The sequence below is a fragment of the Quercus robur genome, chromosome 7 (assembly GCF_932294415.1).
Source record: "Quercus robur chromosome 7, dhQueRobu3.1, whole genome shotgun sequence".
Classification (NCBI taxonomy): domain Eukaryota; kingdom Viridiplantae; phylum Streptophyta; class Magnoliopsida; order Fagales; family Fagaceae; genus Quercus; species Quercus robur.
The window spans coordinates 27,519,903-27,591,991 of NC_065540.1; the positions used below are offsets into that span (position 1 = coordinate 27,519,903).

General features: G+C 34.5%; 3 protein-coding genes across 5 annotated transcripts; 1 reads left to right on the forward strand and 2 right to left on the reverse strand.

Moving 5' to 3' along the window:
• Positions 1-18,479: 18,479 nt before the first annotated feature.
• Positions 18,480-27,084, reverse strand: LOC126692986 (target of rapamycin complex subunit LST8-1). 3 transcript variants are annotated; one of them, XM_050388820.1, is made up of 11 exons: positions 26,908-27,084; positions 26,687-26,805; positions 25,764-25,865; positions 25,517-25,629; positions 25,337-25,406; positions 24,284-24,361; positions 20,093-20,209; positions 19,886-19,980; positions 19,664-19,743; positions 19,481-19,540; positions 18,480-19,081 (listed from the first exon to the last, which is right to left on the reverse strand). In XM_050388820.1, the coding sequence occupies exons 2-11, from the start codon at positions 26,792-26,794 to the stop codon at positions 18,954-18,956; spliced, it is 951 nt and encodes a 316-aa protein (XP_050244777.1). In that variant the 5' UTR covers positions 26,795-26,805; positions 26,908-27,084; the 3' UTR covers positions 18,480-18,953. The 3 variants fall into 3 exon arrangements, with proteins under 3 accessions (XP_050244777.1, XP_050244778.1, XP_050244776.1); XM_050388821.1 differs by having other exon boundaries at positions 26,687-26,797; positions 26,890-27,084; XM_050388819.1 differs by having other exon boundaries at positions 26,890-27,083.
• A 1,822-nt stretch (positions 27,085-28,906) lies between these two features.
• Positions 28,907-49,121, reverse strand: LOC126692987 (1-acyl-sn-glycerol-3-phosphate acyltransferase 2). Its single transcript, XM_050388822.1, has 11 exons — positions 48,617-49,121; positions 48,174-48,296; positions 42,415-42,454; positions 42,231-42,304; positions 41,746-41,805; positions 35,475-35,552; positions 35,207-35,365; positions 32,056-32,181; positions 29,894-29,986; positions 29,574-29,660; positions 28,907-29,411 (listed from the first exon to the last, which is right to left on the reverse strand). Exons 1-11 carry the CDS (start codon positions 48,695-48,697, stop codon positions 29,169-29,171), a joined length of 1,164 nt encoding a protein of 387 aa, XP_050244779.1. The 5' UTR covers positions 48,698-49,121; the 3' UTR covers positions 28,907-29,168.
• Positions 49,122-69,961: 20,840 nt separating this feature from the next.
• Positions 69,962-71,626, forward strand: LOC126692989 (uncharacterized). Its single transcript, XM_050388823.1, has 4 exons — positions 69,962-70,414; positions 70,526-70,581; positions 70,693-70,754; positions 71,051-71,626. The coding sequence occupies exons 1-4, from the start codon at positions 70,270-70,272 to the stop codon at positions 71,508-71,510; spliced, it is 723 nt and encodes a 240-aa protein (XP_050244780.1). The 5' UTR covers positions 69,962-70,269; the 3' UTR covers positions 71,511-71,626.
• Positions 71,627-72,089: the final 463 nt, after the last annotated feature.

A 72,089-nucleotide genomic window follows, 5' to 3' on the forward strand; every position in this document is an offset into this window, starting at 1 on the left:
AAAAATTTCATCATTCCACTTTTCCAGCCTCCCACCCAAACACAAATGAGGGAAATTAAATTCTTTTTATTCTCTTACTTTTCCACTTTTCCAACCAAACGAGCCCCTTAAGTTGGGGGGAATGGGTGCCTAGCACTTTCCTATTTAGAAGTTTCAAGGGTATTTTGGTCGTTTTAAAGGTTTCTGGGTATTTTAGATTATTTTAGAGATTTTTAAGGTATTTTGGTCATTTTGGAGATTTTTGATGTATTTTGAACATTTTAGAGGTTTCGGATTTTGGTCTTTTTAGAGGCTTTGGTGTATTTTATTGTCGTTTTAGAGATTTCAGGGGTATTTAAGTCATTTTAGAGGTATCAAGGATATCTTGGTAATTTTAGATGATTCTGGGTATTTTGGCTCATTTTAAAGATTTATGGGTATTTTAGTTATTTTAGATAGTTTTGGGTTTTTTTTTTTTTTTTGTCATTTTAGAGATTTTAGGGAGTATTTTTTCCATTTTAGAGGTTTTGGGGGTATTTTTGTTATTTGGAGTGTATTTTAGTCATTTTGGTGGTTTCAATAGTATTTTGATTTTTTTAGTGGTCTTAGGGCTATTTTAGAGTTGAGTAATTTGGGTAAATGATACATGGAGTTTTTTTTTTTTTTTTTTTTTTTTTTTTTTTTTTTTTTTTTTTTTTTGAGGAAAAAGATAGAACTTTCATTAAGAAAATTGGCAAAATCTAACTGAAGTACATTATAGAATTGTGGTGGAGCATCCTCCATCCACACAACATAATCCGAAACATTTTTTGCATACTTAGCTAGATAGTGTGCAACCATATTACCTTCCCTCTTAATGTGAGAGTAACATAGTTGAGTAAAACTATTCGAGAAAAACTTTGCATCCTGGATCAACAAACCATGAAAAGTCTGCGAGTACCTGTCATTTTTCACGGCCTTAATTATCATCTCTAAATCACCTTCCAAGACAACCTCTGCAATACCCAATTCTACTGCAAATGATACTTAGAGTTGGTACCTAGTTAAAACCCAATTAAACTTATGTTAATTAGGTTTAATTGGGTCGATAGTCAATACCCATTTGACCCAGTTAATAATTTGGTGGATTAGGGTCTTATTTTAATGGATGGGTTTAGGTTGATTTTGCTACCTCTACCAAATTCCATTTAATCAATTTTAATTAGTCACTTTTAGTGTCCAATCAAAATTAATTTTTCAATAATCCTTCACCCAATTAAATGCATATTAACCATTAAAACTTGATCTTGCAATATTTTTAAATCCAACAATCCGATTGAGGCATCAAAAGTATCGTTGTGATTATTGAAACATACTATAGCCTCTAGGGCAATTTAGTTTTCAGATTTATAAAAATATTGACTTTGTCTATTTCTCTCTAGTGGATTCATGAGACCCTTCATGGATTCGAGATTTTTATTCAGAAGCTAAGGTGTTTATTTTCTTTTTCCATCCATTTAGTTTCTTTTTCCGTTCAGAAAGCAACGTATTTATTTTCTTGTAACTTCCGTGTCATCACTATAATAGAAGCCATCAAAGTGGTTATCTGGCTACATGGTTTGAATGAAGATTTGGGTATTCATCAAGAACATAAGTGTATGTTTTGTTACAGCCAAAGTAGCATTTATTCATGGTTTGAATGAAGACTTGGGGATTCATCAAGATCATAAGTGTTGTTTTGTTACAGCCAAAATGTCATTCATCTAGCAAAGAACCAAGTCCATCACTTTCAAAGCCAAGCACATTAATGTCCACTTCCATATTGTTCATGAAATTATTGATGAATGAGATATTTTTCTTTAGAAGATTCGGATGCAGATAATATAACATATATGATGTAATATATCCAATTATCTATACATCCCTTAAGTTCTTTTTTCAATAGTCTACTCATGCCCACATGTAGCTTAACACAAACTTTGAATTGCTAGTAAACGACTCATGAGAAAGAGTATAGAGTTGACAAACATCACTGCTCTGTTGAAATATTCAGCCATATATAGATGCAATATGTATAGGTCTTTATGATTAAATGTTTCACACTTTCAATATATACTTTTTACATCATGTGTTAAATATAAAAATTCTTTAAAATATGGACATCTAATGCGCAAGTATGGACATTGTATGGATAGAGCCTAAATATCAAAATGCATGAAACAATATGTCTCATATATATACACCTTCACTATTTCTGAAATTGCCAAACCGGCCATGGCCACCATGAACAAACGGCAGGTAATAACATCTTCCCCGTAAAAGCAAATGTGCATCTCATACCCCAGGGGCAGAGTTAGGATTTTTTTGTTTGGGGGGCCGAATTTTGGTATTAATATATTAGTTTTGAGTCAAGGTAAACCATCCTACACATGCATAAACGTACATACACAAATATAGACATTAATATTTTGATACTAGAGTAGCTCATAATTTATAAATATATTGTATATAAAATTAACAACTTTCAAATATATATATTCGCAAGATAATTTTTTAGGGGAACTTATCATCTTTTAAACTCCAATGAGTATACAAAAGCTGTCTAGTTTGATATTAAACATGTACAAAAAACGAATTAGAAAAAACAAAAACTACCTTGTCTCTATAACTACTAGACCAATTGACAAATTCTATTGGTTTTTAAGAGCATTGTTGGACTAACCCAAACATTTGGGGGGGTCAACTTCTATTTTTGTAGCTAAATATTTAAATTTTTAATACTTGTACATAATATAAATAATTTTTTAAAATTTGGGGGGGGGGGGGGGGGGGATGGGCCATGGCCCCCCAAGCCATGCTATAGCTCCGCCCCTGTCATAGCCCTTGTCCACCAATACTTTATCACAATAAAACAAAGTATAAAAATCATTATAACACTAAAGTGAAAGCATCCAAAATTAAAAGTGCCATATATATGGGTATGAGACTATGAGTTGTAGTCTCCAAATGAACACAGTTAATGTCATTCTTCTCAGGAAGTCATGGACTACAAGGCTGATATCTTTGTTTTTCAACTTCTTTTTTCAAAAATAAAAAAAGCCTTTTTTTTTTCTTTCTTTTTTTATGGGAAGTAAAAAAAAGCCTTATTTTCTATAAATGAATAAAAAATAAAAATAAAAACCAAAATTAAGTTTATGAACCTAGAGATATGGTCAGAACTTTTTATTTGAAGCATGTCATCCTGAATCCTGATCCCAACCAAGAGTAGTTTGTAAAGGACGTGTGTTTTACACTTCCAATCTCATATAGTTATTAAAACTAGAAGATGATCTATATATGCAAATGCAGGGACAAAAAGCTAGCAAGTAGTTTCAATGAATCCCAACATTTACATTGGTGTGCGCACACTGGTCTGCCCGGCCAACTACGAGTTCAAGAGATAGTCCCAATCCCCACCACTGTTCCAATTCTATTTGCTCTTTCCATTAATTCCATATCCAGGTAACTCTTTTATCTCTCTCTCGTCTATATAATAATAGGACATTACAATTATTTGTTTAATGGGGAATTTACACCGATGCCAGATCATGTACTAGATTGGGTTGTATTTACTCCTTACTACACAATTTATTAAACTATATGTGTCAATGTCGAGCTTGGGATGCATATAATGTAACGCAAAACCTAGGGCCTACTCTATACTCTATACACTTTAATTTGCCTAATAATTGACCACCCTGATTTTTACTAAATGATCAATTTAATATTGAAGATTAATAAAAATAAAATAAAATTTTGAATTATAATAAACAACGGAGACACTCTAGTTGCTTAAATTTTGGCAAACCTTGATTATAAAAATAAAAAATCGCAACCCTCATTCCGTGGTGAGAAGTATGTAGCATAACAAAGAATGTTAATATCAAGGATATTTTGCATGTTGCCTCGCATATATAAATATTAAACTGCGCTCTAGTTAGATGCATACTTCATGTGGCTTGAATTAAAGCACCAGACGTAGCTCTGACTAACAATTCTCTAGCTAGTAATCATTTAACCCTTTTGAATTTCTGCCCTAAAAGATGTGCATTTGTGAAAGGGAATTTTCTAAGATGTGTAAGGAAATTGTTATACATATAACTCCCTTTTCATCCAAAAAATATTCATGATATGCTATAATATAACACTTTATGCAGGGCCGAATAGCAAACCTAAGAATGTGAAGTCAAACGCAAACATGAGGCCCTGAATAAGTGTGCTGGCCCTGTGTGCGTATACAATATTAATCCAGAAGGTGAGAAGTGAGAAGTGAGAATGAAAGAAGCAAATGCCAAAGCCTAAGAGAGTTTTTTTTTTTTTTTTTTTTTTTCCCCAAAAGCTAAGCACATCAGGAGATATATACTGGCCAACAACTTGCTACAAAGCTGACTAGCACTTCAGAGTTCAGACTTCACTCTAAAGGGCCACTTTTTATCACATTGTTTTAGGGTTCGAAACGGCTTGTGGGTTGTGACATCAATGTGGGGACAGGACATGCATATTAAAGGAATACCCAAGGGACCATTTTGTTGCATAGTTGGTATGTTCTCTTAAATTTGTAACAAAAGAAAGGTATGGGCGTACCATAAATCTTGGCATTAACAATATATCTACATCACTTCATTGATTTTTTTTTTTTTTTTTTTAATCACAGATTAAAAGTTTAGTCAGCCCCAATGACTCTTTCCATTTCCCCTAATGCAAATGTTGGGGTAAAAAATTTGACTATTGGCAAACAGTGAACAAACCATTTTTGTCCTGTTGATTTTATTTTTATGGTATGTTTTATGAAGTCCAAGATAAAGACTCAGGTTATCAAAAAAAAAAAAAGATGAAGACTCAGGATCAGTTGAAGAAAAGGTGTTTATGTTTCCTCGACTCCAACTCAAGAACTCATCGATCGATCAAGACAAGCTTAATAGCCGTCAATCAATCGAGATATGCGGCAACTGTATTTGCCTTAAATGTTCTATTTTAATTGGCTGTAGGTATGGGTTTTCGTAACCTTATTTGAGAGCCTATATAAAAGCCCATTATGCCCACTTTAAATAAGGTTGTAAAGGCAGAAACCCTAAGGCTTTTAGAGAGACCCTAACCTTTACCTTTTGAACCTGTGAGATCAAAAAAAAAAAAAAAGATATTGCTCGACTTTTGTGCACCAAGGGTTCTATACCAAGCAAAGTCTGCTAAGATTATAACCCAATTAGGTTGGAGCTTAGCTAGTATTAATAGGCTCCACTATAGAGAGGTATTTGGAATTGTGTAAAATCTAAAAACTTGCAACCTTAATTTGATTAGTAGATTTTTCAGGAGCAGTGACCAATACAATCACAGGTTTGAGTTTTTCCTACAAAAAATTTCCCCATCATGACCATATATATGGCAATGTTCATTTATTCTCTGCTACACTTAACTCTAGATTCATGATGTAATTGTAATATTAATTGGAACTTTGCATGCAACTGAATTAATTAATCAACTTAGATAATTGGTTAATTAAAGTGAGGTCAAGTTATAACCTAGCAGCAACTGCAATTAATATTGGCAAAATGAGTTGTTCATATTCTATAGTTATAATTTTGGAACGAAATACAAGATTTGAGGTTCAAGCACCACCTACACCAAAACCGATTGGTATCTTCACATGATGATAAAATCCATTTACCCATTTATTATCCACTTAACCAATTAGTTATAATTCAAACCCAATTATTATAGGTAAAACCCAACCCACCCAATAATCAATGAATATATATCACAAAAATACCCCTAAAACCTCTAAAATGGCCAAAATAACATTAAATCTAAAAAATTACCGAAACACCCCTAAAAACTTGAAAATAACCCAAATACCCACTATAACCTAAAAATGACCAACTTACTCGCTAAAACCTCAAATATTACCAAAAACCCTTAAAACCTCTAATTTGATGGAAATAAAACTAAAACCACTAGAACATTAAAAAAGACCAAAATAGCCACAAAACCTACAAAATGACTGAAATAACCCTAGAACCTACAAAATGATCAAAATACGCCTGAAACCTCCAAAATAATTAAAATACCCCCTAAAACTTAAAAAATGACCAAAATACTCCCATAACCTTCTAAATAACCAAAATACCCCTAAAACATAAAATAAAAAAATAACCGAAATACCCCTAGAACCTAAAAAAATGAACAAAATACTCCTAAACCTAAAAACTTACAAACTACCCCCAAAACCTTTTTAAAAAATTATCAATAAAACCCTTAAACATTTAAAACAACCAAAAATACCCCAAAACTTCTAAAATAGCTATAATACTTCTTAAACCCTTGAAATGACCAAAATACCCCAAAACCTATAGAATTGAATTGAACAAAATTAAAATTATATAATTGAATTCAATTTTAGGCTAAGTTAGAGAGTGTAATTTAATGTAGCCTATAAAATTTTTAATGTGTGTGTGTGTGGTTATGTTTATTTATAATTATTTATTTATATATATATAGGTTAATTGTATTTGTATATAAAACGTTATATATAGAATTTAATAATTATAATATTTATTAATGGGTATTTGTTATGATTGTATTTTTATATGAAACTATGAAATATATAATTATGATCATTATTAATAACCAAAACACTCAATGAAATCTATAGAAATACTTGTTACAATTTAGATTATACTTGATTAGTAACATTTTGTCATTGTCATTTATATCATAATATTTGAGAAATATAGCAAAATAATTCAAATGAGAATATATTTGCAACACCCATATTAGAGTAAGTTATTATATTATTTTAATTAACAATAAGTAGATATTCCACGCTTCACATTTTGAATGAATTAAATCCAACACCTTAGAAAATTAAAAATTAAAAATTAAATTAACATCCAATATGGACAACACCGTATGTATGACACAAATAGGTACCCTTAAGGTATTTCTTAATGAACCATTTTAGAAAAAATTTTATACCATTTGTATGAGAAATATAAAAAATTGTCAAAAAATTAATGATTTTTTCTCTTTCCCATAAAAGGTTTTTAAACATATTATTTATAATATATATAGGGTTGGATTCAAGTTACACCTAATATAACATTGTTTATTGTTACATCATTCAATATTTTTTTAAAGGGTACGAATTTTGACAAATCCACACTATCGAATTATATTATCTTCATATATTCTTCATGCTTGTAAAAAGTCAATATAATCAAAGATCAATAGCTGTGTCATCAATTAAATGTTTAAATTTAAGTTTTTGGAGTTTAAAATAATACATCAATGATTAGTTTATGGATCAAATGGTAAATAATATCCAATTGAGATGAAAATTGGCACGTATGTTAAGAACATATAAAACATGTAATCCAACGGTGGGATTTTCAAAATATGAATTCAATAACAAGTTATTGGGTAGTGTAACATTACTTAGAGTTATACCACTTGAACCCAAAGCATATGTATGTATGTATGTATGTATGCACATAGTTGTCAAAACATGAATCATAACATGAATCGATTTTTTATTTTTCTATATCGTGTATCATATCATATCATGTATCCTAAGTTACACAAACACTTAATTAAATTTATAAAAAAATTATAAATATACAAATATAAAAAGTATATTCATTATAAATTCATAATATACTCAACTAATGACTAATTTAATCAACACTTATGCAATAATCTTTAACAAAACTGACTAAATAAATCAAATTAACATATATAACATACACATTCAAATTGATTAAATTCAAAAGTACATACACATGACATATGAACAAAAATAATTATTTCCTTTCATCACATTCATCATCTTACCTAATCAACTCCATCTAAGTCAATATTATCATCATGTTCATCATCTTACAAATATATTTTTTCATTAACATTTTCTTCATCATTATCAACTTTTATTATCTCTTTCCTTCTATAATTTTAATAATTTTTTCTTCATATTACTCCTTGGCATTCAAGTTTCTTAGACTTACAACAATAATAACAAAAATAAAAATAATTATTTTATCATTTAATACCTTATTTATTGTATAGAAAAAAAAAAATTACAAATATGAAAGTAAATGGTCAAGTGTGTAGTCCAAATTTTATAGGGGAGAGAGAAACCCCGTTGTCATGTCATTTTACTAAGCTCAATTAAGTAGACAAATTAATAACTTTTTAGTAAAAACAAGTCTAACAATTTGTTGGACTCAAATAAAAGTACAAATTTTAACCCAAAAAAAAAACATTTTAACTCACATGTCTATGTATCGTACTATATGTACAATTTTATGATATGACACAATTTTTATGATACACACATTTGTATCGTACAATTCATAAGCACTTTTGATGCATATTTACCATATAAAATTTTTTGTATACGATACGATACATATCGTACAATACTGATATATATATGTGTGTGTGTTCACCAAGCTCAAAGCACCGTAGGCTGTTAATTTAGTTATTTAGAAATTCTTGGGCCTTGGGGTTTGTAAACAAATAGCAACTCAATGGGGAAATCCAACATGTTAGCACAATTCCAGTGTGTGGATAACATGGAGTGGGGGAAGCACTATACATTTGGGTTTGTGATTCATGTAAAGTAGTATGTAAGATCATTTTGAAAATTACAGCTGATTCTTTGTACTCACCTGTTAAAATAACGTAGAAAAAAGGCAACAAAATCAAACATCCTGCAAAAGGGAGCCATTGTGTTGACCAGTGATCCCATGCTCCCTATATGTAACCTTTTATTACGTTTCCAAGACAGCACGAGTGTGTTGGCATTGTAACTTGAAAGATGTACATCTAAACATTTATTTGAGTTTCTATGTCCATGTCTTGTTCTGAAATTTCCATACATCTTTGCCCTGCACTTGCAAATCCCCATATATATATATAATCAACACAATAATATTAAATAAAGAAAGCTACATCATATATATATTCCCCTTCACGGCATATTATAATATATCCTTATGTTGTATGGTCTGTGATTTGGCAGCCCTGTGATTCCAAAAGCTTGTTCCCTGGATATATACTTATTGTGATTATGCATTGCAAGCTAATGAATTGTCAACTTTAGACTAAATAAAAATCTTAGTCACAATCAATGAATTAATCCACTGCTTAAGTTACTTGGGTCTAAAATATGATTTTTCAACCTCAGTCCCAAAAGCATGTGCATTTTGTGTACATAATACGTATTAAGGGGAATTGAAAGGAATATCTTGACTTTTCTAAATCAAATGTATGTATAATGTATTGGAAAAGCGAAGCTGGATTTAAAATTATGATTCAATAATTAAGGAAATCAAATTTACTCTTATGGCAGCAATTTTACACTGCTCGATCTGCCTCTATGCCCAAATATGATGTTGCACTTGCACAAACCTTTACCTTGATGGCACGGCATTTTTATTCGCAGTGGTATTTGCCACTAGAACTAGAACAAGGCACAATCTACCCACTGTCTAATACACCATGTAAAATGTCTTGAGTAACAACTAGTCATAGAGATGATTCCTACAGAATCAGAAGAAATACAAAGCCCGAAAATAACAGAGGTGCTACTCTCTTGGCAATTGATGATGGTAATGTCGCTTAATTGTTTTTAATTCCATAACTGAAATTGCATAAGGCAGTGTAGCTTTCCTAGGTCAGGTAAACTGGGCTCGGCCCAATTTTCAAACAAGACATATATCACAGAAAAATCAAATTTGACGTCTTTATTTGGAATTGAGCATCATACTTGCCTGCATTGCCTCTGGCCTTTAGTTATAGAGGTAGCAACCTCCAAAACAGAATGAAAGCTTGAAACCTCTACTTAAAGCTTAATTAGAAGATATACAAGCCAACATTGCATTTCAATGCTAAAGATATCTTAAAAGGTCATACTCAATACATAAAACTCTCCTCTTTTTTTTTTTTTTTCCTTTTTTCGAGATATAAGAAGATCAAAGTAAATAGTTTTAAGTATCTTATCTCCAATTTATTGAAAAAACTGATTTACAAACTCAAATTCGCAACTTGTCACTTTCGGTCCAACTAGAATAGCAGCCCCATATACGTACTTTTCATGTAAAATGCATAAGTGATAGGCACATAAAAATGTCTCATCAAAAGGCCTAAAATTTAGGTCCTCATAGTACTAACGAGTGTAAGGGTTTCCTCAGTTGGAATCAAAAGAGCTTTTGGTAACGTAATTTCCAACAGAGATTTATTTATGTAAAGCAAAGTTTTATGTAATTTTATTTTAATTTGATTAATGTTATTGCTCAAAATGGCTGGACCCCGCTTAATGTGATAACTACTAGAGCTTCAAATGGAGCACAGCGAAGTTCATAAATGGGAGAATTATAGTGGCTGTTATAGAATGGGGATTTTGATTGTAGGATTGTAATCTTAGAATTGGTGAATGATTGGGATCGAATTAAAATCATTAGTTACTGGAACTATGGTAGGATTTAGATCCAAATCGTGAGATGGGTGGGACGATAATCTTACCCTGATCCAAAATTTGCCATACGTTTTCTTCAAAGACCATTTCACGTTTTTACAAATATTAATTGTTTCGATCTTTGGACCTAACTTTGTTTATTTGTTAGAGAGAGAGAGAGAGAGCTTTTGCAACATTCTCAACCCATCTTTAAGATAAACCCCCGTGGATCAAATAGACAAACTTAAATAATAAAATTTTTTGTCTTAGCTCTCATTGTCATTGCCTATTAAGTCAGTCACATGGATAGGAAACCTTTAGAGTTCAAATTCGTAGATTGTATTTATTGAATTATAAAATAAAATAAGATAGCAGTGGCCTCCAAAATTCTAGCTGGTTTTTTGTTTTTTCCATTAAAGATGGTTTGGAAACCATGGACCAACGGAAATAAGCACAATTAAATGACTTCAGATTCACTACCTCACACCCGTAGCGCGATGGTCACTCCACAAGTATAAGTGCTTGTGGAGTATAAGGGGTAAGGATCATGGTTTAAGTCTTTAGAAATGAGTTTTACACACAAATACATTTTAAAAAAAAAATACACACATATACACTTAGGTTATACTAAAGTAGAATTTTTATCTTAATATAAAAAATAAAAAATAAAAAAAATGACTTCGAATTCCCAAATTTCAGGAAAAATGTCTCAGAAGAGAAATGATGAGAGGCTGGAGAGGTTGAGAAGGAAAGAAAAGAAGGGGATTGGAGTCCTTTTTTTCTTTCTTTTTCTTTTTTTGAAATGAGGAATCCTTGCCCTTTTTAACTAGATATTACGCTCTATTTGTTTCAATAATGATGTTTTCTAAAAAATGAGTCATTTTCTAAGAAGCATTATCTATAAAACTATCTTATTTTCCAATATTTGGTAGCAACTTTAAATGAGCTGAAAAACAACCTCCTAACTTTCCTTATTTAGCTTGCTGTAAGATAGAGTTGTTTTCCAAAAAAATGTAATGGAAAACAATCTCTAAAAATAAACCATACTTTTTATATTGACCAAAGATAGTTTTCCTTTAACTCATCTTTTTTATGCTACCAAATACTTGAAAACAAGAAAAACTATATTTACACAAGATTTTCCATCAAAACAAAGCGATGTTTTCTTCTAAAAAAAAATAGATATTGTGGGAGGGCAGGATCCGAACGCAACATAAAGCCCATGGGCCCAGTCCGAGGACGGAAAAATGCCCATTCGCACACCAATCCAGGTTGGACATGTGGGTAAACATTCAAGGAGGGGAGACGTAGAGACCCATCGTCCTGGGAGCCCGAAGAGTGAATACTCCTCGAGAATTCTTCAACTAGCCACTTACACCAAAGGACTAGATACTGAGGAAGATAATAGAGACATACAAGTGAAGAAGAGAGGAAATATCTTGGTAAAATAGTCATCACCTCCACATTCAATGCACTATATCAACTCAATTGACTACATTAATGAAGAAATGACCTCTGAACAGTAATCCCATAGCTCACAGTACACTCTACCACCTCCAACAAAGTCCTGATGAGACAAGCATCTAAATTAGTACCTTGAGCTGTATAGGTGGAGGGCTCAAATGCAATGGGAGGAACTATATAAAGGAAAAGAATCCTCCAAGAAGGGGGACGAATTATTGGAAAAAGATTAGAAGTTATAAAACATCATTTTGTATCAAACACTTAAGCACTTCTTTTATGAACATTACCTCCTCGGCCAGACTCGAGGAAGTGTTATATCCATATTTCATACTTCTTTTTGTTACTCTCTTAGCCCTAACTCCACTGACCTCATATCTGGATCATAGAAGAGCATTAAAGTTGACATTGCAAGCCCATACTCTAACAAATTAATTGCACTGGGCCTAAAATATCTAATTCCACTATTCCAAGTGTGCCTAGCGATTTTGGGCTCTTGCAGATACTATTTGACTTCAAATTAGAGAATGTGATTTTAAATATTGATACTTTTATTTGAAAAGACAATGCATTGTGTGCATGTTTGGCTTGATTGAAGAGATGATTATACATTTATACCCACTTTCAAGAGATGTGAGATATTACATTTGTTTTGTTATTTGTGCATCACAAAATGGGAATGTAAGATTACCAAGGGAATCCCATAATATAATTACCCCATAAAATGGTGGTAATATAGTATTATCACTCATGAAAATATGGGATTTCTTTTTTTATTTTTGAAATGAGGAGTCCTTACCCTTTTTAAATAGATATTATTTTCTTCTAAAAAAAATAGATACTATTTGACTTCAAATTAGAGAGGGTGATTTTAAATATTGATAATTTTATTTGAAAAGACAATGCATTGTGTGCATGTTTGGCTTGGCTGAAGAGATGATTATACATTTATACCCACTTTGAAGAGATGTGAGATATTACATTTGTTTTGTTATTTGTGCATCACAAAATGGGAATGTAAGATTACCAAGGGAATCCCATAATGTAATTACCCCATAAAATGGTGGTAATATAATATTATCACTCATGAAAATATGGGATTTCATGTTAAATGATTAAAGTTCCAAAGAATAACTCATAATTTCAAAATTTCTCTCTATACCACCGCACACCTTTGACGCAACGGTCACTTCACAAGTATAAGTATTTGTGTGGTGTGAAGGGTAAGAGTCGAGTTTTAAGTCTCCAAAAAGAAGTTTTACACACATACATACAGATTATTCTAGAGTAGAATTCTATCTTAGAACAAAAAAACAAAAACAAAAAAATTCTCTCTCTCTCTCTCTCTCTCTCTCTCTCTCTCTCTCTCTCTCTCTCTCTCTCTCTCTCTCTCTCTCTCTCTCTCTCTCTCCACATTCCAATATGAGAACTCAAAGCTTAGAATTCTATCTCATAACCCCCCAAAAAAAAAAAAAAAACTCTCTATATGTTTTCGTAATTTTCTAAATTAAAGTTCTAGCTAACCTCTCTCTCTCTCTCTCTCTCTCTCTCTCTCTCTCTCTCTCTCTCTCTCTCTCTCTCTCTCTCTCTCTCTCTCTCTCTCTCTCTGTCTCTGTCTCTTCAAATTCCAATCTAAGAACTCAAAGCATTCATATCAATATGTATAAAATTTTATGTCAATTTTAGCATAAGAACCTACTTTTTTCTATCTTTCCAAAAACATTCATATCATATTGTCTATTATACACTCTATTTTATTTAATTAACCATTTTTTATTCTTTTATCATTATTATTTTCATTTATAATTATTCTCAACTCTTTCGAGTGGTGCTGGGTTGCAGTGGTGAATGGGCGATGATGGGTTTAATTTTGGATCTCCATTTTATGGTTTTTTATTGTGTTGCTGATTGGATTTGATTTTGGGTTTAGGTTGATTTGGGTTTGGATTAATGGGTTTTAGCTGACGTTGGGTTTGATTTGTGTTTTATGGTTGATGAGTCGATCTGGTTTTGTGATAAGATGATAAAATTTTGTAATGAGTTGTGACTTGTGATGGTGGTGGGTTGCAATGGTGGCTAGGTTTATGTGAAAGACACAGTGAAGCAAAGAATAGACGGTGAGGGAGAGAGATGAAATGAGAAATTAATAAAATATTCAAATACAAAGCTACAATAGTCATATATATTTGCACGGTTACTGCTGCAAATGGACTAATGTGAGGAGTTTTTGAACAAAAATGTGTAAATGTCATGCATTTTTCTATTATACACTCACTTATGTGAATGCTCTTACTATATATATTTTATGAAAAAAAAAAAAAAAAAAAAAAAAAAAAAAAACATCAAACATGAACAACATTTTACTTTCTAAAATAACTAAAATACCTCTGAAATTTCTGAAACAACTAATACCTTAATGCCTTTAAAAGGTCCAAAATAATTAAAATGCTCTTAGAATCTCCAAAATAATCAAAATAGCTTAGAAATTTCCGAAATAACTAGTTGAGAATTGTTGAGACTAGATATGAGATGTGAGCATTGAGAGGAGAAATCCTTAATTTATATAGTACACGCTCTTTCACTTAGGCTAACTTCCACTTAGGTTAGACTTCTTTTTTGTTGAGATGTGTTTCAATTTTTAGTTTATTTTACACGTGCATGTTAAACCAAGCTTGTTCTTTCTCTTAGGTTAGACTTCCTCTTGTGTTCGATCTTCAGTTTATTTTCACGTGGATGTTAAATAAAACCTAATCCTTTTAGGTTTTTTATTTTTGTTTTTTTAATGGATCCTACTATTGAAAAGTTTAATTACCACTCAAAAAAAAAAAAAAAAACTTTATATTTATTATATACGTACGTATAACTAGCAGATGTCCAATGATGCACAATACATTTTGAAATATTTATAAGAAATTATCTAATGTTCGGTGTACAATATTTATTGTTTTATAATAATTAGAAAATATACTCAATTATATTACATATAGTAAGAAAGAGAGAAAATGAAAATTGTTAAGAATATGAACTTCTTCCTTGAGTGAATTGATTTTCTCCATATTTAAACTTTTTTTTTTTTTTTTTTTGGAGATAACCGCCTTGGGGGCCAAAACTTTATTAATAGAAGTAGTAAAACCAAACAATTACAATACATAACGAGAAACTGGAGGAGCTATGTCAGCAGGTGTGGTATCAAACTAGATCTGCAGCTCAACACCAAACTTAGAACGTCTGGCTAAATATTGGGCAACAGTATTACCTGATCTTTTAACATGACAGAAAAAACTGGAATGAAAATCTCTAGCTAAAACAAGAATATCATCAATCACATGACCATACTCGGGGTGACTAAAATCCTCATTCCAAATTGCTTTGAGAAGTACCACAGCATCACCCTCAATAATACAATCCAGGGCCGCAATCTCTTAAGTGCATGAATTTTTTTTTTTTTTTTTTTTTCATTCTTGATTGCGCATTATTACATTTGTTTTTGTCTTTTGTTGTAGTTTGTTTCAATTGTTGTAAACGTAATTAAATATGCACAAAAATGTCATAATTCAAATAAATTATTTCTCATATAAATCTTAAAAAATTAATGTTAAAATTTCATTTTACACAAATAATAAATGCACCACTTATAAATAATTAATATAGGAAAATAGATGCATTTCTCTTATTAATACTCTTTGCAATTACATGGCACAAATTTAGACCGTAACAGTTTACACACACACATACATTGAAAAGAGTTAGGAAATTTAAATTGTTGATATTAGTGAACTCACAAATATTTAATTATTTGACTAGTTTAAATGCACTTATTTTATATATATATATATATATATATATTTTTTTTTTTTAATACAAGATAGAAATTCTACTCTAACCTAATCTAAGGGCATGCGTGTGAAGCTCCCTTCTAGAGACTTGAACCCTAGCCCTTGCCCCCCACACCCCACAAGCACTTATATTTGTGGAGTGACTATCGCACTAAGAGTGTACGGGGTTATTTTTATATTCTTGATTGCACGTGTTATTAAATTTGCTTCTATTACAACTACTACTACTACTATTATTATTATTTGAATAATAAATATTCCAAATAAAAATATTTTTTATAATTTTTTAATATAAATAATTAGTGCACACTTATAGATAGTTAAGATATGTGGCTACCTATCAAAAATAAAGGTAATATGTGCATCTTCTTCATTGGCACATGTCAATGAACAATTGCTTTGACATAAATGCAAATTTTGTTCAATGGAAGCCTAAAAGAAGAGAATCTCAAGTAATGTTAGTGTAGGAATAAGGGCCCAAAATCATATAATGGGCCTTGGGCCTTGGCCAAGAACGTCGATTAATCTAAGGGCGAATAAACGGTAGTAAGAGTGTTAAGTTCAGAGTCTCCTAAGTAACATGCAAATGGAAAGGTTGGGAAAGGTGGTCCAAAAAGGAATATCTCTTTGGATAAGCCAAGCACAGATCGAATGCATATCCTATCACTCAAAGTAACCTTCCAGAAAACTCCTTTGCTAGGGGCGTGCGTTACGAACATACTAGAAGAATGTGAGCTAGAAAATATCTAAGATAAAGCTGTTGTCACCGCATTGAATGCACTGCAGCTAACTTTCTGGCCGCATTTATATGAAGAAAACCCTTGAACAGTGTTGCATTGGCTATCCCAACTCATAGAGCGCCAAAAAGGATGTCTGATGGGACAAGCACTCAAGTAATGATTTAGATGATCAACAAGTGTAGAATCAAGATCATCAAAATGGAACTATATAATGTAAAAGACCCTCCATAAAAAAGGGATCAGAAATTTGTAAAAAAGAGCACTGTAACAGCTTAAACAAGATCTGTAATCTTTTTCAATCAATATAGACTAGAACAGACCTCCTCAGATTGGGCCGAAGACAAATTTACTTAGAGAGCTTCATTCCATTTTTTATCTTTGGAAATCCATCCTAACTGTGAAGTCATTCATTAGAGCCTAATTCTCCAACCCACTCTCTACAAATTCATTGTACTGTGCCTATTGGGCTTAGATGCATTCACACTTTGGGCCAAGGATCAAATCTAGTCCTTACAGTTAGTTACAACAAAATTTACTACAAAAAGACTACAAACTCTTGTGGCAAGAATAAGCAACATAATAAATTAATATTTAAATTACTTTTTTTTTTAATTGGTGGGACACCAATTTGTAAAGTTTATGTAGTAATTAAATTTTGTTAGTGTTACATTATATAAATATATATATAATTTTCCTAATGGTCCCCTAGATTTAAAAAAATAAAAATAAAATTTTATTGATATATTTAGGTTGGTCCCTTGGAAATAATAATTCTAGATCCCCCACTTCCCCCCAAATATAGTAAGCTAACTTTAAGGAAAAGAATGTGCGGACTCATTTTTAATGGTCTTTATTTGTCTTTTTATTTTTATTTTTTCCTGCATTAAGTTGGGGTGATGAATTGTACCTAGGAAATTACCATTGGTATTTTTTTTGGATAAACCTTTTTTTGTTAATTTTTTTATGTAGGAACCTTACCTTTTTTGGTTTTCACTTATTTGTACATCGTTAGAAGTATTTTGAAGAGTATAGGAAAGTAGATATCAAAGAATCATCTTACCTTTTTTGGTTTTCACTTATTTGTACATAGAAGTATTTTGAAGAGTATAGGAAAGTAGATATCAAAGAATCATATTCCAATATATATATTATAAAAAATTGTTATTGGGAGGGAATTTTTGAAAAGTAGGGCTTGGGGATGTGGAGGAAGGACCCATGATGGATGTGTACTTTATGTGTACTAACGCTCTGTTTGTTTCAGTAATAATGTTTTCTAAAAAATAAGTCATTTTCTAAAAAGCATTTTCTATAAAACTATATCATTTTCTTATGTTTGGTAGCAACCTTAAATGAGTTGAAAAACAATCTCCTAACTTCTTTATTTAGCTTACTATGAAATAGTTATTTTTAAAAAAATAATAATAATGAAAAACAATCTCTAAAAATAAACCATACTTTTTATGTTGACTAAAGATAGTTTTCTTTTAATCATTTATTCTAATACTACCAAATATTGAAAAACATGACAAATTATCTTTATATAATGTTTTCCATCAAAACAAACAAAGCATAAGCCCATTCCTTGGTAATTATGGGGGCATGAGGTGTATAAGGTACATGTTTCCACTCAAGAACTATTGCTCACAATTGGAGAACCAGTCTGGTTCCTAGTTTCAACGGTTAATCATCAATTTTTTGACCATCGCAATGGGTCGCATTGGAGGCAGTAGACCCAAGTTAAGGCCTTGGGGACATAAGGTGTACAAGGTACATATTTACACTCAAGAACTGCCGCTCAGAACTAGAGAACTAATCTGCTTTCTGGTTTCATTGATTGATTATTTTTTAAACAATGAAACCAATATAGAGACGGTTAATGATTGGACCAATAATTCTCATTAGATTTTAAAAATAGAGTATGTTGTAACTTAGAATATGATGCAACCAAACAACTTTACTAGTATTACTTGTAAAGACATGTCGTTAGGTGCTATATAAGCAAATAAATTCACTTTTATTGTATACCAATCACAATATAATATAATCAACTATAATAAGTCCTGCTTGTGAATATGATTATGATTTGTTCATAACTTGATGGAAAGAGAGTTAGGATTTGAAGTAAGGGTAATGTTTATTATACACACCCTGTTACACCTATTCTTACACACACACTTGAAATGCATTGAAATCATGACTTGAAGCCATAATTTCCAAGTTAGAAATTGTGACTTCAAGCCACAATTTCAGTGCATTTCAAGTGTGTAAAAGGGTGTGTACTAGTATTTTTCCTTGGAAGTAAACACCAAATCCGGGTATAGTAGTGACAAATCATCCTCCTCACCATTCATTGGCATAAAACCATGATGATGTGTAATGCTAGCCGTTAAAACATGTTGGCAATGTACCAAAATGCCACTGCTACATGCTCCTACACAGCAGCACATGAAAACAAACAATTTTCTAGATTCACGATGCAGAGGGTTCGGCTCCATCATTGAGAGCACAGCAAACAGTTGCCTTATGATGTCCCTGATACGTCTTGATATCTTCACCAGTTGACATGGACCAAAGTCTTGCCGTCGTATCAGAGGAAGCTACATGGATAAGGGATAGAGGTGCCAAATTAAAATGCATCATAATTGAAGTTGTAATAATGAATAAAATTCAGGACGAGCAGTTTTTCGCATGATTCTAGCAAATGTAGAAGTTAGAAATAATAATTATATGCCAAATAACTTGAACCCCAAGGGAGCACAATTGGTCGGAGATCATGCCTAGAAAAGTGGAGGTCACTAATTTGAATCTCCCTTTCCTCTTGGGGCCAAAAACTCAAATCCAAAAAGATAAAACACTCGAATGAAGATCTGTTAGATAAGAGTATTAACTTAAACCCTCAAGTGGCAGATACAAATCCTATACCCAGATTCTTTAAAAGATTTCTAGAGTCTATCAATGGTCTAATACTCAAACTTAAGAGTTTTTAATACTAGTACCTGTTATAAGAAAGGCACCATCTACTGAGAACACACAGTCCCATACCCAACGTTGATGACCTGGGAAGCACATGGAAAAGTAAAATCAATATCACCAGGCTCAATAGTAACTATTAGGGTCTATTTGTGACATCAAAACAAATAAAAATAATAATCACAATAAAAATTTGGCATCACGAATACCTATTAGAGTTTTCTCCAATGTGAAGCCATCAACATTCCATATCTTGACAGTGTGGTCAGAAGATGCAGTTGCCAGATATCTGGAAAATGTAATGGCAGCCGAAATTAGCTAACATCTCATCGCACCAAGAACACTAGGCAGGAATAAAGACTATGAATATATAGAAATATATATGATGCTAAAAGAAAAGAAAAACGAAGACATAATACAAGGAGTTAAACCTGTGTGGCTCACAGAACTCGGGCGAAAGAAGGCATTTGAGAATATATCCCTTGTGTGCTTGCAGCTTATGAAGTGGCTCAAAGTTTGTCATAGTCTGCAAGAAAATCCATTGTATGTAGCATAAGTCAAATACGATTTTGGGTAACATATACAACTCAACTCAACAAAGCCTTATCATTGGCTTGTCAAGTGCATGAAGGTGCTACCTGGGTCCCTCGCAACAAGCGCCAAACATAACATGTCCCATGATTATTTGCTGCAACTACCAAGCTCCCATCCCACATTACAGTTAGAGATCGTACGGCCGTATCAACCTCTGGCACCTAGATAGAGACCATAGAATAATGATATACATACCTCTTTTATGAGAGAAAGAGAGAGCAAGAGATGGAATGCCAAAAGCTTAAGCCACACAGCAATTAACATCATCTTTAGGGGAAGTTTCTGATGAGAATTTGTTTTTGACTTGTCTAAACAAACTCCCTTTGATTGGAGGGGGGCCATTTTGTTATGTTAGGGTTTAGGATACCAGTATAATGCAAAATTGCTTGCCCACAGCACAGATTACAGTTTTGTGCCTGTGGTTATGCATTTTGGAGTCAGTCGCTGTGCATTTTAGTCAGTTTTCTGTCTCCATATATTTTCAGCTGCTCTCTTAACAAAGCAATTCTGATGTTTGGGGGAGGGGGAGTCATCAGAGAGGTAGAACTCCTTTTCGTTTTGAAAATATGTGGTTGAGGGTTGAGAATTTTGCTGATAAAGTGAAGGCTTGGTGGGCATCTTATTTGTTCCAAGGAACTCTTAGTTTTATACTAGCTAAGAAGTTGGCAGCTTTGAAGTTGGATCTAAAAAAGTGGAACAAATCGAAGTTTGGCAATGTCACTTTTAAAAAACAGCAACTCTAGAACAAATTGAATGATTTGGATGTTAGAGAGGAGACTCATCCTTTAACAGTTGAGGAAAAGTTAGAACAAGTTAATCTCCGTACCAATATTGAAAAGCTCACTCTTTTAGAAGAGATTAGTTGGAGCTAGAAGTCTAGGGTACTACACTTGAGGGATGGGGACGCCAACACCAGATTTTTTCACAAAATGGCTAATTCCAATAGAAGAGATAACGGAATTGAGAGCCTTATGGTTGATGGCAGCTTGTCTTCCAATCAAGGTATGATTGCTGATTGTATTACCCAATTCTTCATGAATTTATACTCTAAGCAGCAAGTTGATCAACCATTTCCAGAAGTCTGGGTATTTCCAATGATATCCAGTGATAATGCAGACTGGCTAGATAGACTCTTTGAGGAGGCAGAAATTTTTGATGTCATACAGAATTTTAATGATGATATATCGCCTAGACCAAATGGGCTTCCAATGGCTTTCTTCCAAGCTTGCTAGGAGATTCTCAAACCTGATCTTATGGCTGTGTTTCATCGTTTTTTTGCTAAATGTCAGTTTGAGAAAAGTTTGAATGCAACATTCATCACTCTCATCCCTAAAAAAATATGCAGCAATTGAAGTCAAGGATTTTTGCCCCATTAGTCTTGTTGGGGAGTTTATAAAATCGTTGCTAAGGTCTTAGCCACCAAACTTCACACGATCGTGGAAGATACGATTTCAACTTCACAGAATGCTTTTGTGAGGAACAGACAGATTCTTGACCCTGTACTTATTGCTAATGAATGCCTTGACAGTAGATTGAAAACTGGTTTACCAGGGCTACTTTGCAAACTAGATGTTGAGAAGGCTTTTGATCATGTTAACTGGGGATTTCTTATGTAGTTACTAGAACAAAGTGGGTTCTCTGCTAAATGGAGGCGGTGGATTTTCTTTTGTATATCTATAGTTCGCTTCTCTATTCTGATTAATGGCTCTCCTTGTGGGTTTTTTGAGAGTTCCAAGGAATTGAGAGAAGGTGACCCATTGTCTCCTTTGCTGCTTGTCTTAGTTATGGAAGCCCTTGGAAGAATGTTGGATAAAGCTATCCATGATGATCACATGTCAGGCTTTGGTGTGGGTAATTTAGAGGGAAGATCCTTGGTAGTGTCTCATCTTCACTTTGCGGACGACACTCTAATTTTTTGTGAAGCTAATCTGGATCAGATTTTGTTTCTCCGCACAATCCTTATTTGGTTTGAGGTGGTCTTTGGTCTAAATATAAATTTGGGCAAGTCAAAGTTGGTTCTTGTTGGTGTGGTGCATAATTTTGACTTACTGTTGAATGTCCTTGGCTGTAAACAAGGTACTCTTCCAATGAAATATTTGGGTCCTCCTTTGGGAGCTAAATTCAAGGATAAGACAATATGGAACCCAATTCTGGAGAAGATAGAACAGAGATTAGAGGGATGGAAACGTTTGTACTTATCTAAGGGAGGTAGAGTCACTTTAATTAAAAGCACTCATCTAATTTACCCACTTATTTTCAATCTTTATTTCCTATACCTGTTGCTATGGTGAACTGAATTAAGAAACTTCAGCGGAATTTCTTATGGGGTGGCATCAATGACGAACCAAAATTTCATTTGGTTGAATGGGCTACTATTTGTACTCCCATTTCTTCGGGTAGCTTGGGGATAAGGAAGGTAAGACTTTTTAATGAAGCTTTGCTTGGGAAGTGGCTATGGAGATTTGGGATGCAGAAGGCTGCCCTTTGGAGGCAAGTGATAGAGGTGAAATATGGCTATAGATGGGGTGGCTGGTGTACTAGGTCTGTTAATGGTTCATATGGTGTTGGATTGTGGAAATACATTAGTCGGCCTTCTTTTCCTCGCCACATTCTATATGATATTGGGAATGGGTCTAGGGTGAAGTTTTGGCAAGACCATTGGTGTGGTGAGTCATCTCTTGCAGTCAGCTATCCTGAATTGTTTAGATTTTGCCGAGATAAGGAGGCTAGTGTGGCTGAGCTTATGAAGTTTGCTAATGGAGTCCTCTTTTGGGATGTAAGTTTCTTTAGGGGTGTGCATGCTTGGGAATTAGAGGCACTGTCGAGTTTCATGGATACCATATATGGTGTTTCAATGAAAGAGTGAAAGCATTTGGTGAGGATAAGATGTGTTGGAAACCTGATAGAGAGAAGGGTTTCATGGCTAAGGATTACTATTGTCTTTTAGTGGGCTCCAATGACTACTGTTTTCCTTAGAAAAGTATTTGGAAACAAAAGATTCCTTCTCGAGTATTTTTCTTTGTTTGGATTGCTGCTTTAGGGAAATGCTTAACGATTGACAATTTACAAAAAAGGAAGGTTTGGATATTGGATTGGTGCTACATGTGCAAGTGTGATTGTGAATCAGTTGATCATCTTTTTCTTCATTGTCCGGTTGATATGGATCTGTGGTCTATGGTGTTTGGTTTGTTTGGAGTAAGTTGGGTTATGCCGCAATTTGTAGTGGGGCTTCTAGCATGTTGGCAAGGCAGATTTGGTCATCATAGAAATGGGTATATATGGTTGATTGTTCCCCATTGCTTATTGTGGCATCTTTGGAGGGAGAGAAATAGTAGATGTTTTGAAGATAATGAGAGATTCATACCAAACCTGAAGTTATTTTTCTTTAGAACTTTAATGGATTGGTTGGCTGCTTTGCAAAACCAATCATTTTTTTCTTTTCTTGATTTCCTAGATTCTTGTAATTTTTGTTCTTGAATTGTTTAACCCGTTGTACACTCCCTGTGTACTAGGGTGTTCGTTTTTTGATATCAATAAACTTATTACTTATCAAAAACAAAGCAATATATGGTCAGGTCGTATTACACCTAGCTGAAAAAACTAGACAAGGCATTGTCTTTTCCTAGGCAGAGTATCTGGCAGGTGAAAGCAAAGCTTCAAGTCGCACTTTTCAATTGGATGGCATTATTGGGAAAAGTTCAGACAGTTGACAATCAAAGGAAGTGAAGTATAATTATAGATTTATAGTAGATTGGTGTTGTATGTGCAAAACTAATGGTGATACTGAATCATTTACAACTCCATTGCTGCATAGCAAGAGATCTTTGGTCTTTTGTTCTCTCTTTTTGGTGTCATATGGGTTATGCCTTACTCTAGTAGATTTGTTAAACTTGTTGGAGAGGTTGGTTGGGAAAACACAAAAATGCTATGATTTGGAATGCTGTGCTATTGGATCTTATGTCGTGTATTTTCCTAGAACAAAATTCTCAAACATTTGGAGGACGAGAAATTGCAGTTCAAGAGAAAAAGGTTCTGTTTCTTATAAACACTATATGAGTTGTTAAACTTTAGATGTTAGGGGTTTCATTTATATATCTGGTGACTAGAGCGGTCTGCCCTTTCTGCACACCGATGATAGTAAAACTGCCAAAAGATAATATGACATTCCTAAATCTGCAAATCCTGATTCCTGAACAAAGGTCAAATGTACTAAAAAACAAGACAACAAAGCATACCAGTTCACAGCTACATGAATTTGCTGTTAAATCCCACACACGAATATTCCCATTCTGGTCCCCAGATATAAGTTCAGTCTGCAAGACTACATACACGTTAGACATACACCCAAAAGCACCAGTACAAGCATAGTTAGGGATACATCAACACAATGCATATATGATAATAAATATTATAGTTACTATTACCACTACCACTAGCATAGCTAGTTAATTATTTTATGAGTAAAAATAATAATTAATCATTGAATCATTTTTAATTATTGCATTAGTCATTATGTAAAAAATTCCTCATACTTGCTTGCATATATTTTCCAATATCTTTCTTTAAAGTGGACATACCCAACAAAAGCACTATGGAATACAATTCAATTTTTGAAGAGTGACAATCAGAGGACAAAGAGATACAGAGAGACCAAGCAATTGAAACAAGGGATTTTGATGATCAATCTTTTTTCTAGATAACTAGGTTAAATTCCCAATTCAAATGCCAAAGCATTGAGCACTACAAGCAATGCCATAAAACATTGCTTAATGCACTCCTCTGGAGATACTACAGGGCTATCTGGAGAACCAGAAAAATGTGCCAGCTGGTTCAGAATCATATTTGGACAGACTAACCAAGCAGAGGCCATGAGCTACTTTCTCTATTTTCCATACTTTCTACTGTGGTAAATTATTATTAAAAACTGCATTTCCAATCTGGAGAACCCCCTAAAACTATAATAAGTCAAATCAGAATTTTTTTTTTTTTTTTTTTTTTTTTGGGATAAGTAATGAAAACTTTTATTAAAATAAAACAGACCAAGTACACTGGGGGTGTACTCAGTGAGAAGTAAAATCAGAAATTTAAGCCATTTACATAAGATGTTACAAAGATTCATAGTTGAAATGAACTTGCCAACCAAGGTACCTTAAGAGAAAAACTAAGAGATCTGAAAGAGCAACTCCACCCACTACTTATTATAAGAATCCATGCTTCATTACTTTTACCTATGTAGTTATTTTGAACCTAACAGCATTTTTATCTAAAGATAATATTCAAGGCTGAACCTGGTTTGGGTGCAGCACAACAGTGTTGACAGCTGCTCGGCTTTCATATTCCCGTTGACAACCTGGAGCTCTGCAATTAATCTAAATAAGAATAAATCTAAATAATATTATCAATAAGAGCATAGTATAGTAATTAAAGAATAATATATCCACCATATATTTTGGGAAATTTTAATTAACCTCAAATCCCAAATTTTTACTGTGCCATCCTCAGAACCTGAATACATCCAGTTTCCATCACATTGAAACCCCACTGCCATCACATTGTTAGTATGTGAATCATAGCTCATCACCTGCCATGCCGTCAAAGACGAGTTCACATCAGACTATTTTAGAATATATGTAAAAGGCTATTTAAAAATGTACAAAAACTATTTTGTTTTTTCTTTGACAAGTAAAAGTAAGATCAATTATGGGAGCAACGTACTGGTTGAGGGCTGTTTGAGTTAACATCAAACAATCGAATGTGTGGATTACCAGCTGCAGCCAGGTAGTGCTTATCTGGGGTTATCTCAAGCCGATTAACATGCTGTGCACATCAAACATGGCAAATCAGACTAAAGTCACCCAACATGAAAATTTTTGAAGTATCAAGCATCACAAAATTTACAATATGTGGAAAGAAAAGAAAATGATGGCCAAGAAACTATAGGTAAGAAGGAGTACAATTAAGTTTCATTTTTTTTTTTTTGGTGAACTGTGACAGAAAAAGAGCTCCTCTCAAGACTTATATGCAAAATTCATATACACATCATCTGTTCTTTCAGCAACCAAATAGAGAGCAATGGAAGTATTTCCTAACTATTGTTTGTCATGTTGTATAAAAAATTACATATATAACATACACAGCTTCAGCCAATCCAAAATAGCAAAATACGAAGAAAAAAAAAACAATACATAGTTGAATAATTGATAGAATAGATTATGCATCTGCAATGCCCCATGACACTTATGAAGAAAGAATTAACAATAATATCAACCAATTGTTTTGATTTATCTTCAAATCAAAGCATCATAACCTAAGAGCATATCAAGGAATTTAAAGCTAATGTTTTTAAGGTCCAGTTATCAAATTAACGGCTTTAACCATCAATTTCAGTCCAACCTAAACTAAACACGGGCTTTAGTAGTATCAGTCCAACATAAATTGGATAATCAAATCATTGACATTCCCTAATCTCTTCCACAATCTAAAATTCATTATACTAATATGAATCTCACACGCATTGTCTGGAAAGCTTTAAAACATGTGATTAGTGAATGAAAATGAAAGTGGGTTTTTTTCTATTTCTCAATTCAGTTGTATGTGAACTGAACTTCACTAAGATCAATTAAAAAAAAAGAACAAACCGAATCCTGGTAATTGATAGTACGGTAGCAGCGACCACTTTTGGCCTCCCAAAACCGAATGGAGTGATCATAGCTGGCAGTTGCAAGTATCACTGACGGTTGGCTCATTTCCTAGTAAACTTCAAAAACCAAATCAATAAAAACATAAATCATAGGATTTTGGAGTGGATGAAAACAAAAATAATATAATATAATATATTTACCGATTGCTGTAATAAAACCTGTGGAATTAGAATTAGGGTTGTGAGGGGTTTTGGTGAGCTGCTGCTCTGCCTCTGCTCAGACTTTGAGAAATGGCCATTTTTATTTTTGTTTTTTGTTTTTGTTTATAGGTCTCTCTGCCTCTCCGTCTCAGGAAAGTAATCGCACACAACACAGCCCCCTTGGATTCGACACTGTGCAACGGGCATATATTATTATTATTATTTTCTGAGTCAAGCTCGCTGCCAATTTTTTATTATTTTACAAGTTATGATTAATTTATCAACTTTTGGAATAATACTTTACTTTTCTTTTTTCTTTTTGGAATGATGAGGAGGTGTTTGATACTACAACTTAAACAATAGTTTTCGATTTTTAAATAACATTATAAGTAATTTCATACACTTTTTCACCCACATGTATTTTTAAAAAATACAAACAACATTACTAGAATATCATACTAAAACAACCCTAATATTCTATCAAGTTTTAACTTTCAATATTTGTTATACTTGTTTCTAAAAAAAAAATTATATTGATATACTTGCATATTAATATTTATATTGTACATCAACATCATCTTATTCATTTAATTTATTTACATATTTTTTTTAAATATATTAATTATTAATCTAAAGGTTGAACCAATACCCAAACGATTGAACTAGTAAATCATCATATTAATCTCTTAACAATTCAATGCTCAGTTCAGTTTTGATAACTATCAATTAAAAAAAAAAAAAAAAAAAAAAAAAAAAAAAAACCTATATTGAAACACAATCTTTTCATGATTACATTGACATATTAGCAAAGATAGCGATAAAATTAGACGTACAAGTTTGAGATCATAGTTTTTTTTTTTTTTTTTTTTGAGAGAGAGAGAGTTTGAGATCATAGTTGAGTTTACTACATGTGTTAGTATATGTTAGAAGTTTCTCCAAAAAAAAAGTATATGTTAGAAAAATCGGACCATGCCAAACTCAAATAGAGTGTGCCTAATAATGGGCCAAGTCCAACCCATTACTAAATGTTGTGCCCATTGTCAAAGAGTTGCATTTCTTGGTCTATATAAATGGGGCAATGGCTCATTTGTGCAATGATTGATTTTTTTTTTTTTTTTGGTGTGAATGTGCGGTGTTGTGACACTTTTATTTTCCAAGCTACAAATGCAGTTAGACTTCTGTTTCCTTTCAATTTCTCAATTTTCTAAAAACCCAAACAAACAAATAATATATTAATCTAGAAATTAAATCTTCCATACCAAGGGGAAAAAAAAAACACCCCCGGGAAAAGAAAGAAAAAGATATGGCCTTTTCAAAAATTATAAGCCAACAATCCTTGGCCATGCTGTGTTTTGCCACATCTTAAAAAATGTGAACCTTTGGATCTGAAGCCATTTTTCATTTTTACCAATCACACAAAAACCCCTTTGAAACTCAAAAAAAAAAAGCAAAGATCTTTGAAACTTAACTAACACTTCCTAGCGTTACCAATGAATATATTCAGATTTCAAATCCCTCAGTGTAACTATTGAATTAACAAAATAAAAATACCAAAAAATATTAGCCTAAATATTATTCTCTATCTCTAAACTTTCGTTTGAAAACATTTTTTTAGAATATATATATATATGCATGCGTGTGTATATATTCCAATATTTGGTTATGTTCCTAAAAATGTATTAGAAAACATTTTCAAGTGTTTGGTTACATTCTTAAAAATGGTCCAAAAAACGTACTATCTTCCACTGACTGCTTCAAAATTTTAATTTCAATTTTCATGGACAATGACAAATGTCAATCATAACAATGAGTAGAGAGATACTAAAACATCTCCGTTGGAAGACTATGAGTTGTCAATAATGCTACAAGGCTCTTAGCTATAAAATTCCTTTGATCGCCTCCTGAACTATTCTTATTTTCATGACCATACTAAATATATGGTATTCTTCCTTTTGAAAGTAAAACATTAATGACAGTTTTTTTTTTCACCTTTTCTTTTCATTTTACTCGTTAAAAATAGAACACTAATATGAAGCATTGTTGAAGCTCAAAACTGGCCAGCTGCTACAGTCACCTTTGATAGTCTATACAAAATTACCGTAATTGACTAGCAAGTAATAAATTGATAAGCATACAAATTCCGGATTGTACAAAACAAAAGACATACTAATTAGGCGTTTAAGATGAAAACACAAAGAGGTCATTTTTAGGAGACAAACACATCTACTACGAGTATAATAAGATGACAATATATGGAAGACTTTGGGAAACAAGGTGGGTTAGTGCTGTTTGTCTGATATTGTCTCTAAATGCTCTCCCCCATTCTTCGGCTTTGCTGGAGCAATCTTGGCAGGGGTTGAACGCTCGGACTGTGAGAAGCGTATCAAGATGTTCATAAGGAAAGTAATGAGGGCCATACCGACTGCTGAGAATGCAATACCCTTCCATGAATACAAAAGTGAAGACCAATGGAGAAACTTCAGAGCCCCGTAAATAAGCAGACATGCCCAAGAGGTACAAACCTGTTCAAACATAGAGAAGTTGATTAACGAGAAAAACTTTTCTCAAAAAAAAAAAAGATTAATCAGAAAAACAAATCCTGCAGCCTCAGAACCAAAGCCACCCTAGTTAAAATAAAGAAGACATGGGCTCGGTGGGGTGCTTGAATAGAGCAAGTATCTCACCAAAAGAGACTTTATTGGCCGACCAGTATCCTGCAATTCTTGGTCACTAAAGGTATCCTCGGCTACATGTTTATCCAATAATGCATCCTGGAAGACAGCAAAAAGCATAACAATCACGCTAAGGAAACTCATGAACCACTTTTTATTGCAAGCACAACCAGGTGGATTAGTTGTACATCTAGGCATATAATGATATAAAGTATGCAACTGTTTCAAAGTTACTATTTCATTTCCTTTTGTCTTCGTATTGTAAAAACTTCAGATTTGCATAACTATAATACCAGATAAATACATCTCCAAAACACTTGTTTAGTACGCACCTTGACCACAAATATATCTTTACACCATTGTGCAACAGCTTCATCTGTTTCTGGCAGGTCCTTCATCAAATGCCGCTTAATGTGGACATGCATCTGCAGAAGGGAACCAGAAGTACTTGTTCTCATTGAGTATTAACCTAATATCTCACAAAGTAATTCAATACTAATGTATTAAAACTTCCAAATCATCCACAACCCCAGAATAATTAATTAACCATGACAGAAAGATTTGGCTATAGAAGATAAATATCAGGCTTCCAATGTTTTATAGAGCCCATAAAAAGCCTTTTTATTGCAAAATTAGTAGTGGAAAACGATTGAATATAGAATATTATTCTCCTGTTTCCAATGTTTTACAGAGCCAATAAAAAATTTCTTTACAGATTGAATTCAAAGAAAATTAGAAAAAGCATGCTCTCTCTCTCTCACTCACACACACTTTCGGTCTCTCTTCTCTCTTCCCACTCACTGATATCCAATGATCTCCATCCTCATCTCTTGGTATCCTTCTCCCAAGTTCCTTCACTATCTTGTTCCCTCCAATTGGCTCCTTCTAGTTTCTTTCCCCCCCCCCCCCCCCCACCCCTTCCTTTTTTTTATTTTTAAAATTAGTAAGCAGTTGTTTGGATTTTTTTTTTTTTTTTTTTTTTTATCACTCATCACTCAATTTTCATCACTCATCACTCATTACTCATCACTTAAAATACCCCAATTTCCTAATACCCACCCGTTTGGCAATAGTTTTCACTTCACATAACTCAATTATTTCTACTGTTTTGTGGGACCCATACACTGACCCAAAGAAGACTTTTCTCTCCTTTTTTTTTTTTTCCTTTTTTCCCGACTCTTACATCTTTCTCTGCCTCTCCTTTTCTTTTTTTCTTTTTTCCCTTCGTCTTTCTCTGCCTCCCCTGAACTTTTCTCTGCTTTTCTTTCCCTTTGTCTTTCTCTGCCTCACTCAATCTCCTCTGTTGCTGACGAGGATTGTTCATTGCCAAACCAAATAGGCTTTTATATAAATATATATATATATATATATATATTTGTTCTCTCTCATGCATAGATCAGTGGACTGGGTTCGAGACAACTTGTTCATTGACGGTGGTGGATGGCTTTCCACGGTGGCCATTGATTGGTGGGTTTGGTGGTGCGATGGGTTTGTGGTGTTGCTGCTGAAGTGTGGCTGTAACCAACGAAGCATGGCTGATGGATTTGAGTTTGCTTTTTTTTTTTTTTTATGATTGAGAAATCTAGGTTTTTTTTTTTGGAGATTGTATGAATTGAAAAGTTTGTGGGTATTGTTTGAACTGAAAGGTTTGTTTCTTGATTTTGGAAGGATGGAGAAGATGGTGGGTCTGAGCTAATGGTGGTATAGTTTACCAAAAAAATGCAACCAAACCCAGAAACCCAATGTGAAAAAAAAAATCCTTTGCAAACAAACCCAGAAACCAACATGAAAGAAAAAAAAAAAAAAAAAAAATGAAGAAGAAGAAGAGAATAGCAGAGAGGTGTGTCCCAAACCCAGTGTGAAAGACAAAAAAATAAAAATAAAAAAAAGAAAAGAAGATAACATGTGTTGGAGAGAGCAAAAGGTCTGACCGTAGGACCCTATGTGTGTGTTTAATTACGAAAATGCCATTGAAAACAGAGTTATGGAAACTGAAAACACCTAAAATGTGTTTTCAGTTTCCATAACTCATCACTCAAAAATCAGAGAATTGAGTGATGGAAACAAAATCCAAACGGATTTCTCAGCCATGGGTCTCACCATTTTTGAGTTATGAATTATGGAAACAGAGTTATGAGTTATGGAAACAAGAAATCCAAACAGCCCCTAAGTCATGGCGCCCCCAGTGGTCATGAATCTGTGACACCCTCTTTTAACGCACAAGGATGAGGTTTTATTTTTAGCTACAGCTCATTGGTTATATAATGCTTTTTTTTTAATAAGTAACAAATTATATAATGTTGTTATGCATGCTTCAGATGAATTTTATAATTTTAGGGTATAAATGAGATAATGGCTAAACAATAGGCTGAAAGGGAAGGTGTTTTAACTGAGAATAATCACATGTCAACAAAAAATTCCACTTTTGTCACAAAATTCAAACGAAATGTAAATCACTTTGTGGTTGTTTAAAAATTCCAACTCAATAACTTACCACAGATGGCTGTCCCTTGAAGAGTCTTAGCATTGTGGGTGCCGGAGAACTTTTAGGAATAGCAACTGTTATATCATAAATAGCTGGAACAAATGAGCGCATTTGGCTTACTGCTGAAACAAATCCCTGAAAGCAACAGACAGTAGATATTTTAACGCCAAACATATAATGTAGTGGAACAATACATCCCACATGAGAGATATCTATGCAATTACAAAGTTCAAAAGAAAAAAACTAGAGCTTTAAAATTGAGGACTCACATTGGCCCATCTTAAAAAATGATAGAATAGAACCAATTAGTAGCAATAATCCATCCAATAATAACTCAAAACAGTACAAATTGAATTACAAAGTAAAAGAAGTATCTAATAGCGTTGCTCAAAAAGTGACATCTGGTTCCACTTTTTTGTTGAAAGTTTTTCTTTTTCTTTTTCTTGGGTAGGGGGTTGGGAAAAGGTAAGTAGGGCATCCGTGTAAGAACACTAAAATATAATATTATCTACCAACCAGGGGTGAGGTTTAATAGGCTCACACAAAAACTTGGATTAACCAAAAAAAAATGTGAGCCAAACAAAGGAAACCATATGGTTCTAGGATCACATACAAACTTGGATAAAAACACAACCTAAAAAAATATATTAAAAAAAGAACACACAAAGGAAACTATACAGTTCCTACAAACGCGCACACTTTTTATTAGTGAGTTATACACACATGATGCACCTAGTGACCTTGACACTACAACTTCACCCCACATTACTTCAACAAATGGCGGATTTACTACCCACACACACAGCGCTATGGGGGCTATGAATCCAGTTATTTATAACAGCCCCAGTAGATCTGCTTTGAAAAAGTCTCCCTTAAGCGACATTATATCTTCATTTTACTTATCAAAAAAAAAAAAAAAAGAGACATGTCAATGATATAATGGTGACCAGACACACAGATGACTTGGTGTGTAGGGTCATACAGAACAGGCTAGGTCATGATGCCCCAATTAGATATCCACAGCTTTAATTTAAAACAAGGCTACCTCCAATGCCCAATTCATGTTGTCTCCAACTAAGCATGGTTTTAGCATCCAAATTCTGCATCTGTATCATTTAGTTTGCAGCTTTTTAAGTGGTGCATTGATTGTAGTGAGAAAAAGTGAGCTTGCTCTTTACCAATAAATAAGGGAATAAAAGAAGTGATAAAGTCAGATGTTGCAACCAGACCATGACCAAAGTCAGATGGATGCAATAATCAAAGCTGCCACATCCCACTTGTACAAATGAAGAGGCCAAACGATTCAAGGAACAATGTTGCTTGAGTTACAGTGAAACAATTGAACATGTAAAGTTAGTCATGTAGCTAAAGAAAACAAAAACTTTTAAAAAACAGAACTTCCATGGCTACACAGCTGACAGCTCTTGAATGATTTATTTCTCTCTTATATTGTCCAACTCTTCTGCCCTTCTCGATTTCCAACCTTGTCTCTTTTTTCTCGTCGGACTCACAAGTTCTATGTCATCTCAAATCAAATCCATAAGAAGTCAACTCCTAGAGGCACGTTTGATACACTAAATGGTATTTACATTAGGAATGGAAGGTGTTGTAATGGAATAAGTATTTCTATTCGTACATTCTGGTTGTAAAAATTGGAATAAAACCACAGATCTTTCTAAAATATCTTACTTATACAATTATATTTACACTTGCGGAATTCAATTATCCTAAGAAATTAAATATTTTTAAGTTAACATTATCGCTTATGTATCAAATCAATATGCATATCAAAATTTACATTAAAAAAATCACGACAAAAGAATTTTCGGATCCATATAGAGTAACAACAAACATATATATATATATATATATATATATATAGAGAGAGAGAGAGAGAGAGAGAGAGAAATGTTGATCTATTTGATTGTCACTATTAGATACACTATTCAGATAACTAAAATTCTGAGAATTAGAAAAAGAGCTTTCTATCACTTAGTAAAGAATGATCATTGTCAATCTCAAAAGTTTGATTTTCAATATCAAAACATATGAAATAACTATCCCTATTATTATCCCTAACTAAAAAATATCATCAAGTATGAAATTATGAAGGTCTCTAATGCTGACTAAATGATCAACTTTACTCTAACTAGAATTGTCACTATCGCTCCCACTAAGACAGAGAGAAATTGAGGTTTTGAGGTTTTGCGTGCGTGTGTGTATGCGGGAGCACATGTGCCACAGAGAGATATTCTTGAGGATTTTTATTTTAATAATTATTATGTACATAGAGAGAGTTTGTATTTTTGGAAATATAATCATTTCTAAAGTTGTTACACGCCTTAAGGAATAGCTATTACAACTTTTTTAGAGAAGAATAGCTATTCCTCACTTTAAAGAATAGCTATTCATAAGAAATAACTATTCCTTGTAATGAAAATGCAACCAAATGACTGAATAACTATTACAAATGAATAAGCATTCCATTAGATGATATATTAATACGTACAAAACATGCCCCAAATTTCTTCAAATCTTTGAGTGATAAGATTGAAAGAACTTCCACATCATGAAGCTATGACTTTCACATCAACTATCTAATAATAACTTCAACACACATTTATCAAAAGTGATTTATAGAAAATAATTTATATTAACTTAGATCGGTTAAAAAACAAACATAATTACTCAACTACTTGTTCCAATTTGGCAATTGAATTGTCCTACAAATTTTTCATAAAAGACAACAACCACCTCAACAATTCAGCAGTTGCTACAATTCCATAAACATAGATGTCACTATCAAACTTCGCTTCCACACAGCTCGTGCATCATCAATCATGATATTCAAACACCAAATAGAATTAAAAAGTGAAATCAGCTGGAGGTTCCATTCTTTTGAACCAAACTAGCAGGTAAACCTTATCTCAAATTCACCAAGAAGTGCATAGCAGATACTAAAATTATGTAGTTAGTGATAGTATCGTAAGACTGTACCTTTGTGGTTTTTATTTTTTATTTTTTGGCCCCTCTCTAGGAGGGCAGACTGCAAAGGACTTTCAGAAGGTAGTACCAAAATAAAAATAAAAATAAAAGCATCAAAAGGGGAAGAAAAAGTATAATTTAAAAGAAGAAACAAATAGAGCAATGAAAACCTGACCTTAGTACGGGGAATCAAAACATTTCTAGGAACAGGCAACCCTGCTGAGGCTGCATATTCCTGAGCTGCTAAAAGCTTTGCCTGTGTAAAGCGAGTTCCCTCTACAAAAAGAGCCAACCAGAAGGGCTGTGGATAGTCCTCTAGCCGTTGAAGACCTGACTGCAGATATAAAGAAGATGCAAATGAGTAATTCAAAAGAGACATTAATACATATAGAGAGATGACACATGGATATATACATCTAGAAAACATAATTATACACCCATACCTTTAATGTGCTTTCATCCTTGGCCCAGCTTCTTTCCAGAAAAAGATATTCAGAAAACCACATTGACCACCCTATGACCTGCATATACCATGATAAAAATAAGGAAAATCTTCAATCCAGCTTCTCACTCCCAGTAAGACTTCTCTTTTTAACAAGTAATTATGTTCCATTGAATAAGAGGAGATACTGCAAGTACATAGGATGTACACTTGGTTCCCTAAAGAATTACATGAATAAATTATAAATAGTTACAAATGAAGAGAAGGTGAATCAATGAAATCAACAACCAAATGCGTATCTTTTGGACCCAAGGTGAGAGACCACTCAAACAAATTGAATCCCACAAAAGGATTAAAAAGAAATTCCAGCAACAAAACAAAGATTATAATAAAGAAAAAAATATCATATTGAAGTTGAAAAAATAAAATATCACTTTCTAAGCACAAAAAGCTAAAGAAATATGCAAATCAGAAATTTTATTTAAAAAGAGTTGCCTACAATGACTTAAAGACGTTATTTATAAAAGCATTTTTAGTAACCCATAATCCTTGCCCTTCTCATATATAACAATTAAATCCTAAGAATCCAATTTCATTAAAAGAGGTACATGAGAGTCACATGATTTTTTTTTTTTTTTTATATAAATAATTAACTTCTATAAAAAAAAATAAAAAAAAATTTAAAAAGGCAGAATACAATTAACCAAAACAAACAGGCAATGTACTAAGGAAACACTAAAACAACAAAACTATGACGCATGAAAAGAACATTCATCAAGCAAATTAAACAAAGAAATAAGAGTGCAAGCACCCAATGCATTTGTCCATGTGGAAGAAGGAAAGCTTCAGATCATGAATTGATCTTTCACTCCTTTCAAAAGTCCGAGCACTCCTCTCCCGCCAAATACCCCACATAAGGCAATGAAAAATCACGTTCCAAATCACTGAATTCTGTGTCTACTGAACTTGCCTGACCAGCTAGCTAGAAGCTCCACAACACCTCTTGGCATAACCCAATAAACCCCAAATAGTGAAAACACCATATTCCACATCTTTCTAGCTACAGAGCAATGTAAGAATAAATGATTACTAGTCTCCCCAGCCCTCTTACACATGCAACACCAATTAATAACAACAATCCGGCACCCCCGCAAATTATCAATAGCTAAGATTCTTCCCAATGCTGCTGTCCACAGAAAGAAACAAACCTTTGTTGGCACTTTTGATTTCCACGCAATCTTCCATGGAAAAGACATATGAGAAGTGGAATGTAAGGCCTTATAGTAGGATCAAACTTCAAAATCCTCCCGGGATTTCCCAGCAAATCTTATCCATTCCATCCCCTCTCCACACAACAAAATTAATTAGATCATAAAGAAGGCAACCGACTCTAACTTCCAATATTGCACCAATCGAAAAAAATTGAGATTGCAATGATAGCTATCCCCAGAAAAAGAGATTAGCTCTGCCACTGAAGCATATCTTTGTTACATGCAATGCCATACACTGGAAAATTATTTTTCAGAGGTGGTCCCCCACACCAAGAATCTGCCAGAATTTAATAGAAGACCCATCACCACCTCAAAGCTGATAAAACAATGAAAAGTATCCTACTTCTTCCTGATACTCTTCCGAAGGCAGAGAACATAAGGCCCATGTACAACATCAGAACACCAACCACCCCCCCTCCCCCCCCAAACATGATTTTTTAAAATGCTAAAGAAGACATTGTAATAACAAAACATAATATCAACAAATAAAAGGTTGGTCTTGAAATAGTTACAGGCTAAACAAAATGGATTAATGGGCCTTCTTTTCCTTTGGGCTTAGATTCTCCTATAATGCCTTCTATTAGTAAAGTCAATCAACAGCTCTCCCAACGGCAACTCCACGCCTCCTTTGGTGCCTTTGACCTTAAGTCCCGCTTCCTTGGCACTTTTGGCCCCTTTTCCAACATTTTGTCCATGGTTGTTTGCTTCTTGGGTCAGGTCTTCATATCGAGCATCATGCATATCAAACCTTCTTACATTTAACCCATGGATCATATTATTGAGTTGAGGCCTGGGGCTACCCTCCCCCCTCTCTTGATGCAATTGGGCTTTCCTTATGTTAGACCCTTTATGATTGAGGGGGTATGGTTGCATATGGTGAAACCTTGCACCCATGCTGGTGACACAGCCATGAACATGAGGGAGGCATGTCATCAGCTATGCAAGGTAAGTGGAGGCAACAATGTAGCCTCATGGTGATTCAAGACTACACAAGTTGGCTTAAAGGCAGTGAGTTAATGGCTTTGCAAAGGTTTGATTAATGGTTAAGGCTTAGCAGGCTGCAAGCCATGCATGTGTTGTGGGCAGCAAGTGCAGTGGGGCTGGGACATGACGGCCTTGCATGGGGTAGGCCAGGACAAGTTACTGTGCAAAAGGCAGGCTGCATGTGCACAAGGTAAAACTGGGTTGCTTGTGTGTGTAGCATGTTGTTTTAGTGTGGAAAATGTTAATGTGGGCCATGGCTTGCATGGTCAAGTGGGGCTATGTTTGCATATGGGTGGTGAAGTGCTGGATGGGCTATGTCGTTGGAGTATGCTGACCAAATTGGGGAGGTGGCATTGGCATGGGCCAAGCCCTCCACATGTTGGTGCATTGACGAAGGCTCAATGCTAGGCAAGTTGCATGGGCTGCCAGATAAAGAGCAAGGCATGTGGTGGGCTGAGACATGTGTGGCAGGCTATGCACATCCGTCTAATTGACAACAGTTACCAAGAATTTGTACAAGTGGCTGACTTTGTGTATGTTTTGGCAGCAAGACAAAGGCTCAAGACATCAGACATCATGTCCAGGAGTAGTTACCTATGTTGTGGCAGCAAACATATAAGCAGTTACTTGGCAAATTAACGGCTCATAACAATTATTTGCTGCATGTATAAACCTAAGTTCTTGGAGTGACAACAGCATGTATAAGGGTTACATAGAAAAACAAAGGGTACTTTGGGAGGGTAACATTATTTCTTTGTGGAGATTTAAGTTAGGTGGCTATGTGTTTGAACTAACACAGAGGGTGAGGCAAACCCTCTTAGTGTTTAGAATTCTTATTTGCACCAATCTCTTTGTGTTTTTTTTCTTGCCCTAGGGCCTGGTCCACCCCTGTGGCCCATCTTTTCCCATATTGCCCCAAAGTAATAGCAATGTTTTGGGTGAAATTCTACTTCGTGGCATATCTCTTGCCCATTTTTAACAGCCTATTGACACAACCCATTTACCATTTTTGCGTTTCCAAATAACATACGCCTATGATCCTTTCCCATTTGAAAGCCCTAGGGCCTGTTCCACCCTATGGCCCATCTTTCCCATATTGCCCCAAAGTAATAGCAATGTTTTGGGTGAAATTCTACTTTGTGGCATATTTCTTGCTCCTTTTTAACAGCATATTGACGCGACCCACCATTTTTGTGTTTCGAAAGAAGATACGCCTATGATCCTTTCCCATTTGAAAGCCCCCTCTCCAATTTGTGTATAACTAATGCCACTAAATTCACACCGAGAGGTCAAACCACACCAAACTGCCAAGCCTCTCAACCTACCCCCTACTACAACCATTTCGTTCATCAACTAATGAACTTATCGGTGCACTTCCTATTTTGCATCTTGTTGGTTGCACCCATCCCACCATCCCATTCTGCAACTAAAATACAACCCCCCCCCCCCCCCCCCAAAAAAAAAAAAACACACGATACTTTCTTGCCCCATTGGTTTGGAATTGAATTCCTATTGTGGAGGCGAAATTGACTCATCCCCTCCAATATCCATCATCAAAATGTCTAAAAAATTGTAGCTGGTTTTCACCATTATGTCAATTACACTGCAAGTCCTAACCATATCAAACCCACCATCAAACCTTCTCTCCAATCAGCAATTTGCTATAGATTTGCTCTCCTTCCCTCAAAAAAAAAAAATCAATTTTTTTTTTTTTTTTTTTAATAAGTAGTTAAGTACTAAAAGTTCTATTTAAGATGAAAAAAGTACTGCATGTTCACGATGATGAACACAAAGTATTAAAACAATTACAAGCAAATCAAATAGAAGATCTAACAGAGTGTTGGATATCAAAAATGGAAGTACAATGTGTAAAAACCCACATCCAAGACCAATTAAACAGAGTATGGATCAGCAAGGACTTCAATTGATCAATAGGTTTCACAACATGCTCAAACATACGGCTGTTTCACTCACCAGATTTCCTACACTAGAGGAATGTTTCCCAAAGCAATTTTTCCATCCAAATAGAAGGGATGCTACCATCTCCGACATCACCCACTGAATCCCAAACATCAAAGACACTTCACTCCACAACTCATATGCAATCTCACAATGGAGCAAAAGATGATCCACCATTTCCCCACAACATAGACACAGACAACACCAATTAGCTAGGGATAAACCCCTCTTGATGAGGTTATCAACTTAAGAATCCTACCCGATGCTGCTGACCACAAAAATAATGACACCGTCTTTGGGGCCTTAACATGCCAAATTCTCTTACAGGGGAAAGAATGAGCATTGATGCAATGTATAGTGTTGTAGAGAAAGAGAACATCAAATTACCACTCCTAGTCAAACTTCAAATCATCTTATCACCCCCTGGCACACTAGGCAGCTTAAGTAAATATGGTAAAAAAAGAATACTCAACCTCCAACTCCCCAATCATGAAAAGCTCTGCGGAACTGCAAATTCCAACTCCTAACCCTCCCATGTGAGGAAGAAACCAACACATCATAAATTAATGCTTCCTTATCAACTGAGCATTCAAACAGATCAGGGTATAGATCATTCAGAGGAAGGCGACCACTCCAAGAATCATGTCAAAACCTTATATGATTTCCCTCACTAACCTCAAAAACTACATGTGGTAAGAAACTATCCCCAACTCTTCTAATACTCCGCCACAACTCACACCCACGAGTCCCTCTACCAACTCTTGTACACCATCCCCCTAAATCTTCACCATATTTGGATGCAATCACCTGATGCCACAAATGATTGAGTTCATGCCCAAAGTGTCATAACCACTTCCCTAGTAATGTTTGGTTAAAGTTCCCATTCCCCAAACCACCAACCTCGATAGGTGAGCAGACATAATCCCAAGCCACTAGCGGTATTTGAAACCTTCCTCCGATGACCCCCACAAGAAATTCTTGAATCCTTTCTAATCTATCTGCCACGGATTTGGGGACAACAAATAAGGATAGATAATACATCAATAGGCTCAATAGGGTACTTTTTAACAAAGTCTGCCTCCCTTGGACAAATATTATCTCTTTCAAACAGATAGTTTCCTTTCCATCTTCTCTATAAAAGAAATTCCATATTGATATTTTCTTAAATTGAGCCCCCAAAGGCATACCCAAATATGTCATTGGCAAACTACCAAGTCTGCAACATAAAATATCTGCTAAGCATTCAAATTGCCCACCTCAACTATGGGGACTATTTCACTTGTCCACATTGACACAAGCCTGTACAGCTTCAAAGAAAATCATCATCCTGATATACAGCAATTGCTCTCTAGACGCATCACAAAAATAAAATTTTATTAGCAGCAAAAAGAAGATGTGAAATACTCAACCCCTTGGATGCATTAAGACCAGCTCAAGAACCACCAAAAAATTTAAAAAATAAAACAAAAACCTCCCTCCTCTATTCTCCTCAACACCCCAAAGGTTTTTTTTTTAATCAATGCAAAGTAAACTCTAATTCCTATTTGGACCTAATCTTACCAAATCCCTCTCCTCATGCATAGCTTTTCCGTTTCAAACTAACCTTCCCAGTTCAAAAAGTTAGTTCTAATCTGCTAGGCTCAAACCACTCCCACCTCATTCATTACCATTGAGACTTCTAACATCTCTTAGATATTAGAACTGGAACAGAATCCTTATGAGATACCCCAACCAGTATGCAAACCAAGATCAAAGGAATCTAAGAGAGATATCCTCCTCCCATTAAGACACGCACTCAAAATATTGCATAGCATCCAAACTCCCCAAGTTCTAAAACCTTGTAATTGCACCAGAATCACATTTAAAAATGCTAGTCCATTTTCAGCAAGATAAAAAGCTATTCCAATGCTAATAAGACATGATTATAAATTTCTAGGCTAGTCCAATTTCAAATAGATAAAAAAGCTATTCTAAGGCAGAAACTTGATTATTAATTTGAGCTGAATCTTCAGCACCAATAAATTTCACTTCAAACATGACAACAAGGTTAAAACATACCGGAAGAAGCTTTGATGATTTCTTCATTACAGCTATTGCGCTGCCAAGACAGCCTGACCGCTGTCATAAATAAATTACAAAAATAAATTAGACGTAGAAAACATAACAGAAATAAGTGAAATCAACAACATTTATTCTTAGATAAACAGTACTACAGATTTTAAAAGTGCACATTTGAATGAATATGAAGGCCCAATGTGAAAATTTGAGAGCATCCATGTATGTAGTGGTATGGCAAAATAAGCCATAAATACATATATGCACATTTTTTCTGAACATTTTCCTGAACTTGAGCATGTAATCATCTAACATTTATAATAATTAAACACAAGTGATAACTGTAAATTGGCTTGTTCATCAAAAACAAAATGTATATTGGTTTGCATGCAGGAATGTGCACACATGCAATTAAGGTAACAATTTATGAAATATGCATTGCTTGGATGTGCACATATGTGATTAGGGCCACAATTTATAAACTATACCTGAGCTAAAACCCATCCAATAAGCCAATCAATGTCACTCTTGTGATTGCATATTACAAGGGCATGTTCTTTACCTGGAAAAAATCACAACGTGAGCAGATAGGTAAGCAATTCTTTCCTTTATTCTCTGACAAAAAGAAACACCAAGCACCAAGTGTTCACTTAACAAGAGTTTTAGCCTTACCCATTAATTTAAAAGTTTCTTGATCTGTATATACTTGGATCTGCAGCCAAAAAAGTTTCAGTGATCAATATTTGATTCTCCAGGTGCTACAACCAACTCAACCATAAACCTATAGTCTTAAGGTATATCTTATGTTAAAAATTAGTTTCCATTATAATAACAGGGTATTGTACTAGAAGATTCTCCCTAAAAGTGTTTGTCAGGGTATAGAATTTAAAAGAAAGAGAGAGATGAAGAACATAAAATATAAACATAAGAACTTGTTGGTTAAGTGGTAACAATATTAACATCAATACACTAACAAGAATTCTTATTCAAAATTCATTCTGTTGTCATGAGTGTTGTTGAAAGGATTGAAAAGTAGAACTCTATCTGCGCCATATCTTGACTACTTTTACCAAATAGTTTACCCTCATGGTCGGCTAGGATCAGCCTAGCTAGGTGGAATTTGATATCATTCATGCCAAGACTTATTATAATGCAAGCTGGGAAGGGGTGTTCATGGGTATAGTTTGTGGAGAAGTATCTGGATGGGGTGGGATGCTTTTAGCAAACACATCCAGTTTCAGGTTGGGGTGGGGAATAGAGTGAAATTTTGGATAGATCGATGGAGTGGGGATCTTCCTCTTCATTTGGCTTATCCGGTCTTATACAATCTTGCTACTATCAAAGTTGCCTCTGTTGATTCTTTGCTAATAAGGCAAGGAGTGGGGGGCAGGAGAAGTTGGGATGTTCGTTTTATTCAGGTTCCTAATGATTGGGAGATGGAGATGGAGATGGTGGATGATTTCCTTCGATTCTTGGCTGCTAATTTAGCTTCAATGGATGAGGGTGATCGTATGAGATGGAAGTTGACAAACAATGGAGATTTTAATATCTGCTCGTTTTATCATAAGTTACATGGTTCCTCTTCCGTTGTTTTTCCCAAGAAAGGTATTTGAAAGGTCTAGGCACCTAGGCGTGTCTCTTTTTTTGTTCGAAGAGTTGCTTGGGATAGGATTCTCACGGATGATAATTTGCAAAGTAGGGGTTTTGAATTTTTTGACTGTTGCATCATGTGTCATTATGGTAGGGAGACAGTAGATCATTTGTTGCTACATTGTGGGAAGGCTCATCGTTTGTGGAGTTTTGTCTTTAGAACTTTTGGGATTCAGTGGGTTCTCTCAAGATCGGTTGCAGAATTCCTTTTTGGCTGGTGGAATTGGTTGGGGAAGCCCTTGAGAGAGAGTTCACTAAAGAGGAAGTCACTCAGGTGCTGAGGGAGATAAAGCCCCCGGTCCTAATGGATTCACTATGGTCTTCTTTCACAAACGTTGGAGTGTCGTGGAAGGGGATGTTATGGCTTTCTTTGAGTACTTCCACCGGCACTCTGTTTTCAAAAGGTCTTTGAATGCTTCTTTTCTAGCCTTAATTCCCAAGAAGACTAATGCTATGAATATTAAATATTTCCAGCCAATTAGCTTAGTGGGCAGCGTGTATAAGCTGCTGTCTAAAGTGTTGGCTACTAGATTGAGGGTGATGTTAGACAAACTCATTTATGTGACTCAAAATTCTTTTATTGGAGGTAGGCAAATCTTGGATTCAGTACTTATTGCTAATGCATGTCTGGATAGCAAATTGAAGAGTCATGACCCAAGTGTGGTTTGTAAGCTGGACATAGAAAAAGCCCACGATCATGTGAATTGGGATGCTCTGTTCTATCTTTTGGGAAAAATGGGTTTTGGGGTGAGATGGAAGCAGTGGATTAAGGCTTGTGTCACTACTGTTCACTTCTCAGTGTTAGTTAATGGATCCCCTGCCGAGTTTTTTGGATGGGAGATCCTTTGTCACCTCCTTTGTTTCTTTTGATTATGGAGGTATTGAGCTAGATTTTGAAGAAAACTGAGGATGGCGGTTTAATACGTGGCTTTCATGTGGGACCCATTAAATCTGATGGAGTGTGCATTTCACATTTTTTTGTTGATGACACCATCTTATTTTGAGATTCTTCTAGGGAGCAATTGCTTTCCGTCAAGATGGCTTTGACTTGTTTCCAAGCAATTACAAGTTTGAAGGTTAATGTGGGGAAAAGGGAAATTGTTCCTATGGGGGAGGTGAGTAATCTAGATGATTTAGCTAGTATCCTTCAATGTAGGGTGGGTAATTTGCCTATTAAATATCTGGAAATGCCTTTGGGTGCTCCATTTAAGGCAACCTCTATTTGGAATCCCATTTTGGAGAAGATGGAGAGGAAACTCTTAGGTTGGAAGTTGCTCTATTTATCTAAGAGTGGAAGACTTACTCTGTTGAAGAGTACTCTCTCAAGCCTTCCAACATATTATTTATCATTGTTTACCATTTTTAAATACCCATTGGTGGCATGGGATAAGGTTTGCTCACCTATGGAGATGGGTGGTTTGGGGGTCAGGAAGATTGTATATTTTAAATTTTTAATCAAGCATTACTAGGAAAATGGTTATGGAGGTTTGGGCATGAAGTTTCTGATCTATGGCGGAGGGTTATTGCCACCAAATATAGGGAAGGAAAAGGGGGGTGGAGTACTAACGTTAGTAGGGGGCTCATGGTTGTAGTTTGGCATAGTATAAGTAAGGGTTGGAGATTTTTTCTCAACATATGGCTCTTGTACTAGGAGAAGGTACTCATGTTCTTTTTGGCATGATAGGTGGTCCGAAGACCCTCCTCTTAAGATTCTATATCTTGATTTATTTGAGCATTCAAGTGCTAATGATGCTTGTATCTCTAATGTTTTGGGTCACCAAGGTGATGGAAATGATAGAGTTTGGAACTTGAGATTTATAGGGATTTTCATGATTGGGAACTAGAGGCAGTTTTCTCTTTTCTTGATCTTATTTACTCTTGGGTTCCGAGGGGTGTGGGGAGTGACCGCTTACGTTGATGCTTTAAGGGAAGTGGCAAGTTTGATACTTGGTCTTTTTACCAAGAGATTCAAGGTGCTGCTAACTCCATTTTTCCATGGAAGGGTATTTGGAAAGTAAAGGTTCCTAAAAGGGTTTCCTTTTTTACGTGGAAAACAGCTTTATGTCAAATTCTTACATTGAATAACCTCATGAGAAGGGGTTTTCTATTAATGAATTGGTGTTGTATGTGCCGATGAAATGGGGAATTTGTGGACCGCTTCCTTCTTCATTGTGACATAGCACATGCTTTGTGGGTAAATATGCTTCAAAATATGGTTCCATGTTGTTTGATGTGGATTGTTTGGACGGAATGAAATCATCATTTGTTTGAGGATACTGAATAATCATTGGATCATTTAAAAGATTAGTGCCAGCACACTCTTTTTGATTGATCTCGGTGTTGGGGTTCCTCAGATTATTCATCCAGTATAGAGTTCCTTGTTTCTCTTAGACTACCCTTTTGATCTTTGTCCTTTTGCTTTCTTTGTTCCTTTGTGTTCATCATCGTGAAGTGAACTCAAATGTTTTTAATATGTTTTATCAATACAACTACACTTATTAGCTATCCAAAAGAAAAAATAAGAAACATGTCACACTTGATACACTACAAGATTGATATAATATGAACAATAGCATAAAATTAGAACTTCCCCATAATGTTAAACAGACTAGAATAAAAACAAGCCTATACTACTATCCCTATATTAAAGCATAATCATTGTTAAGAATCAAAGCCACTTATTTATGATAAATTATTGATTATCCCAAAAACTTAAACTTTTAAGAAATGGTGAATTTAATCATTTAATCTAACATTGCCCCTTCATATGTGGGCCTAAACTACCCTTATTAAATGGGGCCCAACATGCGGGAATTTTTTTTAAATGGGAGGTAAGATCGTAGGTGGAGACAATTGATGATACCATTCTTTTCTATGATGCTTCTAGGGAGCAATTGGTTTGGATTAGGTTGGCTTTGTCTTGTCTTCAAGCCTTTACCAATTTGAAGGTGAATGTGGGAAAGAGTGAGATTGTCCCTATTGGGGAGGTGAGTAACATTCACACTTTAGCTAATATTCTTCGATGCAGGGTGGGCAATTTGCCTATGAAATATTTGAGTATGCCATTGGGTACTTGGAATAAGACAGCCTCTATCTGGAATCCTATTTTGGAGAGGATGGAGAAGAAGCTTTCAGGTTGAAAGTGACTTTGCTTATCAAAGGGCGGTAGACTCACTTTATTGAAAAGTACCCTTCCAAGTCTTCCAACTTATTATCTTTCTCTATTTATGGTTCCTAAAGCTATGGCTGCTAGATTAGAATGCATTCAAAGGAATTTTTTGTGGGGATCCTCAGAGAAGTGTTTCAAATACCCCTTGGTGGCTTGGGAAAAAGTTTGCTTACCTCTTGAGTTGGGTGGATTGGGGATTCAAAAATTGGTGTCTTTTAATCAAATTTATTACGGAAATGGCTATGGAGGTATATGGTCACAAAGCTAATCATCTTTAGCGGAGGGTGATTGCTATGAAATATGGGGAGGGAAAAGGGGGGTGGAGTACTAAAGTTTGTAGAAGGGCCCATGGGTGTGGTTTATGGCAAAGCATTAGTAAAGGGTGGGTGAGCTTTTCTAAACACTTGTCTTTTGTGGTGAGTGATGGTTCTCGTATTCTTTTTTGGCATGATAAGTGGATTGGAGATAATTTTCTCAAAACTCTTTACCCTGAGTTGTTTGTGTGTTCAACCAATAAGGAAGCTTGTATTTCTGATACTTTGTGTATTCCAGGGGGTGGAAATGTCAGAGTGTGGAACTAACGTTTTTTTAGGGAGTTCAATGATTGGGAGCTAGCGATTTCTTTCTCCTTCTTCACTTGATTCAATCTCGGATTCCTAGGGGTGTTGGAAGCGACGGTCTTTGTTGGGGCCTTAATGGTAAGGGGAAGTTTGATACTCGGTCGTTCTACCATAATATTTGGGAGGCTCCTACTTCCATTTTCCCCTAGAAGGGCATTTGGAAAGTAAAGGTTCCTAAAAGGGTGGCATTTTTATGTGGACAGCCATGGCCAAATTCTTACATTAGATAATCTTATGCTTCGAGGACACCCCTTGGCAAATTAGTGTAGTACATGTTGTTGTAATGAAGAATTTGTGAATCACCTTCTTTTTTTGTGTCCGTTAGCTCATTTCCTGTGGGTGCATATGTTTCGGCTGTTTGGGATTCATTGGGTCATGCCACATTCTATTACTAACTTATTTTTAAGTTGGCAGCAATGGCTTGGGAAACATAATTCCGATATTTGGAATTTGGTTCCAGGCTATTTGTTGTGAATTATTTGGACCGAACCTAATTAGCATACTTTCGAAGATACTAAGAATTCTCTAGCTCAGTTGATTGATCTGTGCCAGCAGGCTCTTTTTGATTGGTCTCAGTGTTGAGGTCTCTCAGACTATTCTTCTCTTACTGAGCTTCTTTTGTCTCTTAGCTTAGTTTCTTGATTCCTTTGTTTCATTGTTTTTGTGTTGTTCTTTGTTCATTATCATGAATTTTCTCTTTATTATCAATAATATTTCTTTCTTACCTATCAAAAAAAAAAAAAAAAAAAGATCATAAGTTAGAGACAGGGTTTGAACTTTGAACCTAAAACCTCCTACTCTACACCATTATAAATCATAGGTGGAGTACTTTAAGTTATTAGGCAATGGTGAATTGAATCATTTAATCTAACAATCTAGAGCTATGCGAAGTGTAAGTAAATTAAAGTACTCCAAAATTGAAAAGCATTGAAAAATGTATTAAAAAAAAAAAAAGAATAAAGTAACATGATAAGAGGGATTTGATTTTTTACCTTAACTCCTGCCCACCAATCGATAAGCCATACGAGCTCAAGCCACAACAATTCTGCCACCAATCTGTTGATCCTTCTGTATGTACTCTTCGACAATGGCCGAATAAGGACGAAACAAATTGCCTGAAGAGAAAATCCAAGTAAAACAGCTCAAAGTTGAGCGGAGATAACAAGACAACACGACTAAGTTAATTGAAGCAACAACAAAAAAAAAGTTCAGCGAAAAGAGACAGTTCAATCAACCTCAAGTGAGTTTTTTTTTTTTGGTTTGCTAGGGTAATGGAACATATCAAGTATCGAATACACACTAATCTCGTGAATTTTCAGACACTTTTTTCTCAGAAATCAAACATAGAATAAGAAAAAAATGAAGTATAACAAAAACCTAGATTCATATGCTATGAAATAAACACAATCTAGAGCAATAATAAATAAAAAAATACCTGAATGAGATTGATGATGAGACCTGAAACAAAGAAGAGAATACCCAATGGGACGATAACAGCTGCCGCTGCAATAGCCATACCCAAAAAACGCACACGACCGTTCGAAAGAGAAAGAGAGAGAGAGAGAGAGAGAAAGATTCACAGAAAATATTTTGAGAAATGGGATTTTTTATTATTATTATTATTATTATTATTATCTATTACGGTAATAAGTAGTGATTTTCCTAATTTGAGGATGCATAAGAAGAATTGTTATTATGGGATTGGATTTTGCGTGTGGAAGAAAAAGAGTAAAGAATGTGAGTCAGGCGCTCTCTGTTTCTGTGTGTGCGCGTGTATATATGTGTGCGATTTTTAAAGGGCAGTTTCTGGTTGGGGTGGGATCAATTAAATTAAAGACGTTTGTTTTCTGGGAGTATTTCTCATCAATCAGGTCGGCAACCAACGGGTCTCTCCAACATTTTTTGTTCGGGTTTGGGTTTCTCTCACATTGGTACTGCCGATTTTACTAGGGGATATAAAAAAAACACTTCATTTGTAGCTTAACCACTTTAAACAACCATCACACTCACACACAGGCTGCGTGAACGCTACTCTTTGGATTGGAGTCATTCACGTTATCATAAAAGATTGGATTAACAACAATGCTACTACCCTAATAAATTACACAACTTTTTAACAAGTTGTTCATCCAAAAAAAAAAAAATTACACAACTTTTTTTTTATAAATGTTTTTAAATTGTTGTGTTCCTACTTCCTAGCATTTTTCTTAGGGTAATTATTATTTTGGTCTCTAATGTGAATCCTATATTTTAAAATGGTCACTAACCATTATAATATGTCAGTTAGAGCTTAGTATGGGTTTCTTTTTTCTTTTTTTTTTGGTCCTAAAATGTATTAAAAAAAAAAAACAATTCTTAAACTTTTTCAAGAGCATTTTTCAATAATTTATGGGAGAAAATAGGGACAAAAAATATGTTATTTTTAATAGTTTAAAAATGATAGAAAGTTTTTGAAAAGTTTAAAGACAAAATATATAACATTTTTAATAGATTATGGACAAAAAAATAATTATTTAAAGGTACAAAAACAAAATTCATAGAACTTTAGGAAAGAAAATACTAATTTTTATCTCTCTTTTTTACTTAAAATTTTGTTATATTTATTTGGTACAAGTGTTCAACAACTACTTTCATAGTAATTATTTTGTTGTTTCCACTTTTGTTTCCAATTCAAATATATATTAATAAAATCATCACAACAAACAGCAGATTTTGGAATTCTTTATTTTCTTTTAACAAGACTACAATCACAATTCCAATCTCTTTCTTCTTCTTTTTGTTTTTAGTTTTTGGATAAGTAACTTTTCAAAAATGTTAAGAGCACAATAAATCTACAAATTTTGTCACAATTTTCTCAGTCTACAAGTTGTGGCAAAGTTGTAAAATTTTTATGATCTAAGCATTATTGATATTTTTTACCTCTAAGGTAAAGTTAGAACCATAACTTTTATGATAACTTATTTCCATAACAAGTCGTAAATAATAAAATTGTAGACATACAACTTATTTTGCCCCTCATAACTAGCCAACAAGTTTGTGTTCCTAGCATATTCTTCTTTACACCTGCCGTCCCTAACATATTTAAAGCTTTTCACCAGCAATCAACATCTTATTGTTGTCAACCTGGCAGAGCATTGAATATGAAATTGAAAGGAAGGAAGGCAGGCAGGCAGGTAAGCAAATTTAACGTGTCTTTGGATCACGCTTAGCTATAACATAAACTCTATATAATAGTATTTAAGTAAAGATTTAATGACGACAATCAGTTGCTTTTTTTTTTTTTTTTTAACAATCGGTTGTACTTAGCCCATTGACATTAATAGATAAAATGATTGCGTCTATAACTCTATTTTTATTGGCACTATAAGAATATAGCCTTGTGTTCTTAATCTTAAGCGTGCTGCTGCCGCAGTGGTTGACACCAGAGAGGGATATTTGATAGTATCAAATTGATACTACTTTGCTCAATGTCACGATCAAATACATAAATAAATTTTTTTTTTTAGAGAGTTTCAATCTATCTGTCTATTATCAAATCAAAGCACTAATTAATTTTTGGTGTAAACAAATATTGAACTACAAATTTCTTATTCAATCATTAGAGATTTTACTAATTGAACTAATTGGAACCCACACATAAATAAACTTATTTATCAAGAATTTGAATGTTAATCCTACTCAACTTCCTTAAAAAGAAAATAAATAAATAAATGGTCCTAATGAACTTCCAGTAGCTATTGTGAATGCTCTGGCTAAGGACAACTAATGCATCATATGGCATGCTAACGACAATTTAGAGCAGATTCTTCTTTCAACTCCAAAAGGAATAAACTCGAAGCTTTGGCCTTTAATTAAAGTCAATGTCTTGCTCTTAGAAGCTTTTACTTTTAGACAGATAAATTTGAGTTTGTCCATATGCCAGCTTGAGTCTTGTCCCGTTGCCTCCCGTATATACCAGACTACTAGCAGTGAAGCCACACATTTCTACGTCGGTCCCAGCCTTGTGGGGAACTCAAAAAGATGCTAGTGGGTTCAAAAGTTTCTTTCACTTATGCTTGTAGAAAAGGTAAAAATGGCCCAATAGCACCATTTGCCAAAATATTTAGTAACATACCATTATTTGCAAAATGTACCACTTTTTTAAAATTTGAATCTTTAAAACTCAAGTTTTAATGGAACTCGAGTTCACAAAAATCAAGTTCCATAATGTGATACTCGATTTCATTGGAATCGAGTTATTTGTTTCTACGTCATTGTAGTCAAAGCACAAAAGCCTAGGCGCAACCTTTTTTCCCGTTCTTAAATATTTTATTAGTATTTGCTATATTGTTCTTATCATGCTCCTTGTGATTTGTTTTTCATTTCTATTATCTATCTCAGCAACGTGCTTGAGATGTCTTTGGCCCCTGGTCATCTCCTTCCTACAAAGGCATCTTCAATTTCTACCACAAATGAAAATAAGGGAGTTACTGTTACCAGATCTCACGAGGTTCCTGAAAAATCTAGTACAAATGGGACATCTTCAATTGCTGGAAAAACTAAAAGTTTATCTCTTGATGTTTCAGCAATCACCGAAACTTAAAGCAAACACATGAACCGAGCCTAGCAACCACCACGACACAAATCGCATACCCAAACCACAACCCACCATTGTACCAAACCTAGCAACCAACGCCACCACGAGACACTGATCTGCCACATCTCCACCACCACGCACGTCGATCTCAACATCGCGATCTGCCAAACACCAACGTCCCACGTCGATAAACCCACTCTGGTGAAGAGTTTTGAGAATTAAGAGGGAGTTTGACTGAGAAGAGGAAAGAAAGAGTGAGATAAATAGTCCGTAGGAGGTCTGAGATCTTTATGTGGAATGGGTATATAATTCTTTAGGAACTCGAGTTTCACCTAATCGAGTTCCTTTTTTTTTTCTCTTTTTGGAGATTTTTGTCAACTTTGGACTCGAATTTCAACAAACAGTGATATACTACTAAATATGTTGTCAAATGATGCTATTGGGCCATGTTTCGCTTGTAGAAAATGAAATTTTGAGATATCCAATCACAACTCGTCATGTGGCATAAAGTTGTGTCAAAAGTTGTATCCCTAGCATAATTCTTAAAAAATTATACATATAAAAAAGTGAAATTTAAAATAATAATAAAAACTGTAACTTGAAAAATGCGGTTTGAAGCTGCGCGCTCAATAAAGCCATTTGAGGGTAAAATATCAAAGTAACTATTGTTAGGAATAATAATTAAATTATTAGATTCATTATTTCTTAATTTTTTTTTTTTGACTTGATAATTTATTCTAGTATCAAAAAAATTAATTTTAATTAAGCTTGAACTATATCTTTGATCACTCTCTATTATACTTTTCATTTAAAATTTACTATTTTCTAATGTCTTCGATCTTCTTTAAGATATTCATTCACAAAATTAGTGCCATAAAATAGTTACTAATCTCCGAAAATGATGATGAGCTTGAAGTTGATAAATAAATATGATAGATGACGAGTAGTTGTAACTTGTAGATTGCAAAGACCAATGAGCATGAAAGGCAGGCAGGTAAGCTGTAATATAACGACATCAGTTGCTGTTCATCAAAAAAATAACGACATCAGTTGCACTTAGCGCATTGACATTTGATTTGACATGAATAGATAAAAGATTGCGTGTAAAACTCTACATTTTTATTGGCACTAACAAGAAAGCCTAGGCGTGTTCTTTAGGCGTGTTGCTGTCGCAATTTATGCAACGGTGACGCCAGAGAGGAATATTTGATACTGCTTTAATTTTGTCAATGTTACAGACTCACGTACAATAATAAAAAATATATATACAATAATAAAATATAATAGATTAACTTAGCAAAAATGTAAATACTGATGATGTTCAAAATCATCAGTAGGTGAACATCATCAGTAGGTTTATCGCTCAAACTCACAATTTTTTGCAAAGAAGTGAAGAGTAGTGAACTTGCAAAAAATGGAAATACTTTCAGAGAGTACCAGTGTGGCACTAACCTAAAACCCTCCGAAAGTTAAGTCAGAAACTCACAATGATCTCTATGAACTTTAAATAAGGAGTTTCTGAATAGCATTTTTTGCGTACCTTGAGATTAGAGTGTCTCAATGTTTATATAGGGGTCTGTGGATGATCACCATAGCTGAATTGTAAGGATCCATGGTTATCCCTCAGCTAACGTGTAGAAGTTGGAAACTATCCCATAGTTGATTCAAAGGGAGTGAGGAGTTATCCCTTAACTGATTTGTAGGAGATACAAGTTACCCCATTATCGGTAGTCATGTGTGTAGGAGAGTCTTAGGTGACGTTGGAGTTGCAACATGAGTTTAGTGTGCTTGGTCTCACTCGTCAACTTTTAGTCATGATGTATGCCCGTGATGGTCATGTCTGGTCTTCCGCTTTTGGTGAGTAGGTGTTTTTTGGAAGACCAACTTAATTTGGGAAGAGTAGTAAATTCCGAAAGAGTAGCCATGGGGGTAGTTAAATATTCCTCATCAAATACTATATATAATTAATGAATAATATTGCACTATTTAAATATCTTATAACGATCATGTTTTTAGCCCTAGTCAAGTTCCTTTAAAAAATAAGTTTTAAATTTAAAAATTGTAAGAAAAATCATTGTTTACTACATGGAGTATTTTTTTTTACTTTAAATTCAAATAAATAAATAAAGGAAAAATCCTTTATATATAATATATGATGATGCCGAAAATATCATTAGTAAGCCACATGGTCCTCGCGCGCTCCAAATAGCACCTGCACAGCAAAAAGAAAGGACCTAGCAAAGAGCACCGGTGTGGTGCCGGCTAAATAGCCTCCGAAGGTCAAGTCAGAACTATTCTCACTACTCTAGAGTGCTAGAGAGGGTAAATTATGCGTACCTTGGTTCGTGAGGGTGCTTGGGTTTTTATAGTAGTAGGGGTTGACCCCTTTTCTTTGGAGTAGAAATCTTTTCCTTATAAGAGTCTCCTTGGGAGTATTTTGCGGGATCCTTTCCATATAGGAATCCCTCTTAGGTTTCACAAAACGTGGAGGGTAAGTCATTTACTTATACACGCAAACATGGTTAGCAAGCATTCTTTAACTAGTGCCGTCAGCTTATATTATGCCTTCAATCTTCATCCCATTAGCTTCAAGATCACCCTTCAGTTTTATTATCCCGTCAGCCTATGGGTGCCTCTCCTTACAACTTTAGCCCACCGTCATTAAACAAGGGCTGACGGCCCAGTAGATACCGTTACCAATAAACCGTCAGCTTATCTTACTTGATCAATCTCTTTTATCCTTATCAATATAGATTAATCACAACGATGAAAATTCAAGAAAATGATCCTCAATAATGTGTCATAAAGATTCTTTCTAATAGTTGTTAAAAAAAAAAAGATTCTTTCTAATATATATATATATATATATATATATATATTTTGTTTGAAAGGGAATAAAATTCATTAAGCCAATAAATAAGAGTCATACAAAGAAACATGCACAACAGGACAGAGAACACACTAATTACATCAAATCAGAATGCAAAAACGACAATACAAAGGAAGGAGCTACGCCTTTCCAAATTTTATGGCTTCCAGTTCTTTGGGCATATTGGGCGAGCTCATGAGCCACTGTATTGAAACTTCTGCTTTAGTGCTTGAAATGGTAAGCCTCAAATGAATCACAGACTTGAAGAATTCCTTGAATGAGGTGTCCAAAATTGCTCCGCAAAGCCTTGTCATTAATTGCTTGAATGACTGCCAAAGAATCTGATTCGAAGATAACCTGAGGCAGTTGAAGTTCCTGAGCAAGAAGGACACCTTGCTCTAATGCAAAGACCTTAGTAAGCTCTGCAGAATAGTAAGATTGGAGCAGCAAGCATAGAGTAGCCACAACTTGACCTTTGCTGTCTCTAATGACAACACCCACACTGGAAAAACTGTCTTATTCTAAAGACGTACCATCAACATTTACTTTGTGGATTCCAGGGGGGGCGGAACCCAATTAGAAGGGGCGGGTCTTGTTGGGTCGACACCCCAACTGGCAGAGCAAGCATAGTCATCCATAGCATCTTTTGCCACGTGCCATACCTAAACTGGTGAAAGACCACCATCCTTGTGCACTATTCTGTTTCTGTTAGACCATAAAGCCCAAGTCGTGGCAAAGAAGAGCTCCAAATCTTGAAGTGTTGAGTGAGAGAGGATAAATAATGCAGAGTCCAGGAAGGATTTTCGAAAGCCTTGAATGCGAAGAGGATTTTCAAGCCAAAGGTTCCAAACCATGGAAGAAAAATCACAACTAAGAAAAGCATGATCTATATTTTCAGCTTAATTACCACAAAACAAGGTAAACCTTATTTTGAGATATCTCTCTGCTGAAAATGGCATCCATAGTAGGGAGACCATTGACACATGCTCTCCAAGCAAAAACCTTGACTTTTGTTGGCAGGTTGAGATGCCAAAGCTTTTTCGACAATGGTTTGCAAGGGTCCCCATTAGAACTCTCTCCTTGATCATTTTACCCAATCAGATTGTGGGCTATATGATAGGCGCTTTTGACCGAGAATTCTCCACGTCTATTTCCAATCCAGATTATTTGGTCTTCTGGAAGGGTGTGACTTAGTGGAATCTTCAAGATTGTGTCAGCTTCAAAAGAAAGGAAGGATGCTCTTATCAAGTCCACATTCCACCATTTTGTCATTGGGTCAATGAGAGATGAGACCATTGGGAATTGAGGAATATCATTTGGAGGCGAAATGACCTTGTAGGTGGAAGGGGTTGGCAGCCATTTGTCATCCCAAATGTGGATTAGTTTCCCATTGCCCACTCTCCAACGAGTTTCCGCTCTAATAATATCAAGGCTGCTATGGATGCTTCTCCAGGAGTATGATGGGGAATTACCAAGCTTAGCATTTAGGATATACCCGGTATGGAAGTATCTTGATTTGAGAACCCTTGCCACTAGAGAGGTTGGGTTTTGAAGAATTCGCCATGACTACTTAGCGAGCATTGCTTTGTTAAAAGCTTGTAGATTCCTGAACCCCATTCCTCTGTTTGCTTTCTGCTTACACATTGTTTTCCAGCTAACCCAACACATTTTAGATTCTTGCTGCTTTTGGCCCCACCAGAAATTTCTCATTATGCTCTCTAATTCTTCGCATAGGCTTTAGGGAAGAAGAAAGCACCCCATAGTGTAACTAGCTTTTACCCAATCCTCTCCTTAAGGATAGAAAAAACCTGCTTCTTCGATCTTCCAATGAAGGATGGGAGGCCCAAGTATCTCGTGTGTCTAGAATCTTGCATTGGGCCTAGGGTAGCAAAAATCTCATCCTTGACTTCTTGAGAAGTGTTGGGACTGAAGAATATTGAGGACTTCTCGGTGTTAATTTTTTGACCCAAGGCTTCCTCATATTTTTGATGGATTTGCTTCAGTACCCGACATTCCTTAGCACTAGCTTTGTAGAAAAGGATGCTATCATCCACAAAGAAAAGGTGGGTGACTCTTGGGCAGCCCCTACATATAGAAATGCCTGTCCAATGCTAGTTTCAGGTTGCCTCATGAATAAGAGCGGAAAGCCCTTTAGTACAAATGAGGAAGAGAGTTGGGGAGAGAGGATCCCCTTGTCGAAGTCCTCGAGTAGGGGTAATATTCCCACAAGTAGCAACATTTATTAAAACAAAATATGATACCGAGGTGATGCACCTCATAACAAGATTTACCTACTTGGAGCTGAAACCTAGCTTCTCCATAACTGCCTAAATAAAGCACCACTCAACTCTGTCAAACGTCTTACTCATATCAAGTTTGGCTGTCATATAGCCCTCCTTTCCTGCATTTTTGTGATTTAGGAAGTGCATTAACTCAAAAGCCACAAGAACATTGTCAATAATTAGCCTGTCAAAAGTGAAAGCACTTTGGTTTTCTAAAATAACATGAGGAAGAAGAGCCTAAAATCTATTTGCAATAGTTTTCGATATGAGCTTATAAACTACATTGCACAAGCTTATGGGCCAAAAATCAACCATCTTTTTGGGATTATTAATCTTTGGGATGAGACCAATGTTGGTTCTGTTGAGACTAGCCATAGACATATTACCATTAAGGACATTTAAAACCATATTAGTAATGCTACATCCCACAGTGTTCCAGTACTTTTGATAAAAAATGGCAGACATACCATCAAGGCTGGGTGCTTTTGCGGGGTGAATCTCCTTGAGGGCAGTGGTAACCTCCTCCCTGGTGAAATTCTTGTTTAGGCTTTCATACACCTCTTCGGTCACCCTTGTAGGAATCGCAGCAGTTACCTCATGTACCAGGGTTGGGGAGGCCGGCTTATATATATTCTCAAAGTAATCAACTGCAACTTGAACTATACTATCTTTTTCATTACACCATCTGCCTTGACCATCCCAAATCCCCGTTATAGTGTTTTGCTTACGCCACTCAGAGGCTTGGACGTGAAAAAAATTTGTGTTCTCATCCTCCTTAAGCTAGTGTGCCTTATCCCTTTGACCCCAGTAAATCTCCTCATCATCTAGAAGGTCATTGATTTCTCTTCTTAAACAGTTGATCTCAGTACTTAAGGCTTCATCCTTATCTTGAAGAGTCAGAGAATTCAGCTCATTTCTCTTTGCTTGAATCTTCTTTGGAATCTGCCCAAACACATTAGAGCTCCACTTTGATAACTCCACAGCATATCTACTGAGATTTGCCATCACCCCCTCTGGAGTGCTAAGATCAAGATCCAGACTCCAAGAATTTTCAATTATAGATTTATATTCTACATTTTTTGTCCACATTGCCTCAAAGTGGAAACACTTTGCTCGGGTTTGTCGTTGAATTATAGAAGCAGAAACAAGCAAGGCACTATGATCAGAAGTTGAATTGGGTAAGTGATGCACCTTCATTTCCCCAAACTTTTCAAACCACTCTAAGTTGGCAAAGGCCTATCTAATCTTAAATATATTCTATTATCCCCCCCTTGCATGTTACACCAAGTAAAGTCAGAACCACAATAGCCCAATTCCTAGAAAGCACAATAATCAACCACCTTTCTAAAACCATCCATTTGTTGTTGAGATTGAATAGCTCCCCCTGATTTTTCCGTGTTAGATAATATATCATTAAAGTCTCCTAGGCATAACCATGGGAGTTGCAATTGATTATTTAGAAAAGCAAGGAGGTGCTAGGACTCATACCTTCGGTGTGTCTCCAGATGGCCATAGAAGCCCGTTAATCTCCACTTGAAACTTTTCTCCATATTGTTGATTACTGCATCTACATGATTCTATGAATAGCTCTTTATAAAATTCTTTCTAATAGAGGAAAAACAACAATACAAGTACATATTCTAAGAAAATATATATATATATATATATATATTTATATTTATTCACCAACTTATGCATTACAAGATTAGTGGATGACACCGTATTGACGTCTTACAAATATTTCCTTTGGTAGTTGTACATTGTCTGCCTCAATAGTACAATCAATTGATTTATTTTGGTTAATTATTTATGAGGGGTATGGTTACCATGATGGTTTGATCCCAAATCCATCTATAGTTGATTGACATGGCACATGCACGTATGAAATGAAATCTAATATTTGCACTATGACACACTTTTTTTTTTTCTTTTTACAATATAGAATTTCTACTCTAACCTAATCTAAGTGTATGTGTGTGAAGCTCCTTTCTGAACACTTGAATCTCAGCCCTTACCTCCCACATCTTACAAGCATTTATACTTGTAGAGTGACTATCGCACCAAGAGTGTATGGTGGTGCACTATGACACTCTTAATTATTGTTATGCATGGAATGTAATCAAAAGATTTCAAAAATGATTAACGGGGAACCTTGTGAGAGGGGTTGTAAAGATGTCAAAATCTTAATAAAGTTCTATTTTAGAAATATACGGTCTATTAATATTATACTTTCTTATTTCAGGACTAACTTAAGGCCTAGGCCTAAGGCCCCCTCTACCCCTAGGTGAGTTTTGTATTCTTTTCCCCACCTTCAAGAAAACCCTCACCACGTAAGTCAATAGAAATCCAACTCAATTAAAACCCTATACAATTTTGCTAAAAATATTGTTATGTGTGTGCCGAATAATCATTGATAATTAATTTTTCTAATAGCTTAGGGCTTCAATTTTTGCAAATCAATTTTGCACATGATAGATTTTATTATTAAGTGGAGTTGCAATAATGTATTTAATAAATTAGATTCTATCGTTCTACTCTTAAAAGTTACTTTATTCTTCTCATATTATCATATTATAATTTTAAGTGGATTAGCTATTATCAATTGTAAAAGAGATGCTAGTAAAACCTAAATGCAAAACTTAATTAGCAATATTAAGTCTCAACAAACAAGACAAAACATTTTCATACAAAAAAAATATAGGCAAAAATGTAAATTACATTCTTTAAGTTTGACCAAAATTTATTTCAGATCTCTAACGTTACTTTTGTTCAATTTAGTCATCTATGTTTCAAAGTCATTCAATTATATAAGGCTTCTCAATCAAATTTTGTTAAATGTTACGGTTGAGTGTCCAAATTTTTATTTTTTATTTAAATTTTCTAAATTAAAAAAAAATCCAATTAATTATTAAAAAATATTTTTAAAATTTTTATTTAAAAAAAAAAAACAGAAGTTGACGACAAGATCTAATTAACTGAATAAACTTGAAACTTAAATAACTCAATTAAACGAAAGTAAAGTTAAATGATTGAAATGAATTTTGGTCAAACTACTTTGCATTTTTGTCAAAAAAAAATTTCAAGAACTATATTTATTTTCTAGGTTGGCCTACAAATTTTTTGCCTAACTTATTTGAAACTTGTAAAGGCCTTTATTAGGAACGTTTGCAATTAAACTCAACTACCACATGCCTCCACATGGGGACGGGATCATGGGACCACGCCAAATTTATGGGATAGTTTTTTTTTTTTTTTTTTTTTTTTTTTTTTTTGGCTAAAAAATTTATGGGATAGTTGAATGGAATACAATTTTTATGGGATAGTTGAATGGAATACAATGCAGTTCCCCCCCCCCCCCCCCAACAAAAATAAATAAATAAATAAATACAATGCAGTGAACGTGGCTATTAGATGTGTGATAAACCATTGCCATAAAAGCATTCAAGAAAAATATATTAAGACACATAATTTATTGTTCCTTTTGGAGGAGCCCAATAATAAATGTCATGTCATACCAACAAATTATATTGAGTTTTACAAACTTGACTTCTACCGTCAGAATGACATTCTTGAAGGAAGATGCCTCCCCTCACTTGGTGAAATAACCGATTGTAACTAGTATGAACTACAAAGCCGTGCCCATTTGAAACTTTTATAATTGGTACCAATGCCTATTGAATGGAGGTCATTGTCATGATGCATTCTTTGGTGGCGACCAGTTCTTGTGATGTTGATGTAACATTCTTGTAATGTTAAATTCATAAATCCTATTAAGGGAATATAACTTTATTGTGTTTGGATGGTTCCTAACATTTCTTAAGAGTATTACAATTTTTAATTTTGAATTTCCAAAAATATTTGACATAACTAAACAAAATTTTACTTTTTAATTAGAAAGCACATATATAATTAAACAAATTTTTATTTCACTTTATTCTACTTTCTCACTAACCAAACAACTCAAATCCATAGAAAATAAAAACAATTTTCTTCCACTTTACCACACTTTTACACCAACCAAATAAATTAGATCCACACAAAAAAAAAAAAAAAAAATTGTCATGTTTATAATGATAATTTCTTGGCCACCAAACAAAGAACAAACCAAAATTCTAGAATGTTCTCCACCATCCCTTCGTGTTCTTGTACACACACACATAGAGAGAGAGAGAGAGAGAGAGAGAGAGAGAGAGAGAGAGAGAGAGAGAGAGAGAGATGAGATGGATTTGAGCGTCAAACCATCGACAAACTATAGACAGAGGAGATGAAATCGAAACTTTAGGGCTCAGTACATTTAATCAAAAATCAAAATTGAAATTTGGAATCAACGAAATCAAATTTAAAACAATGGGCAATGACAACAACAAATGGTGTATACTGTGGGAGAGGAGAGAGGGATAATGACAACAATGGTGGTGGTCTGTCAGCAGCACTAAAGTCTTAGGATTTAGATAGAGAGAGAGAGAGGCTAGGGTTGTGGGTGTAACGGGGGGAGTATGCCTCGACCGAGTGGACCGGGGCGGGAAAAAAAACAAGGAGTCACCACCTAACTTTATGGTCTAGGAACCATGAATACAGCACCCTTACGTGGAAGGACTAGTCTTACTACTAGAGCAGGAATGGCAATGGGTCGGGTTTAGGCCGAGTTTTTCTATACCCGGACTCGACCCGCGAGCCAAGACCCATGGCCCGGACCTGGCCCGTTAACTAAGCAGGTTTTTTTCTCGGGCCCCGGACCTGCCCCAGCCGGGCTCTGTTAAAGGATTGGGCTCAATTCATGGTCCAACCAAAAAAAAAAAAAAAAAATTCAGATCCAAACACAAACACAAACACAAATCCAAACACAATCACAATCACAATCACAAACACAAACACAAACAAAGAAATTACAAACATAGATTTCAGATCTACATTTTCCCTTTCAAAATCACAATCCAAACACAAATTTTAGATCTATGATTTTCATTTTTCCCTTTCAAAAATCATAAACACAAACACAAACACAAATTCACATGATTGAGGCGAACTGAACCAAAAAAAAAAAATGGAGACAGTGCGAGATCGGCGATGGCGAGGACAAAATGAAGTTGAGACTTGAGAGAAACGGGAACGGCGAGGACGAAACTGCCTCCTTCCCTTCTTAAATCTGTCGGAACGGCGAGGATGGTTAGCTCTTCTGGTATCGATACTTCCATCTGTCGGAAACGGGAGTCCCGCTAGCTTTTGTCTGATGAGTTCATGATGTTCATCACGCTATACATACGGCTTATGGCCGTGTGTGTGAGATCGCTGAGAGATGAGAGGCAGTAACTGAGAGATCTGAAGAGATGAGAGGCGTGAAAGGCTGAAATGAGGAGCGAAATTGAGAGTTTAGGGTTTTAACTACATATATATAAATATATATATATATATATATATATGAGGGTAATTTAGTAATTTTATATATAATATAACCGGGTCTTAACCGGGTCGGGTTTCGGGTTTTTTGATAAAACCAGAACCCGACCCTATTATTTATCGGGCCGGGTAAAATCCGGCCCATTAGGGTTGGACCGGGCCAGATATCCGCAAGTCGGATCTAAATTGTCATCCCTATACTAGAGTATGGGTTTGGAGTTTAGGTACGATTTTGGAAAGGTGTTAGACACCTAAAACCACCCAACCCATGGGTCGGCTTCTACTCATTATGTCCTATATCTTAATCCTATTAAAGGCACATTCAACATTGCATCTTAACACACACACACACACACACACACACACACACACACTAGCATACATCTAAGCATACAACATGACATTTCATGGCAAACAACTTATTCAAACAAGGCAACAAGTGTAAAAAGCACAAACATGGCAAGATTCAAATAAACATGTGATTACATTAAGAACAAATCATCAAATAAACATGGTCATATCAATGCATGTTCATGTGAATGCATGTCTTTCTTCACTGCATCACAACACTTATGGCATCGATGCATGATCATGTTATATGCATGTTCATGGTATTAAAATAAGAAAAGGAAGGAAACTCTAATCTAGCATGTTAAAGACAAAAAAACAACTAAACAGAGGAATAGAGACTTAGAAAGCATAAAATAGAACAAAACATAAGCATATGATATGAAAGAAACAAAGAAATAAAAGCAAAAAACCTGAATTAGGGTTTCTGGATATGAGTATGCGTGCGCATAGATAGGCCTGCATATGCAGGCCAATTGTATGTGTACACATACTTAGAGCCTGCATATGCATGCAGAAGCTTGCGCATACAAACACACCCAGAAGAACCCTAACCCATAAAGCAAGAATAGAAAATGAAAGAACAACAAATCTAGCAACCTAGCATGCTTTAAAACAGAAAGACTAAGTAAAACTAACCTAAACAAACATATCTAAACATAAACCAAGCAAGAAAACAAGATTAAAGCAGAAATGCAAAAAAAGAGTTTTGAACTTAATACTTCAAACAAGAAGCTTTTCGAGCTTGATTTTGGTTGTTCTCCTCAGTTAATCTATTCATAACCAAACAAAAATTATTGGTAAACTTCAAAACTCGAGGATTAAGACCGGAAAAGGTCTCAATCAAAATAAAATTGACTTGAAGATGTTTTGTGAAAAAATCCCTTTTTGATTCACTATTTCTAGTGAATCTTAGGTTTTCCCTTAGGATTTTCTGTGTTTTGAAAATGTGTCATGTATGGCTTTATGTAGTGAGAAAAAAAGGGTTTAGGCTCCCAGACGATATGGGATTTATTTTAAACCTCAACATTAATGCAGAAAATTTGACTTTCATAGGTTTTTGAAATCCTAGCTGTGTGCGCAGGCCCGTGCTTGCGCATGCATACATCAAACCTACGTATGCAGGTTTTGGCTTACATACGCAGGTTAAGGGTTTTCTTGGCCTTTTACTTTCCAAAAAAGATTTATTTGCTTATGAAAATTTATATTTTCCATTTTAACACTTCTCAAGTCAATTTGTAATCTGATTGGGCACTCTAAACCAACCGGGCCTTAGAATTTTGGCATCATTGGGGAATAAGGGCCCGAGTTGTAAGGGGTACAAAATGCGGTGTCTACAAGGGTTAGAGTTTGTAATTTTCTTTTAGAGAGAGAGAGAGAGAGAGAGAGAGAGAGAGAGAGAGAGAGAGAGAGAGAGAGAGAGAGAGAGAGAGAGAGAGAGGCTGGGATAGGCTTTGAAAATATATTAGGGCTTTGTAAATTAAATTTATTACCATGGACAATTTTGTTAATTGGATAAGTTATTACATTCCCCACCAACAAGCAATTTTTTTTTAGAGAGTTTCAACCTATGGCATCCGTTTCTGATGATAGATCTTTATCATCAAACCAAGACACCAATCGATTTTTAGTGTAGGTGAGAATTGAACCCCAAATCTCTTATTCAATTATTAGAGACTTTACTAGTAAGTAATATAAGATTACCCCCATTTAGTAAAGTAACGAGATTAGGGAAATGTAAACAAGATGCTAAGCTACAAAAAGAGTTTTGGGTGGGCTTATAACCTGCATCTATAAGACTTTCATCTACTAGTCTCTTTGTCTCTAATTACTTTGAAATAACTATTTAAAAAAAAATTTAAAAGATCCTCATGTGTGTGAGTGGATATATATATATATATATATATATATATATATATAAAATAAAAAGTACTTAAGTTATCTTGGGAATTTTGGCCTGAGCTTGGGTGCTCCAAAAAAGTTGCTATTTGTAAGGATTATATGTCGTTACAAAGAGTTTTTTTTTTTTTATTTTTTTTTTATTTTTTTAAGGTCATTACAAAGAGTTAGATACACAAAATATTTTACATCTTTTTAAAAAATTGTTATTGTGATAATTTTTTTACTGATAACTTCTTAAAAAATTGTTATTGTGATAATTTTTTTACTAATTCTCATTTAGGTTCACCACAAATATCACTTTTTCACTTATTAATAACAACTTATCACATCAACAATATATACAAAATTTGGCCAAATACCATCTTTGGCCAAAATATTTTGCAATCTACCACTATTTTCAAAATAATGAACAATCTACTACCTTTTTAAAACTCCAGTTCATGAAACTCGAGTTTGACATGTAACTCAAATTCCACAACTCGACTTCCATAAAAAAAAATGCCACATTGGCACCCGCTAAATTGGAATTTTTTAATTAAAAACTCGAGTTCCTTGTAAATAAAACGAGAAAATCAAGGATTCCAGATTAAGAAGCTATTTTTGAGAAGCATCCCATTGCAAATCCAACAACCAAGACGCCGATATGCCAAATCCCCACCACACCATACATGCCGATCTCAACACCACAATTTGCCAAATGCCCTAGTAACACAAACAACATTAGGTTCCAAAACAAAATTACCAAATCAATAAAGAAAAGAGTATTGGAAAAATACATGTTTGTATCGCATACAAAACATACGCAGCAAAAAATTAACGGATTTATTTCATTCGCAATTGATAACATGTATTATGTAAATTTCAAAATATAAGAACAAGAGAGTGTACCTTGGTGTGGTGAAATTCAAAACCAAAGATTAGAAGTACTTGGGAACACTCTTAATATTCACTCCAATTTCACTTATGCTCAAGAAGTATGGTCTCTCAATCAGTTTATATGTATATGCTCAAGGGAGAATAAGAAAGTGGCTTACACTCACATACACATCATTTCATTCTTTTACAAAATTCTGTATGTTTCTCTTCTTATAACTGATTATCTAATTGGGCTAGCCTTTTGGGCTTTAATATGTGGCTTGGAGTGGGACCAAAAGAGAACAAATAAGACACTAGTTCCAATGGATTTTGGGCATTTTTGTCAACTCTTGACAAGCCCAAAATTATCATTAATTATATTTTATACCACTATATTGTTATAATTGAACTCTAGGCCTTATCAATAAATTATATCACAAGACTTTATTATACATACAACCCCTTCATAAAATATTCATAGTAATACAAAGTCATGAATGTTGATTGTCACTTTGAAGATTACTACATCTTAATCCTTGAGTACCCAGTTTAATTCTTTAAGTTATTCATCATATATTTATGAAATCCAATTTCATAAATATATACTTTAGTAATTCCTTACTAAAATGGTTAGGCCTAACACTCTGAATAACTAAACCCATTAAACTTATCTCAAGAAAATATTTTATATCTCCATTAAGAGATTATGAATTCCATATTGAGAATATATGTTCCTTCAACATTAAATGTGGTTGCCCAATATACTGAGGTTTTGATCGTGACTTTGGATCTCACTCCTAATATATCAAAGTAACCTAAACTTCATGATCAAGTTCATTATTCTCTCAGGATTAAGAGTTGATGTAAATAGAAGTCGTGAGATTTATTATTCATTTAACAGTCATTAGTAGAATAATAAATCTCACAGCGGTCTAGTTCAATATGTCTTAACACTTAAAACATATTAACTAGAAGTCTCCACTTTCATGATCAAGACAAATCATGTTAGTTGATATGTTATAGTCTTCGCAGATGAAATGCCCAATTTCATCACTGACTACAAACTAAAATTCTGAGTTTATAAAAAATTTGTGATTTATATCTTCTGTGACTAAATCACATGAATCACATACTATATATCTCATGGACTATATGATAATGTCCAAATATTCATGTTACAATTATTTTAGATAATAATAAAACAACTTTATTGATCACAACATAATGTTATACATAGTATTATACAGTAGAATTTAAAAGGCACATATCCTAACAAAGGGTTCTGACAAGGATTACCCAAACTAAGAATCAAGTCATATCAGACCAAAGACAATGAGTTGAACCATAGAAGAGCATATCGGTACCTAAGGAAGGAAATTCGGCAGAGGCGTGATGATTGGAGCTACAACTGGTGGCTAAAAGGTGTGTCAATGGGTCGCTGTAGGAAGACGACTAGAACCACGACGGAATCATGGTTTGGTGACAATAGAATAATGTCACTAGACCCATAAAGTAGTTGCTAGAGCTAGTTAATGATTCCAACCAGCGTTTGTTGTGGTCGTCGGAGTTAGGGCGAAGGATTGGCGATGAAGATTTTGATCTCTAGTGGTAGAAGATTGTTGGTTATGGCTAGGGGTAGCAATTTTTATCCATATCCATGAACCCACCCATTACTCACCTAATTGGATAAGTCTTAACCCAACCCATTTGAATATTTGGGTTAAATGAGTAAAGACCCTTTAGATTATTTAATTATATGGGTCTTAATAGATAAACCCACTAATACCCATTAAAACCCATTCAAAATTTAAATAAACAATATAAAATCTAAATTTCTAGAAAATGACCAAAATACCCCCAAAACCTAAAAAATGACCAAAATACCTCCAAAACCTAAATAAACAATATAAAATCTAAATTTCTAGAAAATGACCAAAATACCCCCAAAACCTAAAAAATGACCAAAATACCTCCAAAACCTAAAAATGACCAAAATACCACCAAAACCTAAAAAATGACCAAAATACCCCCAAAACCTAGAAATTACAAAAATATCCCAAAAATCCAAAAAATGACCAAAATATCTCCAAAATCCAAAAAATGACCAAAATACCCCCTGAAACCTAACAAAATGTCCAAAATACCCTCAAAACCTAAAAATTACCAAAATACCCCGAACCCAAAAAATGACCAAAATACCCCCAAAACCTAAAAATGACCAAAATACCCCCGAAATCCAAAAAATGACCAAACTATCCCCAAAACCCAAAAAATGACCAAAATACCTCCAAAACCTAAAAAATTACCGAAATACCCCAAAACCTAAAAGTTACCAAAATACTTCTAAAACCTAGAAATTTACCGAAATAACCAAAAAATCTAAAAATTATTGAAATACCCCTAAAACCTAAAAGATGACAGAAATGCCCTTGTAACCTAAAAAATGACTGAAATACCCTTAGAATCTAAAATGATCAAAATAACCCCGAAACCTAAAAAATTACCGGAATTCCCTTGAAACCTATAAAATTACCGAAATTCTCTTGAAACCTATAAAATGACTGAAATACTCTTAGAACCTTTAATAAGTCAAAAATATCCTCGAAACATCCAAAATACCCCAAACCTCTATTTTGGTCATAATTTAGGTTTCAGGGGTTTTTATCTATCATTTTTTTAGGTTTTGGGGTTATTTTGGTCATTTTTTAGGCTTTGGGGTATTTCGATCATATTTTAGGTATCAGGGTATTTTGGTAATTTTTTAGGTTTCGGGGGAATTTCAGTCATTTTTTAGGTTTCGGAGGTATTTTGGTAATTTTTAGGTTTAGGAGGTATTTTGGTAATTTTTTAGGTTTAGGGTGTATTTTGGTAATTTTTAGGTTTCAGGGGTATTTCGGTCATTTTTTAGGTTTTGGGGGTATTTTAGTCATTTTTTCGGTTTCAAGCTATTTCGGGCATTTTTTTAAGTTTAAGGGGGTATTTTGGCAATTTTTTAGGTTTAGGATGTATTTTGGTAATTTTTAGGTTTCGGGGGTATTTCAGTATTTTTTTATTTAAGGTTTTTGGGTATTTTGGTCATTTTATAGGTTTTGGGGGTGTTTTGGTCATTTTTTGGTTTCAGGGGGGTATTTTAGACTTTTAGTCATTTTTTAGGTTTCAAGGTATTTCGATCATTTTTTAAGTTTAGGGGGTATTTCGGTAATTTTTTAGGTTTAGGGTGTATTTTGGTATTTTTTAGGTTTTGGAGGTATTTAGGTAATTTTTTTAGATGTTGGGGGTATTTTGGTCATTTTATAGGTTTTGGGGGTATTTTGGTCATTTTTTAGGTTTTGGGGGGGGTATTTTAGTCATTTTTTAGGTTTAAGGGTATTTCAGCTATTTTTTAGGTTATGGGATAATTTGGTAAAAATTTCAAGTTTTGGGGGTATTTTGGTCATTTTTAGGTTTTAGGGGTATTTTGGTAATTTTTTAGGTTTTGGGGATATTTTGGACATTTTAGAGGATTTGGGGGGGGGGGGGGGTATTTTTCTCATTTTAAATATTTTGGAGGTATTTTGGTCATTTTAGTGGTTTTTAAGCATATTTGGTGATTTTAGAGATATCAGGGGTATTTTGGTCATTTTAGAGGTTTCATGGGTATTTTGCTCATTTTAGAAATTTTGGGGATATTTTGGTCATTTTAGTGGTTTTTGAGCATATTTGGTAATTTTAGAGATATCGGGGGCATTTTGGTTATTTTAGAAGTTTCATTGGTATTTTGCTCATTTGAGAGATTTTGGCGATATTTTGCTCATTTGAGAGATTTTGGAGATAATTTTGGATGTCCAAGGGTATATTGGTAATTTTGGAAGTGTAGAGCATCATTTTAGGTATTTAAGGGTATTTTGATAATTTTGGAGGTCAAGAGGGTATTCAAGTAGTTTTAGAAGTATTTGGGTCATATTGGGTTAAATAAGTGGATTATTAATTAAATGGGTTGGGTTGGTAATGGATAATTAATTTATATATAAACGGATTATAAATGATTAAATGGGTAATTACACATCTAACCTATTTATAACCCAACCCGCCCATTTGCCACCCCTAGTTATGGCTAGTGGGGTGAGTGGCAGAAGGTGGCAAGGCAAATAATGTGTGGTCGTGTGTGTGCTGTGGGATGTGGTACTCAAGTTTTATAAACTCGAGTAACACATTGCATAGAACTCGAGCTTCATAAATTCGGGTTTCATGTGGCATTTTTTTAATTAAAATAATTCACGTCAACGACATTTTTTATGGAACTTGGGTTTTTAAAACTCGAGTTTTAAAAAAGTGGTAAATTGTTAAATATTTTGAAATGCAAAATATTTTGGCCAAAGATGATAATTGGCCATTTTGGCCTACAAAATTTTGTACAAAGATTTCGTGTTTTTCCCCCCACCCCCCAAAAAAAAAAAAAAAAAAGAAAAAGAAAAAGAAAAAAAGAGCACTTGCAATGGGTATTGATGTGGTATAGCCAATACATGCAATAATTACTCAAAATGAGGCGAGAGAGAGAACGTGATAGCCCAACGGTCAGAAATGTTTTAAAAACTCTATTTGCTGTGGCGTTACAAAAATCTCTGTAGCTCCTTCAAAATCCAAACAATCACACTCACTACTCTTTTACGATCTCTCTCCCTCTCTCTGCTCAAATATTCTACATTTCTTCACGAAGATAAGATCAAAGCGACTACTCAGACCTAGAAAGGATCGGAGCAAAGCTTACTCAAATCTTTTTCTAATTCTATTTATCTCAAATTACACGATAAAATTCCACTCCTGCTTTTAACTCTCTCTTTTTTCCTCATTTTGTAGGTCAGTTCTTCAATTTCAAAGGCATGGAACCGGAAAATATTGATTGGAATAGCGTGGAATCCATATTTGTGGAAGATGACACCTACGAGAACTTCGATGCACCTCGATGGGTCGATCTCTCTGCTCCAGACGAACCCATTGACGATCAAGCATGGTTCTGCAATCCAGGTCAGACCCACTTACTCCATGTTCGTTTCCCAAGAAAGCCAAAGGGAAAACGAAAATTATGAATCCTACCCTTATTTTTTTTTGGTTTAATTTTTGCTTTTCGCGTTTCAGATTGCAGGCATCGGAAGAATGCAGAAGATTTTTTTAAACCAATAGCCTATTTGAAGGTTTGTAAATTTTGTAAACTTTTTATGCAATTTCAATTAGTTTTCTAAGATTACTATACAACTAATCTAAGCAAAGCTTGTCGAATTCTAATTCGGTTTTTTTTTTTTCAGGCTAAGCTTCTAAGATCAGTGTCCATTTCAGAAATGCTTTCTTTCAGGGATAGGAATCGGAGGTATATTTCAAATCCTAAACCTCAAGGAACATGCAGGACAATCAATTGTTTTAGCAATAAGTTTAAAGATAAGACAAATTCCACAATGATTTTCACAATGGTTAGGATGTTAGGTTGGGATTGGCGTACAATAAAAGTGATGTCAATGATAATCCTAATGAAAAAGATGTAATCACAGTCTCCCACCTCAACAAGTTGTGAAATTTGTTGTGTTTGTAACATTGTTGTTATTTCAAATCATATTCAAATTAAGCTAAGTTTGTTAATTGGGTACTATTTATTTCTTGTTCCCGCAGAGATGTGAAGCTGAAAGAGAGAGAAATAAATTCAACTTCAGTTGCTGCAAAAATTCCCAATCCAAAGTCTTTGAAGACTAAAGGATCCAGTAAAGACAGTGAGAACAAGAATCCTAATGTTTTTGCTCCTATTCCTAATGTTAGTATGAATTCAAAGAAAGCAGCAATGAAGCCAAGCACAGAGAAGAAGAAAAAGAAGCATTTGGATGATGAGTTATTAGAGAATTCGTTCAAGGATGGCCGAAAACCGCAGCTAAAGAGTTCTTTCTCAGAGCGTAATCTGTTAACTGGACAGGAAATTTTGAATAATATCACGGAATTCTGTTTTGAATTGAAGAAATTGGGGACGAAGAGTTGGAAGAAACCAACAGCGGAGAATGGGTCGGGTCAGGTTTTGGGTGAGAGAGTTAGAGAAAGAGAGAGGATGCCTCTGCTAGTGAGTAAGCCTAAAGCAATGTAACACAGGAAAAAACAGAGGAAACAGAGGAGGGAAGTTTTTTTTATATAATTAGTTTCTTATCAACAGATTAATTAATACGTTATGTTAGAATATAGAACAATTTTGGGCTTTTTGAATTTTAGTTTTTATAGCAATGGATTTGATATAGTATGATGCAAACTAATAATATGGAATGGATAATATGGCTTCAAACGAATAATATAGGATAAGTTCTTCGATAGTTATAAGTTAAAAGGACAGTGTAGCTAAAGAGATGGTGTTTCTACATTCTAGCTACTGTACAGTGAGAATTTGGTCAAACCCATTCTATTAGGTACTGACTTGGATGAATACATAGGCTTCCCCTAATAAAGGAATTTTGCTTACTTGAAGGATTCTTTTAGTGCTATGAGGGTTTTTCCCCACTTTGAGAAATAATATTTTTTGAGGATATGCAATTCTTGGTTCCGTGGTCTTTTTCTGGTTGGTTTTCCTTGAAATATGTTGAGTTCTTAATCTCCTTTACTAAGAGAGAAAAAAAATGTGAAATGAGGGGAAGGTTTCAACTTGTTGGGGTTGAGCGTTTTGTGGTTTTCTACT

Coding starts and splice junctions, on each gene's coding strand:
- LOC126692986 (XM_050388820.1), bottom strand. CDS start 26,794: ATGAGCCAACCGTCAGTGATACTTGCAACTGCCAGCTATGATCACTCC. Junction 25,407..25,516: donor GTAAAAATTTGGGATTTGAG/GTTAATTAAAAT, acceptor GATTAATTGCAG/AGCTCCAGGTTGTCAACGGG. Junction 19,082..19,480: donor TGGTGCCTTTCTTATAACAG/GTACTAGTATTA, acceptor TTATCCATGTAG/CTTCCTCTGATACGACGGCA.
- LOC126692987 (XM_050388822.1), bottom strand. CDS start 48,697: ATGGCTATTGCAGCGGCAGCTGTTATCGTCCCATTGGGTATTCTCTTC. Junction 42,305..42,414: donor AGAAACTTTTAAATTAATGG/GTAAGGCTAAAA, acceptor GATTTTTTCCAG/GTAAAGAACATGCCCTTGTA. Junction 29,661..29,893: donor AAGATATATTTGTGGTCAAG/GTGCGTACTAAA, acceptor GCTGTCTTCCAG/GATGCATTATTGGATAAACA.
- LOC126692989 (XM_050388823.1), top strand. CDS start 70,270: ATGGAACCGGAAAATATTGATTGGAATAGCGTGGAATCCATATTTGTG. Junction 70,415..70,525: donor AGCATGGTTCTGCAATCCAG/GTCAGACCCACT, acceptor TTCGCGTTTCAG/ATTGCAGGCATCGGAAGAAT. Junction 70,582..70,692: donor AACCAATAGCCTATTTGAAG/GTTTGTAAATTT, acceptor TTTTTTTTTCAG/GCTAAGCTTCTAAGATCAGT.